General features: G+C 34.9%; 5 protein-coding genes across 6 annotated transcripts; 4 read left to right on the forward strand and 1 right to left on the reverse strand.

The window, feature by feature from the left end:
- Positions 1-5,957: 5,957 nt before the first annotated feature.
- LOC145068480 (semialdehyde dehydrogenase family protein) lies at positions 5,958-8,006 on the forward strand. Its single transcript, XM_079015452.1, has 7 exons — positions 5,958-6,606; positions 6,690-6,776; positions 6,854-6,994; positions 7,075-7,176; positions 7,292-7,446; positions 7,531-7,635; positions 7,706-8,006. The coding sequence occupies exons 1-6, from the start codon at positions 6,022-6,024 to the stop codon at positions 7,610-7,612; spliced, it is 1,152 nt and encodes a 383-aa protein (XP_078871578.1). The 5' UTR covers positions 5,958-6,021; the 3' UTR covers positions 7,613-7,635; positions 7,706-8,006.
- Positions 8,007-19,229: 11,223 nt separating this feature from the next.
- LOC145066885 (uncharacterized) lies at positions 19,230-19,799 on the forward strand. Its single transcript, XM_079014134.1, has one exon. It carries the CDS (start codon positions 19,230-19,232, stop codon positions 19,797-19,799), a length of 570 nt encoding a protein of 189 aa, XP_078870260.1.
- An 8,765-nt stretch (positions 19,800-28,564) lies between these two features.
- Positions 28,565-30,234, forward strand: LOC145068862 (uncharacterized). The gene is made up of 4 exons (XM_079015834.1): positions 28,565-28,765; positions 29,160-29,656; positions 29,753-29,828; positions 29,943-30,234. The coding sequence occupies exons 2-4, from the start codon at positions 29,166-29,168 to the stop codon at positions 30,099-30,101; spliced, it is 726 nt and encodes a 241-aa protein (XP_078871960.1). The 5' UTR covers positions 28,565-28,765; positions 29,160-29,165; the 3' UTR covers positions 30,102-30,234.
- Positions 30,235-44,386: 14,152 nt separating this feature from the next.
- LOC145066211 (two-component response regulator ARR14-like) lies at positions 44,387-47,665 on the forward strand. Of its 2 annotated transcripts, XM_079013423.1 has the most exons (7): positions 44,387-44,899; positions 45,501-45,653; positions 45,743-46,147; positions 46,240-46,316; positions 46,443-46,950; positions 47,026-47,165; positions 47,284-47,665. In XM_079013423.1, the coding sequence occupies exons 1-6, from the start codon at positions 44,728-44,730 to the stop codon at positions 47,163-47,165; spliced, it is 1,455 nt and encodes a 484-aa protein (XP_078869549.1). In that variant the 5' UTR covers positions 44,387-44,727; the 3' UTR covers positions 47,284-47,665. The 2 variants fall into 2 exon arrangements, with proteins under 2 accessions (XP_078869549.1, XP_078869548.1); XM_079013422.1 differs by having other exon boundaries at positions 44,388-44,899; positions 46,443-47,165.
- A 6,507-nt stretch (positions 47,666-54,172) lies between these two features.
- LOC145065939 (microtubule-associated protein 70-2-like) lies at positions 54,173-58,193 on the reverse strand. Its single transcript, XM_079013058.1, has 11 exons — positions 57,629-58,193; positions 57,444-57,529; positions 56,610-56,675; positions 56,348-56,518; positions 56,102-56,272; positions 55,866-56,021; positions 55,640-55,786; positions 55,476-55,547; positions 54,901-55,395; positions 54,646-54,821; positions 54,173-54,557 (listed from the first exon to the last, which is right to left on the reverse strand). The coding sequence occupies exons 1-11, from the start codon at positions 57,900-57,902 to the stop codon at positions 54,518-54,520; spliced, it is 1,854 nt and encodes a 617-aa protein (XP_078869184.1). The 5' UTR covers positions 57,903-58,193; the 3' UTR covers positions 54,173-54,517.
- Between the last annotated feature and the right edge of the window lie 13,896 nt (positions 58,194-72,089).

Genomic DNA, 72,089 nt, shown 5'->3' on the forward strand with positions numbered 1-72,089 from the left:
ACATCATTTTCAATCATCATACAGAAAATATCGGATTTTCTGGGTTTTTACGAAAGATACAAAGACTTTTATTCAACCATACTTATGAACTCACCAACATTATATATGTTGACCGTTTTCAAATTAACTTGTATTCTTAGGTAATCATTAAGCTGGAAGATTTGCAAGTGTGTATGGTTTTGTTTATGTAACATCACGTATCGAGCTTTTAATAGTTAGAACTTATGTATTTTTAACAATGTACTTGATGTAAACAATGATGGTTGTATTATGTAATGTTGGTGATGAATGTGTTATGTTTCATGTATATTCATTGTGATGATTATTCAATTGTTAGTCACATGAGCCCCCGAACGTTTCCGCCATCTGGTTCGGGGGTGTGACACTTTTCACGTCGACGAAAAGTGGGCCGGGGAGAATCATTGGAGGAGGTGGAGGAAGTGAAATATGATTTCTAATTCCACCAATACACGACAAAGGGATTGATCTTTCACCTCGATCGACACGTGAAATATCATCTTCATGTGGAAAGCTTTTTCTAAAAGGATAAGGAAGACCATAGTTGTCAGAACTAGACATCTACAAAAGAGAGAAATTCAAGTAATTTGATTTAATCCATAATATAGCACCGAAATGAAATATTAAGGCTAGGAACCTACAGTATAATTCACAATTCAAAAGAGGGATGCCGTAATCTAAATTGCAAATTATTTAAAGGTAGGTAAATAACGATTTGCCAATTCCACCATGAAAACAAAATTTAAGCTAATTAGGGTTTAGATGAAACTCATAGATCTTTTGAGATTCATTGAAATTTTCAATGGCATGTTTAATCTCGGTTATGGACTTCAAGTTTGTGACTGGGATACCGATGATCACAAACAAGGTGTGAATAACCATGCAAATTAGCTTGGTACTCTCGATAACATTTATCACCTAATCAATGTGCCAGTTAACCATACACGCTCCATTGATTTATGATAATTAACGAGCTACCCATTGCCATCATTTATTAGTCCCAGATTAGTGTATCAGTTAACCACACACGCTCCACTAATGACCAATAAGGTGCAATGTGCAATTTCATGGATTAACACAAAATTCACATTTTTCCTAAAGTAACTAAGATTGAGAATTTATAATAATATTTAGTTACTTTATATATTCATTATACTTATAATGAGGTGTCCTATAAAACTCATTCAGCTAACGACCCTCCACTGGTCAAGGGTGCGGTAGGTAAATGAAGTCTACTAACGGTAAGGCTGACTTTACTCTTATACATATAATATATTAGACTTTTAATTTTATATAGTATAAGGGTGTATTTTATACATTTAAAATACTAGATGTTTAATCTATCAATAAATTAGACTTTTAATTTAATTAAATTCAAACCATATTATTATGGATTTATTAATTCTCTATTTTAATTAAATATTTAATTAATTTAATAAAGTCCATAAGGATGTATTTCAAACTATTCAAAATACCAAGTTTCTAAATTTAAGATTTCAAAATAAAAGTTATTTAATCAAAATTTAAATTATAAAAACCATGAGTTGCACCTTTGAAACTTTTCAAAATATTAGGGTTTAACTATTTAAATTTCCAAAAACTAAAACTTTTAATTTTAAATTTAAACTATGAAACCAAAAGGTGTAATTTAAAACTTTTTCAAAATTACTAGTTTAAATATTTGAATCAAAATAAACTAATATTATCCATATTTAACCATATCTTCAATTTTGATAAGGATATCAAGTTACCAATCAGAAAAAATGATTTTAGGCAATAAAAACGAGTTATGGTAATTATCAAAATCAAAAACTGATCTAAAAATCGAAATTTTAGCTAACAGACGAGTCAACTCGTCGAGTTGGGCAATGAACTCGCCGAGTTCACCCAACTCCTTGATTCCATACATGAACTCGTCGAGTTCACTGTCCGGACAACAAAATTCAACTTTTTTCTACTTTGGCCAAATCACTATAGCATTATATTCAATTGAAAAATGACTTAGGCTCTCATACCACTGATGAGTTTTGAGCATTACAATATTCCTATGGTGTACATGCAACCCTAATGCTTTGGATCTAGGTTTTTCTCTATTAAACATGCAAATTGAATACCAAAGCATAAAACCCTAAGAATAGCATACAATAATCAAAATTCATATGAAATTCGGGTTAAAACATTACCTTTCTTGTTACGTAGCAATAACAAGTATAATCCTTCTTGACCTTGACTTCTGAAAGCCTAGTGCCCCAAGTGTTGCACCTCTAATGGAGTCACAAACACCCAATGCAACAACATAACTTGGAGAGGGAAGGAAAATCGGCTAGGGTTCTCTAAAACTCATAGGGGCCGGAAATCCTTATGTTATGAGGGTTTATATGGTTGAGGCTGTTAGGGTTTTCAGGTAGACACCCTAATTTACTTGCTTAGGCCTTAAGCAATCCATGGACCCCCATATGAATGGCCTTTGACGAAAATTCTATGGGCTTCCTATAGATTTTCGTCCACCCCATTATCAGTAAGATCCATTAGCCCAAAGTACAACTATTACTGATTTACATTCAGCCCCTCTAGTATTAATCAGTTCCTTTAATCCCAAAATTAATTTCTGATTAATCACCAATTAATAATATGATTTCCAAGTAATATATTAATCTTGTAATATATTAATAAAATCATTATGAGTACCAATTTATTATGCATATAATAAATCATACTCTCTTTTCTCTTGTCATCCTATCAAGTTGCATGAGTGAAGGCAACCCAAAAGGTTCATGCTCATAATCAAATCAAGTACAAATCAAAAATAGTTATGAGTTTAGACACCTAATCCAACAACAAGTTCATACACGTGAGCCAACTCAGCTAAACCTATATCTAGACCTCTGGGCTGGTTCAATTTCTCAATCCAAAACAAGACTCTCCAGACAATGGGTATTGCCTGAATGTAAGAAGTTTGAGTGATTTCGAAGAACTTGGAAATAATCCCGAAAAAGGGATATGTCAAACCGAAGCCAAAGGGATATCCAGGAAAGCAGACCCAAGACAAAGAAGCTAAATCAGGTTTTTGTTTCAGATCGTAGGGTTTGAAGACAACTTCGTTAGAATAAGCACCAATTGTTTTCAAAGACTCGATATCATCGTCGTCGAAAGAACATATCTCATTGTAGGATAAGATCCTCTAGTCGATGAAATCATTCCCAGAGGATGCGAGGATATCCTTGCGAGATACAATTATTTTCTTGCCCATCGTTAGTGAAAAAGAACAGTAAGGAGAAGAGGAGAGAAATGTACCTTCAAGTCTAAGGATCCTCAAAAGCTAAGGATCCTCAAACCTTAGGATCCCAAATATACTCCAGGATCCTAACTAATATATGTTTTTTTTTTAATAATGGACATATATTCTTTTGTCTTTCTCACATGTGCAAAAATAACTGGTCAAAGTCATATACTCAACGGATAGTCATCATAACTACACAAAAGACCCGAAGGACTAAGTCAAACAAACGACTATAAGTAATCTCGGAGGATCCCGAAATTCTCGGAGTTCTAGTTGTTAGGGTTTGACTATATAAAACACTTGTAATCATCACACTACACACGATTTTCTGGCAGAATATTATCACTTGTACTCATACTCATTCCATTTTCTCTGTAATTTTCATTTAAATTAATAAAAACATCAATGCAGGTGATCATTATCACTTCGCAAGGTTTTATATCGGAGACCCTAATAAGGATCAATGGTTTTCCTTGTAAACGATTTGTGTTGCTTTGATTCATTTTACTTATTTGATTTACATTTAACATCATGACCTCTCATACACTATGGTCTATTTTGGTTCAATTATTTTTTGTCCAAAACAATTACTAACATAAAAAAACACATGTGGAAGGGGCCATACATAATGAAATGCATAAATAAATATATACATAAATATGTTTATACATACAAAAAAAATGGTAAATTATATCATAAGAATGTCTAACCTTAAGTTAAGGCCCATTACATATGAAGTCAACCGTGGAGCACTAATAGTATTTTGTCATGATTTGAACATTAGAAACATTACACTTCAACCATCAAGGTCCTATCATAAAGAACACCATACATACATAAATACATACATACCTACATATATGCATGCATACATACATACATATAAAAAATCATTTTACAATTAATTCCTATTAAAATAGCATGAACCATACACGTCACATGACTATCATTTTCTTTTGAGAAAACTTCAAAAATGGTCCCTGTGGTTTTCGAAAATATCAAGTTTAGTCCCTAAGTTCAAAAAACCTCACGGATCGTCCCTGTGGTTTCAAAACTTTTAACATTTGGTCCTTCCGGCTAACTCCGTTAACATTTAGCCGTTAAGTCAGGGGCATTTTCGTCATTTCAATACACAGGGACCATTTATGAGATTTCTCTATTTAAAAAAAAAAAAGAAAAAAATATATAATTATTTAATTAAAGGGCCCCACCCTCTCTCTCTCTCTCTCTCTCTCTCTCTCTCCACAGAATACTCTCATTCTTCACCTTCTTTGTTTCTCTCATCGCTACCCGTCCCCCCAAGACAAACGCCGGCTGCTGTCATCGTCTTCTACAATCAGCCACCTGCCGCCGGTCATGGTCTTCTTACTCTGCCTCCGCTGCACCTAGTCACCGACCAATCACAGACAACATGCCTTCTCTCATACCGGAAAAGCGCCAACCACAAAACCCAATCCACCTCACCGGAAAATTGCAAAAATCGCCACAACATCCACCTGCTCCTTCGGATCACCAAAATCGCCACAACGACTGCATCGAACATCGGCAGTGAGAGATAGCGACCAGAACGGATTTAGGGTTTTTTTTATCCACCACAAAACATAGAAAAGACAGGTCGATTCAAACCACTTCTCAGGGGGAGATCAATTTGAGGTCGCCAGTGCAAATGCAAATCGATCCTAGGATGAACAACTATACACAAATCGATTTCCAGAAGTGAAATTGTGATTAGGAATTCAAACAATCGATCCATCGTACCTAGCGATACAGAAAAATCAAAGAGCAGCTGTAAAATGCGACCTTCTCTCCCGCCTAAATTCAGTTCAGTCGACGCCCAAATTCCGATCGCAAGGTACAAAATCGAGTTCAGGTATGGTCGTTTTTGACATCAGGGACGCCAGTGCGAATGTATCCGATCGTGATTGGGATCGATTGGAGGAATTTTGGAGTTCGCCAAGATATTACGTACCGGGACGATTTGGCTTCGATTAGGTACGTCCCAATTGGGTATGAGGATCGGGACCAATTGAGCGTTTCTGGTAACTATGGTTCCATCTCACCTCAAGGAAATTTTGATGTTTTCATCGTCTAATACAACATAATCCACCATCGCTGACAATTTTGAGCTATGTTGTGTAGTAATGCTCAACTATAGAAGTGGGCTTTCACGGGGTTGGATTTCTTGAGAGAGAGAGAGAGAGAGAGAGAGAGAGAGAGAGAGAGAGAGAGAGAGAGAGAGAGAGAGAGAGAGGACCCTTTGCATATTAAATTTTATTTATTTATTATTTATTTAAAAAAAAGGAATACAAAACCTCATAAATGGTCCCTATGTATTGAAATGACGAAAATGCCCCTGACTTAACGGCTAAATGTTAACGGAGTTAGCCGGAAGGACCAAATGTTAAAAGTTTTGAAACCACAGGGACGATCCGTGAGGTTTTTTGAACTTAGGGACTAAACTTGATATTTTTGAAAACCACAGGGACCATTTTTGAAGTTTTGTCTTTTCTTTTATATGGTATCATAAGAAGTTATTAATGTTATAACATTTATAGTTTATACTTTATACTTGGAGGATTGAAACGTATTTGTATGATAAATTTGGACTAAAGTGTGATTTTCCCCATTTTCAGTCCAAACCCTATCAGCATTTAGCCGCCTCTTTTCTCGCTCTCGGTTGGAAATTCTTCTCTTCATTTCTCCGGTCATTTACTTTGGCAAAAATGCAGTCTGCAGCCGTCGCTCACCGCCACTTCCTCGATGGTGGCGCCGCCGCCTCCTCCTTCCCCCTTTCCCATTTCAAACCTACTCCTTCTACGGCCAGCCCATTCTCAGTTCGTATGTCACTACGCGAGGACGCCCCATCCCTTGCCGTCGTCGGCGTCACCGGTGCCGTCGGCCAGGAATTTCTCTCCGTCCTCTCCGACCGTTCCTTCCCCTACCGATCCATAAAGATGCTTGCTAGCAAACGCTCCGCCGGAAAGAAATACACCTTTGAAGACAATGAATATGTAGTCGAAGAGTTAACCGCTGACAGCTTTAAAGACGTTGACATTGCGTTGTTCAGCGCCGGTGGTTCAATTAGCAAGGAGTTTGGACCTATTGCTGCGAATTGTGGATCGGTTGTGGTGGATAATAGCTCTGCTTTTCGTATGGACGACGGCGTTCCATTGGTGATTCCGGAAGTCAACCCGGATGCAATGGCGCATATTAAACTAGGGTCTGGTAAAGGGGCTTTGATTGCAAACCCTAATTGCTCTACCATTATATGCTTGATGGCTGCCACTCCTCTTCATCGACGAGCAAAGGTTAGAAATTTCACTCGTCCTTAAACCAGTTGTATCCCAATCAATATCGCCATGCTTTTTCTCAAACTACACGAGTATTTCAGGTATTGCGTATGGTGGTTAGCACATACCAGGCTGCTAGTGGTGCTGGTGCTGCGGCCATGGAAGAGCTTGAACTGCAGACTCGTGAGGTTCTTCTCTTGCATATCTTTTATCCTATAAGTTATAACAAGTGTCGTGGATTTGATTTCTCTTTTCTGAAATGAAGGTGCTCGAAGGAAAACGACCCACTTGCAAAATCTTCAAACAGCAGTATGCTTTCAATCTATTCTCACACAACGCACCAGTTCTCCCAAATGGATACAACGAGGAAGAAATGAAATTAGTCAAAGAAACAAGAAAAATCTGGGTAAGTCTTGTTTTTCATATCCCTTGAAGCATGTCAATACGCCATTTTTGCTAAATGTGGAGTTTTGATTGACACCATAGAATGATAAAGACATCAAAGTAACAGCCACTTGTATACGAGTTCCTGTGATGCGTGCACATGCTGAAAGTGTAAATCTTCAATTCGCAAGCCCCCTTGATGAGGTATTTCTGTTTATGATCATAATTCATTATTATATATATATATATATATATATATATATATATATATATATATATATATATATAACTAAAAAGATAATTTCTGTTATATTTCTAGAATGAAGCAAGAGATATTTTGAAGAAAGCTCCTGGTGTAGTTGTGATTGATGATAGAGCTAGCAATCACTTCCCTACTCCTTTGGAAGTTTCTAATAAAGATGATGTTGCAGTAGGCAGAATCCGTAGGGATGAGTCTCAAGATGGAAATTATGGGTTTGTAACTTTTCAGCATTTGATTATTTATTTCTTTATTTTTGTTTTAGATTGTAATTGTTGTATTTTTGTTAAAAAAAAAAGGTTGGATATTTTTGTTTGTGGGGATCAAATACGTAAGGGGGCTGCTCTGAATGCTGTTCAGATTGCAGAGTTATTGCTATAAACCAAGATGCTCCCTTTATCCAGGTTGGATTTTTCATTACCTTCACTTATTCCATACTCTATATTTTATTGTAATTTTGTTATTCTGTTTCAGGTAACTTAAGATGAAAAATTGTTAAAGGAGACAAATAAGATGTTGAGTTTGGTTTTTTGAAGAGAGATGGATACATTTTTTTTGAATATGTTGTCACCACTTTGCGATTAGGTTACATGCATGTTCCTTTATTGCAAGTTTTGATGTAGATTTAAGTTAGTTGAAGATGTGGAGTTGGGGTTAAAAGGATTATGAATAAAGTGGTGTTGTGATGAGATTGTATAATTGTTGTTTTTCATTGGTCATGGATCGTTTGTGTTGTTAAATTTTGGTACTTTTATCGAGACATGTCAATTCGTTATTCACACGCCCTTAACCAATCGACAATAGGAGATTCACTAGAGCGATGCAAATTCTGAGTTGTCTTTTGGCAGTATAAATCGCAATTCAACAGCTCTGATCTCCTCTCACAATTTTGGTCTGTGGTCTACATTTTGTTTTTTCTATAAATCTCGTTATATTTGTTCTTGTCTTCTCTCTACAAATCTGGTTAATGGAGGCAATTTTCGATTGTTGTAAGTTATTTCTTTTTTAGTTATGTGAGCTCTATGGAGTGTAATCAATTTTTGTTATTTCTTTTAAAAGGTTTTGCAATTTCCGATTTTGTTATTATTGTTATATTCAATTAGTAATCAATTCTTCTTTTTAGGAACTAAAGCTTAAAGTTAAATTTATGTAAAAACATCCTTTATAATCAGTGAAGCTCTTAGAGTCGGATTCTTAATGTTCGTGAAAGTTTTTGGGTTTTTGACAGTTTTGCCCATGGGCTCTTTCAAGTTTCTACAACTATTTTGAAGGTCCACATGATTTTTTTGGCATGATGCATTTGCTTTGTCTTATGTGTTGCTGTTACTGGGATTTTGACGCTTTTATCCCTGCATTTGAAATCATTTATTTTTAGTGTTCTGTGTAGCTTCCCTGGTTTGTAGTCTTGTTGGTAGTAGGCTAGTAGCCTTGTGTTTATTCTCTTTTCCATCTTCCTGCACGTCTAATGATTTGCTTGTCATTCAATTAGAATCCAACATAGTTAAATCTCTTTGTTTTGTTTAGTTATTTTGATTGTATGATTGTGTCATTCTAGGAGAATTATGTTATTACCTTCCAAATCATTGGTTACTATTGATTTTTATCAAATATATCAATGAGATTGTTGAGATGTTGACTTTTGTTTCTTTGAGTACCATTTATTTTTATTCAATATATGGCTAGAAAGAGAACACCATACCTTATTTTTTGTTTATTCAGTTGTTTTAATGCATGAGAGAGATCCTATGGGGTATTAAGAAGTTCATACATATACTTCAGAGATTTTACTATTTTGTTCCATATTAGGATGCCATAAGTAGTGCCTACGGATTTATTCTGTAAATTATGCATATTTCTAGCCACATTGTTTATGATACATGCCCGAAACCAATGAGCTTTTATGATAAGTAAAAACAGTCAAGTGCTTGTTATATATATATATATATATATATATATATATATATATATATATATATATATATATATATATATATATATATATATATATATATATATATATATATATATATTTTTTTTTTTTTTGATTTTCCGTACTTCTTGCATACAATGGAGTTTTTGTTATGGGTAATTGATTTTTTTGCTACAAAGACTATATATAGATATTGTTTAGATAATGTTTGGAAGTTTTAGTGTGTGTATATACGTGATTTTTTTAATAAAAAATTGGTTTCAGCTTTCTTTTAGGCTAAGAGGTATGGTCACACCCAACCTACTAAAAAAACAGCGCCACATCACTTCCACTACAAACCCACCACCAACCTACTATCTCTTGGAAATGGTCACCACTCTGCATCATTTTTTCTTTTTCTTTTTCTATTTTTTTTACATTAGAATAATTCAAAAAATAATTATTAAACAAAAATAAAAACATAAATATTAATTAAAAATATTTTACATTAATTTAAAAAACATAAATTTAAAATCTACATTACTTAAAAAACATAATAATTTAAAACCTAAATTACAAAAAAAAACATATAAAATATTACTCGTTGTGCTCGTCGTCATCCTCGTCGTCATTGTCACCGTGTTGCTGGAATTGCCTTTGACATATATGCCCAGTCAAATCATAACGTAAATTGTGATGTGTTTCACTATTTTGTATTTCCAAAAGTCGCGTGAAGTATGCAGGGCTGCTGACTTGTATTACTGCAGGTGGGTTAAGAATATCTTTCGGATTATACATACAAATAGACATACCCTCTTCTTCAATTATCATGTTATGTAAAATAACACAAGCAGTCAACACCTTCGTCAATTTCGCCCTATCACATGACCGTGCCGGATGTTTGATAATGTGTCACTTTTGTTTGAGGACCCCAAACGCCCGTTCCACATCCTTCCTTGCCGATTCTTGTGCTAACTTGAACAATTGTTGTTTTTCATCGGTCGGAAATGAAAACGACTTGACAAACGTAGCGTACTCTGGATATATCCCATCACCAACGTAATACGCGTAATTATATTGATGTTCATTCACAACAAACGATATGTTTGGTGCTTTACCCTGCAAAATATCATTAAATATCGGAGAGGCTCCAAGCACATTCAGGTCGTTGTTTGACCCCGCCATACCAAAGAATGCATGTCAAATCCATAGATCATGTGATGCAACGGCCTCTAGTATAATAGTTGGGACGCCATGATCACCTCGTGTGAATTGACCTCGCCATGCATTGGGACAATTTGCTCACTCCCAATGTGTACAATCAATGCTGCCAAGCATTCCTGGTAAGCCATGTTTAACTTCATGTGCGGCATACAATTGTTCGATATCATTTCTAGTTGGATGCCGCAAATATATGTCACCATAAAGCTCTATGACATACTCACAAAAAAGATAAGCACATTCTCGTCCAGTCCTCTCAAACATTTTCAGATATTCATCTGAAGCATCTGCTGCTATGCCATATGCCAATTGTCTAAGGGTTGCTGTGCATTTTTGTAGGGTACTAAACCCACGTTTACCTCTTGCATCTCATTTTAATTGGAAAAACTCATAATTGTTTTCCAAATCTCTAGCAATACGTAAAAATAAATTTCTACTAATACGAAACCGGTCTTCAAATTTTGATAGGTCATACAAACTATCAAGGACAAAGTAATCACGTACCAAAAGCTCGTGTGCCGCCATACGATCCCGAACTATCGAAATTCTACGCCTCTTCTCGGTATTTGTACTTTCGCCTCTTTGTTGCACCCTATTGCGTGCCGCAGACAACAACGTGTGCAACACCAAGTCATCTTCATCAGAGCTATCATCATCGGATGAAGAAGAAGCAATCGAACCCGCAAAATTATTCATATCTATGTTTGAAAGTGTGCTTGATAGAGGGAATAAAAATATGTTTGTGATGTGAATGGAAATGTGTTTGTTTATATGTTGTGTATGTATTTATATATGTGTATAAAGTGTTGTTTGATTTTTGTTTTTTTTTTTGTTTTTTGTTTTTTTTTTTAACTTGGTAACGGTCAAAAAGAGAGAAACGGTAAAAAAAAAAATTATCCACCAATTGAATCAAGCGTCTTCGTCCGTGATTCCCACTACGCCACAAAGCACCTACGCGCGCCTGGGGCGGTGTTCAGGCGTAGGTGGTCTTGCAACGTAAGCCCCACGCGTAGGTTTGATTACTCGATACCGTTTAGCCTTATAAGTATAGATGTATATGAGTTAAGTCTATTGTGCATTTTAAGGTATAAAAGAGGGACATTATTAATCTTTTTGCCCAGGGCATGGAAAACCTATGAACCGGCCTTGTCTATGGCTTTGTTTGGCAAAACTGACTAGTAGCTGCAACTGTAGTTTTTGTTTTTTAGATGTGATCTATAAAATTAGCTATAAGTTTTCGAAATATGTTATATAACATAAAAATTAAAACCTAAATGCTCTAAAAAGTTTGTTGACAAATACAGTATATATGGTAATAACCAAATAACCATTTGGCCAATAAGTTATATATGGGATTTAATAAATCATTTAAATTGGTTAAAGGGAACACGACCTAGAAGGGTAACAAACATTTTTGTGAAAAATACCATTATAAGTTTTTTTTCCCCTTATATTACCATTAAACATTGTATTTTGGAAAAGTCATTGTACTTCAATTCTCCGGCCTAATGTGCAATTTATTGTTTAATTTTAATATATTCAAAAAATTAAGTTTAGTGGTCTTTTCTAGGGCTGCAAACGAGCCGATCCGAGCTCGAGCCTGACTAGGCTCGGGCTCGGCTCGTTTAATTATTTATAGGCTCGAGCTCGAGCTCGGCTCGTTCGAGCCTTACGCTACAAAACTCGAGATCGGCTCGTTAAGAATTGTATGGGCTTGGGCTCGGTTTGAGCTCGGCTCGTATACGGTATACTCTAATTTCCTAAAATGGTATTTATTAAATTATTATTTATTTTAATATATAAAAATAAAAATTATTTATTATTATATATATATGTAGGCTCGTGAGCCTAATCGAGCCAAATAACAGAGGCTCGAGCTCGAGCTCGGATCGGGCTCGTTTAAAATCGATCTCGAGTCGAGCTTTTAACGATTCGATCTCGAGTAGCTCACGAGTAGCTTGACTCGTTTGCACCCCCTAGTCTTTTCTGCAAAGTTTTACCATCCTAAGATATTCCCTTGCCATGTAACATCCGTGTAACCTCTTCCATTTTTTTGTTTGTAACAGGGATAATGACTTAGGAGGGTAATTAGGTTTCTAGTTTGTCCGTATTAGGTCACTAAGGTTTTTTTTTTTTTTTTTTTTTTTTTTTTTTTTTTTTTGCGTATAATATGGTTGTTATTACCGTTTAGAAATAGTCATTTTTACCGGTTAAACAGGAAGAAACCGGTAAAAATGACTATTTCTAAGCGGTAATAACAACCATATTGGTCTAATACGCACAAAAAAAACATTAGTGACATAATACGAACAAACTGGAAACCTAATTACCCTCCTAAGTCATTATTCATTTGTAATATTACCAAGTAAACCTCTTATAGGTAATAATAGTATTTTTGTACACTTTATTAAGTTTAATTGTAATATACGCAAGCAAAAATTAAGTTTAATAGTATTTTGAAAAAACATCATAAATGGTCCTTGTGGTTACCCAAAATCTAAAATTTAGTCCTCGTGGTTTAAAAACCTCATAGATGGTTCCTGTGTTTTCAAAACTTTTGACGATTGGTCCTTATTGCTAACTCCGTTAACTTTTGTCCGTTAATTGAGGGCATTTTTGTCATTTCACACCACAGGGACCATTTATGATCTTTTCAGTTATATTTAAAAAAAAAGAAAAAAACTAAATATAATTAAAAATGGTTTAATACTTATTTAATAGTTTTTATAATTAAAAAATAAAAAAGCATCTCTCTCTCTCTCTACAAACTCCACCCCCTCCGCCTTCTTCATTTACGACCAAGAACTCACTACCGGAGGTGGAGATGTTCTTCCGGCCACCAAGACATTCGCGGTGAATCAAACGCTTTGAAGAAATCGATTTGCAGTTGACTTTTTGAAGTCAAAATTAGTTTGATTGATTTCGTTCTTGCACATCTCATATCAAATTAGAGTCGATTTCAACGGGTTGAGGGTCAAAATCAATTGGAGATGGAGTTATAAGGGCGAATGATTTTGATTTCACTATGTATTGAGAAATGAGAACTGATAACGAAGTGAGGTGGATGTGAATTCGTTTGACTGGTGATTTGTTCGCATCTGGTAAATCGGGGGAGTCGACAGCCTTGTTAACGATTTTTTTTCTAAAAACGAAAAATCAAAGGGATGTGCTTCGTTACTTGAATCACGAATTGCTCACTTGTTTAGTATGTTGGCTGGATTTCGATTTTGAATGATGAGTGATAATCGAAGGCTTGCTAGCTATTGGAAGTTTGTTGATTGATATCGACTAAGAAGTAAAATCGATCTGGCTCTAATTTCGATGGTTTGGATGGATGAAAAACGAAAGTCAGAGAATGATTGATTGAAGAAAGGTAATCGATTGTTCATATCATTGATAGATGATTTGGTTTGGTTGCTATGGCTTCGTTATCTGATCGATTTTGGAGTCGACATGAGACAAAGGCTAAGAACGAAGGCTGTGAAATCGATTCTTGGCAAACGATGTTGATGTTGATGTGGTTTACTGATTTGGAATCGATGGAATCTAAGGGTCGAATTTCTTGAAAACGAACGAAGTCATGGTTCAATGGAAGTTGTTTGTAGATAGTCGACTAGGAATGATGTTGTACGAAGTGTTCCTGGTTGTTGTTTGGATTGTGATAACGATTTTGAGTTATTGCTTAAAGAAACGAAGTCTGATTTTGGGGTTGATCGATTCGAATGGTATTTGCCTTGGGTTTGGGAAGAATTATAACAACGAAAATTTGGGTTTAATGACTAACGAAAGAATTTTGGTTTGGGAACGAACAGGCTCAATTTTGGGGAAGCAATGATGTTTAGTTTTTTTTTTTAATTATATTTAGTTTTTTCTTTTTTTAAAAAAATAACTGAAAAGATCATAAATGGTCCCTGTGGTGTGAAATGACGAAAATGTCTCTCAATTAACGGACAAAAGTTAACGGAGTTAGCAATAAGGACTAATCGTCAAAAGTTTTGAAAACACAGGGACCATCTATGAGGTTTTTAAACCACGGGGACTAAACTTCAGATTTTGGGTAACTACAGGGACCATTTATGATGTTTTTTCTTAATATTTTTTTACAAAGAGAAAAGTTGGTTACTCTCTTAAGTTATTTTTCTTTGGTTGAAACATCTCATAGGGTTAAAAGGAGTTGACGTGGCCTATCATCAGCGAAAATGACAAGAATGTTCATTTCGTAACGGGAACAAAAAAGTATTAGGCGGTGTTTGGAAAGCGTGTTTTTGGAATGAATGTTATGTGTGGTTAAGCTAGTTCTAAATTTGATTATATGATTTGTCATGGTTAAAACAGTTAAGATTGTTTTTAGTGTCACTTAGATAGTGAAAGGAATAGAATTGTTTACTTCATGGAATTGAAAGAAAAGCATCTTGTTTATTTTGCGTGAAGGAATGAAAATGACTATACTTGATTCCTTAGTTGAAGAGTTTCCTTTTATTTTCTTATCGAATGAAATGAGAAATTGTAACATAAGTCATTTTTGTTTTTTTATATGATTATTATGAAACAAAGTTTATATATTATTTTATTTAAAAACATTGTAAATTTTTATAACATATTTGGGTGTTGATTAGCTTTTATAATTTATAATGTTTAATTTTTTTTTTTTTTTTTGCATTTTTGTAAATATAGTTTCATTGGTTATAATTAAAATGAGGACAAATTCTATAAAAAATCACTGTAGTTCGTCCGAGCTTAAATTATTTATGATTTTCTATTAGATGATGATCAATGCTCCAATTTCAAGCGTATACCCACTTAACGAAACCTAATACTCCGTAAATTAGAGTATTGAATGATGTGTATGTTGGTATTGAATTAAATGTGTCCTCTTATCCACATAGGAATAGTTTAAAGGAGAGATGTGAATATGTCAAGGGTTTACCCAGAGGAAATCGTTGTATGCATTTAATATTGAACAAAAAAAAATGATATCTAATTTATAACGAAAATAAAGGCAATGTCAAAATCGAAAAACAAAAATAAAACCCTAATATACAAAATATTAATCAATAATATATAAAATGCAAGAGAAATTGTTTTCGTTGATATAAATCTACTTTTATAAATGAAGGTTTTTTTTTGCCACATATCACATTCTCATTTAATTTGTTAAATGTCATTTTGTGGTTATTTTGAATTAACTTTTTTTCTATATGTCATTTTATGAGTTTTTTATATTTTAATAAATTCCACATAATACTTTAATGTGATAATTACAATAAATGTAGTAATAAATGAATATCAATTTATTAATGGACTTACCTTCTTATTTCAAAATTCTCAAATTAAAGCTAATTAGTTTATTTTGTTTATTTATTTAAATTTAAAAGATATTTTTTTTAATAATTCATTATTTTTTTATTTTCTTATAAATCCAAAGTTCTTAAAAATTTAGACTTTTATATTTAATTTTTTTTAATTAACTCATATTATACATGAGTCTTACACCTAGTATGAAATATACAAAATATAAGTTATCACATACTCTCTATGCCTCGGCTAATGGCTACTCTTAGAGGTGTAGCTATATGGGTGTAATGGGGTTTTGGCCCACCCCACATAAATTTGAAGTGAAATATATATATATATATATATATATATATATATATATATATATATATATATATATATATATATATATAATTTATATTTCGTTTGAATAAAAAATAGCTAAGTTTGTGAATAAATTGGTCATCTCATTCAAAACTTAAATTCATAATAAAGGAAATAATTTACGTGAGAATTGAGGCTACAATTTTTTACATAGATCAAATTGCATTTCAATCTTAATAGTGAATTCCTCGTTCATCAGGTTCGTATATTAATATTTTTCTATTCTCTTAATTAATCAATTACTTATAATTTAAACGAACAATTTGCTTTAAAATCATATATTGTTACATTTTGTTATCATTTGAAGTATTTTGCTATTTGTTCATATTTTATATATTATACGGTCAACCCTAAAACAAAATCTTAGTTACGCCACTGACTACTCTTCATATAGTCCATGTTAAAGCCGTTTCAAAACTGATCACGTGAGAAAATAAGAAACTTCAAGTAGCAAAACACATCCAAACAAGTATTATTTTCAACTTATGTTGTTTTTTTTTATTAGCTAATATTCAATCACAATAAAAAGAATATATATCGGAAACCCAGTTAGAAACAAATAACTAGTCACAATGGCATGATTTTTACAATCATGATGCCATGAGTTCAAGTAAAAAGATATCAATACATATATTTTGTTTGGTATTCATACAACACCATCATAGTGAAAACTGAAAAGGATAATACCTACGGAAGGAATGCATGAAGTTAGTGGAAAAGGTTTATTTAAGTCGTTCAATTATGAAGTATGGAAAATTGGAAAGAGAGCCCATATATAATCTAATTATACGCCAAAAGAAGAAGCTAAATTTTATTGTCTTTTTTGTCAAACTTACAACTTCAAATAATATTTCATAATAATTTATTATTTTTTAACTTTATACTTTACTTACTTGTACAAATTGCCATCCTCATTGCACCACTACACCTAACCAGAGCACTAACTATTACCATCACTTCACATACCTTTTATTAGAACTTTAGATTTATCATTTATGTCTTAAGTCTAAATCATGGAAAGTTGTAGTTAAAGATTGTATAGTTTACATTCTTTTTAGTTTAATATTTATTTTTTCATTTTTATTTATTATCAAATAAATATAAATGAGGAGGGATGAGCATTTGTGCCATTCGCTATTTTGTAGAATTTCATGTATATGAATCCGAGTACATAGTTTGGACGACTTAATATTCAAAGAATTTAGAAATTTAGATAAAGAAGTTCTATTAGTTTGATGACATTTTATTTTCGGGCTATCTTATAAAATGGCATGTCTTTAACAATAATATTTCATAAAATGGTCACTCTCTTTTATGGAATTATATGGATAAGTCTCTGTTTCATAAAATTATAAATATGGTTCGTATCATATGTTTTACAAAATTATAAAGATGGTCCTTGCCTAATAGTAAACTTACATAAATGGTCCCTTCATAATAATAATAAAATAACATAAACGGTCTTTGTATTTCACAAAATTACATAAATGGTCCTTGCCAAATAGAGGATTTACAGAAGATGTCCATTATTTCAGTAAATTACATAAATGACCTCTGTGTAGGAGAAAATTACAAAAATAATGTTGATAATATAAGATTAATAAAATCAGTGCAAAATGTGTGTTATCCCACTAGTTTATGAACATTTTTTTAAAGAACTAGAATAAATAGGTAAAATAAGATACCATATGAAGTGCTGAAAATGGTATATTTGTAATCATCCTTGCAATGCAAGATGGATGCTCCTCCCATTAGCACTAAGTAAAAGATTTTAAAATTGAATTAATCTTGTATGCAACATGTTTGACATATGGTGTATCAAAATTATTTTTATACCTTTTTTTTGGAAAAGGAGAAAACACTGGCGAGCTTTATTAGAAACAGAAGATTGGTTACAAATATAAAGGAAATAAATATAACCAAATATCAAATAGGTATCAAAATAACCAAGGTACATTACAAAGTACAAAGTACAAAGAAATTCATCAAAGAAATAAAATGCCTCTTTATCACTTTATGCATCTTCAATTCAGAAATGGCCCATTTAATATGCATAATTTCAAGCCCAATATGTTTCCATTGTCTTCTATATTTCTTAATTTCTCATGCCTTCGGTTCTCCTCATTACATCCTCCCCAAAACAAAACAACAGCCATTCCTATTTAAGTCCATAAATCCTAATATATGAGATTTATCTTTGTTATGATAAAACTAGAGGGGGGTGGCATTTGGCTCTTGCCAAGGTGCTTGCTAGGGAGCCTTCACCATCCGGCCTGCCAGAAGAGAGAAAACGAAAATAATGGCTTTGATTGATGTTTTCTAATTTGTTTTTTTATTTTATTATTTTTTTTATTATTTTTTTCTAAAATCAAACGTATTTAAATGATATCATCATCACTCCCTACTAATTGCAAGGTGAAATTTTTGTTAGCAAAAACTTAGAGTAATCAGTATGGGCCAAACGAGAACCAACGCGGCTGACGTGGCGCTTGGCAACGGCTGCATAACGGGGGGAACACCGCCCCCCCCCCCTCCCCTGCTCGTTGCAACTCGTCGAAGGTGGATCTCGTTGGCGTGGCGACGGGAAGAAACGGATGAATTGTGACCGTTTGAGTGCAACGGTTTGAAAAAAAAAATTACTAAAAAAAACAATTTATTATCCTATAAATACCTCCTATTTTATTAAAAATTTCACACTTTCTCTTCTCCTCTCTACATACTTTCAATTATCTTCAAAAAAAAATATGGATCCTTTCGACTCGTCCGATGATTATGATGACGATATTTTTTTTAAGATGATGTATCATTATTACACTACCGACCTGCTACAACCAGCCCCAACCCCGCTACTAACAAGACGTGCGATGTTAAACAGAAATTGCGAGGAAGGACACGAACATCTATATCACGATTACTTTGCGGATAATTGTGTATACGGGGCGAAGGACTTCAAAAGAAGATTTCGTTTGAGTAGGGATGTGTTCTTATGAATCGTCAACGCCTTGGAAAGCTGATATCGTTTGTTTACTATATTTTTATACAAAATAAATAAAAATGTACTACATGTTTCTTTAATTTTACAACATATGCAATATATTTTTAAACTGTAGTTAATTTATGTTTAGGTACAAATTTTTTCAATTAAGATATTATGCTAGAGGTAGACGAGAGTTTACAACGTTGTAGAAATGTGTTGCGGCCATTCGTTTGATGGCTATGTGGGAGTCACCCGACACCATGGACGACTATATGAGAATGTCCGAAAGAACCACAAGAGAGAGTTTGTATACATTGTCAAGGGGTGTTGTTGAAACTTTTGGAGATGTGTATTTGCGGAAACCTTCGTTGCATGATTTGCAAGAATTGTATGCGGCGCATGAAGAACGCTATGGGTTTCCCGGAATGATCGGAAACATTGATTGCACACACTGGAAATGGAAAAATTGTCCGGTAACATGGAAAGGGCAACACGCAAGTGGTCATCACGGATCACCTTCGTTGGTGTTAGAGGCTGTCGCTTCTCAAGATTTATGGATTCGGCATACATTTTTTGGGGTTGCGGGTTCCAACAACGACGTCAACGTTCTTGATCAGTCGCCAATATTCGACGATCTTTTGAATGGAAAAGCCCCGGATGCTCCTTTCACGGTGAATGGAAACGAATACAAATATGAGTATTACCTTACAGATGGAATATATCCTCAGTATTCCACATTCGTGAAGGCATTCCGCCACCCGGTTGAAGAACGAGACAAATTTTTTAAGAGAAGACAAGAATGAGCACGTAAGGATGTGGAACGTGATTTTGGAGTGCTGAAGGCGAAGTGACATATAGTCGAACATGCAGCACGACCATTGGATTTAGAAACTTTACGATATATCATGTATGCATGTATCATAATGCATAATATGGTAGTAGAAGATAAAGGGCGAAATATTGCACACTATATCCCAACGGAGCCCAGACATGTTCAGTTTCAACCAGGAACATTAGATTATTTGCATCGCGTTGTTGACATTCAGGACGCAAATAAACACAGACAACTTCGAGAGGACTTGACGGATTATATTTCCTATGGTAACAATAACGATAACGAATATCGTTGTATTTTTTTTTTTTGAATTTGGATGTTATTTCTTTTTTTGTTTTTGGATATTATGTGTAATTTAGTCTTTATGTTAATTTTAATCTTTAAAAATTTTTAATTGTTTTTTATAATTTTTAAACATTATGTTTTATTTATTTTTTAATTTAAAAAATATTTGTCTCAATTTTAAAATTTTTTTGAAATAAATAAAAAATAAATTATAAAATGAAAAAAAAAGTTGGTGTCATAACAAGATACAACATGTTGCCCATTTCCTCACTTGGTGTTATAACACCATTGATGATGTGACATTTGATGTGGTACCAAAATGGTGTTACATCTAGTTGCCCACACTTTATGGTCTTAGGAGACTATCAAAAAGGCTACCTAAAAAGTATTCTATTTGAAAAATATTAAACAGTTTTCCAAATATTTGTTATGAATTTTTTTCCAATTTATAGTGAAAATCAAACATGTTGATTATAGCTATTCAATTTTGCACAAACATATATTTTCGTTTTTGAAAATTTTCGATATGATATTTATTGTCCCAACCATATTAATGGATTCATATAAGTGTAATGTGAGTTATATATTTTATATTAAAGTGAGAGTCTTGTTTTTCTTCAAGAAGTTACAGAAGAGACCAATCCTATTTTCAGATGAAATCTTAAAATAGATCAGTATTTACGGAAGGGTTCTCAAGAAAGACGATGGTTATGCTGTTCGTGATGCCCCTCCGTCTGTAAACACTTTTGTAAAAAATCATACAAACTTTTCATTCTTTCCTTCTAATTTTTTCCACTTCGTCTTCAACTAATTTGGTAAGGGTATAATGGAAAACCACATAAATTTTATGCCCTTGAACTTTTGATGTCCTTTGATGCCTTGGGTCGTCGCCCGGTGGTTAGGTCGGCCTTGCCTAAATAACAATATGTTTACATCTTTTTTTTTCATACTATAGATTATAACCATTAACAACAACATAATTACATAATAATGACTTAAGTTCTTTTTGGTCACATAATCTCATACTAACGATGGGTACCATGATATCCTATTTTTGATTTTGGATCATGGTAAAGATACGTAGTGGCTTCATGCCGCCATCATCACATACACATTGTTAGTCATATATATTTTGTCTTGAATAAAAACAATCGTTGCTCAAAAGGGAATCAACAAATCTCAAACAATTCAAAAACTTCATTGTCATTTTTGTAATCAATAGATAATTCATCGGTCCCTATTAAGGCCACACAATCATTAGAGTAATCACTTTCATTACATCTACCTTATGATTTCTCTTGCCCAATCTAATCATATAGTGGCTCATCGAAGTGGTAATGCATACATGTTAGGGCTAGTAGGGGTGATGATGGAAAACTGGATACCCGATGGATCGCATAGGTTCGCTTTCCGAATTGATATTTATATCATATATCTGGGTTACAAGAAATCCAGTTTAGGATAATCCAAAAACACTTATGAATTTAGACACAAAAGAGGAGTTGTATTTATACTTGACGATTAGGGTTTCCATCTTCTACATTAGTTAAGTTAATCACATAATTAATGACATAATCAATGGCTTTTCCCCTTGGGTAATGTTTGTTTGAGTGTCAATAAGTTGGGAGGTTATGATTGTACTAACTAGGTGTGAGCAAAAATACCAAAATTCATGGCCCAAACCAGTATGGATACCAACCTGACACCGTCATATGTTAATATGGGACGATACTCAATACTCTAAAATCATGAAATTCGAGATTCGGTACCATCGGTACCGATGTTAGTGCCAAAAATCAATATCATTTCCGATATTGGTGATGTTAATTTAGTTCGGTGTCTAGTATCAACTTTCAATCCAATTTCATATTCAAGAATCTCGAGTCAGTACCGGTTCCATCACATGTTGATCACGTAAGAAGACTTGGTATCAACATAAGTCTATTTTTTTTTAATATTACCAAATAAACCTCTTATTTTTAACAACAACAGTGTTTCTTAAACAATTTTAAAAAATAAAATAAAAATGTATAATATACAATCAATAATTTTAATTACGTTTTCAAAAGGGATAATGACTTAAAAGGGTAATATATTTTTCGATTTGTACACATTTGGTCACTGAGTTTTTTTTCGTCCACATTTACCCTTTCAACTTGTTAAACTGTACACATTCAGTCCTTATGACCGGTTACTCTAGGTTTACCTGAAAAAATGACTTAATATGGTAATATATTTCTCATTTTGTACATATTTGTGAGATCCCCATTTTCACGGCCAGAAAAGACCGATTTAGTTTATGCTTTATAAAAATCAGAGTACCTCTTTTAATAAAAATGTTGCGGAATTTGTTCCCAGTAAAACATGATAAATACGTTATCAAAGCACTATCGAAGAAAAGTATTTTTATTCATTTTAAAACATTTGGGATGTCATCGTCAATACATAAAATAAACATAAACAGAACTTACATTCATTATCACTAGACACTAGTGATTTATATCTCCTTAATCTCTCAGTGTAATGTGACTTCATATCAACACCTGTGATATAAATAAACTGAGTGGGTCAGGTTGGGAAACCTGGTGAGTACATAGGGATTTCAATCCCACAATGTTATACCATATATATAGTTTAAAACTCACAAAATATACAATTTCACCATATATATTGTAACGACCCAAACATCATGACTAAAAATTTCTTTTCAAAACGTTACTAAAACCATATTTATAAAAACGTATCATAAGTCATAACATAACTTTCGAGTATTAAATTCAAAACATAGTCTCATTATCAGAGTAAAACATTCCCCAGGCTAACTGACTATGGTGTGTGCACTACAATCTCTCCGAGCTCCTCTTTTGAAAACTGAGTACCTGAAACCAAAACTGGAAACCGTAAGCACGAAGCTTAGTGAGCTCCCCCAAACTACCACATACCATACAATAACATATAAAACACATATTGGGCCTTGACCACTGCATTGGACCGAGGTCCGGACTAACTGGGGCCTTGCCCCCTGCATCGGACCGAAGTCCGGAAATTGACTGGGACCTTGTCCCCTACATCGGACTGAAGTCCGGACTAACTGGGGCCTTGCCCCCTGCATCGGACCGAAGTCCGGAAACTGAATGGGACCTTGTCCCCTGCATCGGACCGAAGTCCGGACTAACTGGGGCCTTGCCCCCTGCATCGGACCGAAGTCCGGAAACTGACTGGGACCTTGTCCCCTGCATCGGACCGAAGTCCGAACTAACTGGGGCCTTGCCCCCTGCATCGGACCGAAGTCCGGAAACTGACTGGGACCTTGTCCCCTGCATCAGACCGAAGTCCGGACTAACTGGGGCCTTGCCCCTGCATCGGACCGAAGTCCGGAACTAACTGAACATAACATAACCTAAACATATCAACTAGCATGAACACACATATACTGTATACTGCATCGGGCCGTAGCCCGGAACACATAACACATAAATCCTGTCTGAGCCACGAAGGCATCAAACATACTAACTACTGCATCGGATCAAAATCCGGAAACTACTGCTAGCTAAACGGGCCGGCATTGTAGCCTTAGACCCGTTCCTACTGGAAGGAAACTCACCTGAACTGCTGAGCTCTGCCGAGAATCCTCTGCCTGCTAATCGACAATCCCCTGAGCCGCTGCTCCTCCAGCTCTCCGAGCTACCAATATCAATACGACACTTAGTCTGACAGTCCTCTAAAAGTCAACTAAGTCAACTCTGGTCAAAGTCAAAATCCTAGTCAAAGTCAACCTTCCAGGTCAACCCTACTCGCCGAGTCCAGCTACTGACTCGCCGAGTTCATATGCTCAGGGTCCTTCTATTCGCGACTCGACTCGCCGAGTCAGTCCATGACTTGCTGAGTCCAACGATTTCCGAGTCCTGTCCTGTCCAACTCGCTGAGTCTCCACCCGACTCACTGATTCGAGTCTCAACTCGAAGGGTTTGGGGTTTCGTGACCTGACTCGCCTAGCCCAAGGCAATCTTCAACCAACTCGTCGAGTTGTTCTTCCAACTCGCCGAGTTCATGCCCAACTTCATCCGACTCGACGAGTTGTTCATCCCACTCGTCGAGTTCCTCCTCATCTTCATGCTACTCGCCGAGTCCACTCGAAGGACTCGCCGAGTCCATATAGATCTATATACATGCAGAGGACTTTTGAGTCATGCATGGTCTCCAAACTGTAGATCCACTCTTCTTAAGCCTATTCCTTACGTAAAGTGGCAAACTTTACGTGTAGCTAAGGAGATCTAGGCTCAAAACACTAAAAACTAGGGTTTGAGACAAAGGGGCTTAACAATCAACCCAAAGACTGATGCTTTATGATTCTCTAGGCCAAGATACACTTAGATCTGAAGTAGCAACTTCAGATCTGGGCTTCTAACTCGAAATGGTTCTTAAACTTGCCCTAAAAGCCCCAAATCCCATGATAAAGGTTGATCTATATGCAAAAGAGGGAAGGTAGCGACTCATTACCTTCAAATGTTCTGGAAGACCTCACAAACTCTGGATCTACTGCCAATCCTTGAATCCCCAATGGGTGCCTTCTTCCTTCTTCCTTCAAATCACCCAAAAAGGCAAGAAAGCTTGAATGAGCAACAATGGAGGCTTGTGGTTTCTTGTTCTGGACTACATGGGCCGCAAATGAACCCTAGGGAAGAGAATAAGATGCTTAAATAGGGTACCAAGTCCCGGAATTAGGGTTTCCCAACCCAGACCAGACTCGCCGATTCCACTTGCCGACTCGCCGATTCGATCACTTACTTTTCACCCGGATCCCGCTCCGACTCTCCGAGTTCCTCCCTGGACTCGACGAGTCAACCCTCTTTAACTTAGGGTTTTTCCTTTACTTTCTTAACCTTTCTGATTTCGGGTGTTACATATATAAACAACTCTTATCCCACCTCGTCGATCCTCACAACGAGACTATCCATACTCTCGGACCTAAGATTATCCATTTATCTAATCCATACTCCCGGATCAGAAATGAACAAATTTACCTAATCCATACTCTCGGACTAGGGACGAATGACTAATCCATACTCTCGGATTAATGATGAATGATTATGCCTAATCCATACTATCGGACTAGGGACAATAACTATGTCTAATCCATGCTCCCGGATCAATGACATATACTAAGGTTTTATTCTCTGAGTATAATTCACTTGTTCTCGTAAGAAAACAATACCCAATATTCCTCATAATTAATTTAGGCAACATCAAATAATTCGCACATAAACATATATTTAATACTTCAATCGATACTTGTATTAAAATCATGTTCATGAAAGGGACTATGCACTCACTTGAAAAGGTGGTGATTCCGAACTCAGGCAGCGCTTCGCTTCTTAAAAATAATTACCTTCGACGAAACCTAATATTATTACCACTAGAGTTTAGTCTATTATTTGTCGAGACTGATTAATATTCTAGCTATTATTATTATTATATAAGCGTTAAACAATACTTATATAACCCATAATAATAGCCCAAGTACTTATTATAAGTTCCTAATAACGTTACTATAATTAAATAAAAACTATATTAAAAATAGCGTAGGCATAGCTCACTTACAACGGGTTTTATATAAAACCGGGATTTGCTTGGAGCAGCGTTCCCGAGCCGAAAAGCTCTTCTTCTCGGAGCCGTCGAGCACTCCGAGGCTTCCGCCTCGTGCTAGGGAGGTTCCCTAGGCTTCTCGGGGGGTTTCGGGGCTAGAGAGAGGTTCTAGAGAGAGAGTAAAGAGAAGAAAGAATGGGAAATGTGTGAATAAAATGAGGGTGGGAGAGGTTCTATTTATAGGGTGAAAATGGATGAACTTGGTGCCACATGTCACCATCTAGTGGCAAGACTTGGGGAGAAAACAATGGCCAAAATTATGTCACATCACCCATTTTCGCACAACACACTTACGACTTCTAAAATCCGTAACTTTCACATACCACCTTCGTTTTTGACGTTCTTTATATCCACGTGTAGGTAAAAATAATATCTACAACTTTCATTTTGACTCCGTCGGCTAATTCTCGACCGATCTTAAATTTAACAGTACGAGAAGATTATACTGTTAAATGTCCGCGTAAAATTCATAACTTCTACATACGGATTCTGTTTTCGTCTATCTTTTTACCGTTGAGTTCCTATTAATGAGAGCTTCAATTCTCATTTAGTTCACGTAGGCCAAAAACCGCTCAAACTAAAATTCGAGTTTCGGGCCATGTATTTCTATGCCAAATCTTAGAAAATTCATAACTTCCTCATACGAAGTCAGATTTGGGCGTTCTTTTTTTGTATGTTCTCGGTTTAACATATACTAAAAATTTTATTTGGAACGATAAGGCTAAAAAGTCCTTTATCAAAAATTCACTATTTACGTCTCCCGGTGCCGTGCCGGTTTTGCCGTAAAACTTCGACGAACCATAACTTCTTCGTTATAACTCGGATTTCGGCGTTCTTTATATGTATGGGACCATTGAGACATATTATAAAACTTGGTTAAGATTATTTATTCTAAATAATCTTTTGTCGAAAAGTCATTTTCGACCTCTATTGTCTCTAAATTGACTAGCCCGGATCTACGGGAGTTACAATTATCTCCCCCTTAGGATGATTGCGTACCGGAATCATCAACGAAATAGGCTCACATGATGACTCCATACGTTATCTCTTCATCCTAAGTAATAACCATAACTTTGATGTTTCTTCGAACGAATATCTAACTCTAAGACTTCCTGATTGCAAGCGGTGCTCGATCTTGCACTTGCTCCCTATCTCACGTTAGAATCCAAATTATGACCTTCAAGTCACAATCTCGATCCTTACTAGAGACTGCTTCTTCTTCTTAACAAACTTAAGATAATTTATTTTATTACTAAAATAGACCGATGTGTCATATTCTAATGACTTATCATCGTATGTTCCCACGCTTAGACTCAGGTCTCTTAGAGTCTTCCAGAACAGACTATACTTTCGTTCATGTTCCAATCTCATCTTAAAAGGTAGCATTTCTAGCTACGAGCAACTATCGCGATACCTCTACTGATCACTTTGATTGTTTTTCTCTTCAAGCTTTTAGCTTAAGTCAGTTGCTACATCGGACTTGATTCTCTGAACTATTTATCATACTTATCGTAGTCGGACTCAATTTGATATGACCGCTAGGGTTGGTATAACAATCACCTTCTTAGTCATTACCGAAACGATGGTAACGATATTCTTGAATAAAACGGTACTAATTACTAGTTTCTTGGTAACCTTGTGACCTTCCCTGATCCAAGTGCGAGTCCTGTGCTTCCGGTAGTATAGGCCTCTACTACCATTCACACCTACTCATACTCGTCTCATGTATTGTCTCACAGTTTTCCCAAGTCACCATAAAATAAAATCACACGACAGCTTAACACATTGGATAACGAAACAAAGGTTTTTATATTATTCCTTGAAACGATTACATAGGTGTTCAAGTTCACCCTAGACTATGCCTCTAATAGGCTACGTCATATGATATTATGGCTACTGCATAACTCGATCTTCGGATAAGAAGTCCTCATCCTTGATTCCTCGCGTTGTCATCTGCTTCGTCAAGGATCATCTAAAATGCTCTTGCCTTTGGTTTTGGCGGCATATTCGGCTTTGTAGCTTCTTCTTTCCTTGGGCAGTCTTGCTTGAAGTGTCCCTCTTCACCACACTTAAAGCAGACTTCTCTCTTGGTTGTGCATTCACTGGCGTAATGACCAGTCTTCCCGCATTTAAAGCAAGTCATCTCTTTAGAGAATTTTCCCCAAAATACTCGATACAACAAACATATTATCATGCATAACGAGCCCACACTCATCATATTGGAATACCATGTCCTAATCAGTTATCAGACCGAAATGCCAACATGTAACAGGTCCAATCAGTCATCAGAAAGGAATACCCAGGATTTGTCAGCATGCCGCTTTAACCCAACCGCTATTCTCGAGCCTCCGTGCCTACACCTTATAGCCGGCCCGCACCAGGTATCTTGGCCTATAACATATAGCAGGACCACCTCAACCTATCCCACCACCATATGGCTATCTCACGTAAGATGTCGTGAGAAAAACCTAAAGAAATCATTCATAAGTACTAAATAAGTACAAAAACAAAAATGACTTATTTTGTAACAAGAAAAATATTAAGGACTAAATGTGTACAAAAATATTAATGACTAAATGTGCACAAAGTGAGAAATATATTACCCTATTAAGTCATTTTTACCGGCTAACGTGGAGTAGCCGGTCATAAGGACTAAATGTGTACAGTTTAACAAATTAAAGGAGTAAATATAAATAAACATGAAAATCAATGACTAAATATATACAAATTAAAAAATCAGTGACTAAATACGTAAAATTAAAAAATACATTACACTTTTAACTCGTCCCTTTTCAAAACAAAACTAAAATTTTCTTACCTTTACCGGAAACACATGGATTGTCGTAGAACACCTACGCTCCAATTGTCCGATTCCGACGTACGGTAGTCTCTAACCAGTGTAGCGCCGGCGACGTCGGCTGATCGGCTCCTGCTCTCCGCATTGCCATAGGGCAAACGCCTCACCGTTCTGCTGCCTTTCCCCCTCTTCGTTTGTATCGCGCGGTAAGTCTAATAGTCTACCTTATCCTCATACGCAGAACTCTTAAGTTTGTTTGAATTTAATCTGTTGATTAGCATTGGAAAATTTCTCTTTTGTGTTTGATAACTTGATTTGACATTTTGAATGTTGAAAGTTTGATAGTTCATCCATCAGCTGCTTCTCCTTTTAGATTGAATACTGTTACTTTAGGTTTTCGTAAATGCGATTCCCATTTACAATCGAACTCTCAAATAATCACCCTTTTACATTTATGTCGGCAAGTTGTGAATCAGAATCATAATCACTTCACTTCTATCCGAAATTAATGTTTCCCTTTGATTCATTATGATTGTTTCATTGTTTCTGTTGATTCAGTCATTTGCCTAAATTGAATAGCTTGCTTTGTTTCTGAAACAGCTTAAAATGGCATCCTTGAAACATCCGAATCAACCTGAAACTATAAATCATGATGCAAATGGTGCTATATCTAGTTATGAACATCAAAGAAGCATGACAAACAACGAAGATGGAGAAGATGACTGGTATCACAAAGAGATAAACGATATTCTTGCTAAAAAACAAATGTTTTTTAGTTCAAATTGCAGAAACAGAGAAACATCTACTCATTGTAAAGAAAGAAATCAGTGTATGAAGTGTTCTAAAGGTGGTCAGTTGTTAGTTTGCAGTTCAAAATCTTGCTCATTTGTGTTTCATGAAAGTTGTTTGTTCTTCACTTCTGATACAACTGGAAAGTTCTATTGCCCTTTTTGTAAATATTCTCAATTAATCTCAAACTACCGGATAATTAAGAAAAAAGCTTCATTAGCAAGAAATGATGTGGCTTCTTTCAATGGTTTGGTGTTACCAAAAATGCCACACGAGAGATTGTATGTGTCTGACCACATTAAGCCATGGTAATGTTTTTGTTATTTTTAGTTTTCTTGATTTGATTTTCATATTTGAAGATATATAATTATATAATTAGTATTTATATACTATTATTATTATAGCACAAGATTAGTTGTTCCACAAAGAAGAAGAAGAGTCCCAGTCCCTTGGACAAAATCAGAGGAAGATACACTAAAGGTATACCAATAATAATAATAAAAATTGTGTCGCATATTTCTATTAATCTGTTTTATAATGTAGAAGTTAGTTAAACAAATACTAATAAAATATAAATTATATTTTTTGTATCAGAAATGGGTGGAAAAGTTTTTGGGAGAGAGTGATGGAGGTTTTATTCCATGGAGGATGATCTTAGAACTTGGTGTTTCTGTATTTCAAAAAAGTCGTACACCTGTTGACCTTAAAGATAAGTGGAGAAATATGCAAAAAGCAAGCAAATGCTCAATATGAAGTTTTAGATTTGGTTTGTGATTGAGCTTTATGTGTTTTTTGAATATATTTTTTTGGCATGATTCTACTATTATTGATGAATTTTAATTATTGAAAGAAGTAGGGTAACATATATGCAATTTTTATCATAGTATGTTTCCTAGTTTTATACACAGACGCACATTGCATACATTTGATGATCTTAAACATTATAAAAGTTGGTTATTAATATTTTTTTATATATAAAAGATTGGGTTGTTTTGGGTTGCTAATGAACTAACAAAAATTGAAATGGTTATGGATAAAAGCGATTATTATTTTTTTCGGTTAAAACTTTGGGTTGAGTTTGTTCACCATTTGATGCCCCATCTTCAATTCCCAACTATACGAACATATAGAATATGAACCTATTCTTAAAAGTAACTAAAAAAATAAAGAAATACATGAATATCTTATATGTTAATAAATGTCTTGAGTAAATTACTGAAATTGTCATTGTGGTTTGGTCAAATTATGTGTTTTGTTTAGTCCTTTTCTTTTTTGCATTTGGAAGGTTTTATGGTTTGGTTTTGTTGTAGGTTTAGTTTTTATCAGAAATGAAATGATTATAATACTCTTATATATACATTTAAAAAAAAAAATTCTTAACTTTTTTATTTAAATAAATGGACCACCTCACACCTTCCCTATCTCTTCCCCATTTTATTTAATATGGTTACAGAAAGAAGATCCAAAAAGTGGAGCAAGCAAAGTGCAACAATAAGGATGGTATGTGGTTGTCACAGTCTTTTAATGATTTAGGGTGTTTTATACTTGTTACGAATATGAGGGTGGTCCATTTTTTTTTTCTTTTTTAAATGATAACTAAATAACAAAAAGTTTTAAAATATATAAGAATATTATAGTCATTTTATTTATTATAAGAGCTAAACCGGACTAAAGTGCCAAAAAAGATATGAACTAAAAGTTGAATAATTTTACTCTAAAGTTTTTGAAAGTCACAATGTCGTCACAACATGGCAACATATATCAATCTTGATTTTCTCAAAGAAACAAATCTTGTGTTAGAAGAATCTTGGATGATAAATATATGATCAATGTTGTAAAAGTCACGACGTGGTACTAGGTTTCGACTTTTGTACTAGATATTAGTCAACCTAATCCAAAATTAGTAGGGGACCAAAATTGTAAAGTATTTTATTTTAAAAAAGTTAAATATGACTAATATCATGACAATATAGGTACATATATATGACTTGATATAATATTGATTATTGAAAAGATCTATATAAAAGTCATTATATTTGGGCTCTATTGATAGAAAGATGAAGGGCTTCTAGCATTAAATATTTGCTTAGGGGTATTGCAAACAATGTTTGAAAGACTCGATGTGGAGGGTCTGACTATCATCTTTATCAACGACAACTTTCAATGATCAAGATTCAAGAGCAACATCGATATGAAAAAAAAAAAATTAAACTCACCTGAAATCCATGATGGAATAGTGACATAACAATAACTAAAAATCAAAATCTACAAAGCAATGAGGGGTTTATTAGTTTATGCTTAATTTACATAGCGTATGAGCAGATTTTAAAAGCATCTTGTAACCTTTTTATTTTTAAATTTTAAATTCCCATTGATTTTACTTCCCACAGCTATACATCTTCTTGCCTGGTTTGGGTACATTCAACGTGCCCCTCTTTTGGAACTAATCTTTCAATTCCGTCCTCCAAATTTGTTTCTTTTTGTATGTGAATTAGAAGAATTTCTAGAAACATATCAAGAACAGTTTGATGAGATTCTTGATGAAACTCAAAATATGTCTTTTGTGAAAAAGATTCTTATATAAGATCTGCTAACAGATTTTCATGCATTGCCTATATTGGAGCCTTTTTCCTAAGAGCTTTGACTTTTTCCCCCACTTATTTATCTCTTTTGCGAATGATTTCATTCATGTTCCTAATATGAGTCGGAAGAGTTGATATAGAAAGTAAGGCCAAAATGATCTATTTAGTTCCTTTTTAAAATTTTCATGATTTTAAAATATAAAAAAGATTATAAAATATAAAAAAACTAAAAAGATGGTCTAGATAAATCTGACATTTTATCGGATTAAAAAGGATAAATATAATATCTTAATAATATATTTGACAAATATGATATTTTGACATTTAATAGGGATATATACAAAATTTTCCATTCTTTTATGTGTCTTTGGTAAAACATAAACATGTAATCCATGAAAGTTGATCTACCAAATAACATTTTCGTATAACAATGGTTTATATCATAAACAGTCACTTGATTTCGAGTGAGGGATAATTTTTTTATTTTTTGAAATGACAAATATACTAAACTACACCTAAATTATTTCATCTATGTCCACTGTAAAACTTGAACTATCAACCTCAAAGAAAAAAGACAATATCGGATACCATTGAACTAGAAGCTCTTTCTTAACTCTTAGAGCATTGGGTGTGGGCAACAAGGTGCAACATCAAGTTGTGTCACTTCACATGTCACATAAGCAAATGGTATTATGACACCAAGTCGGAAAATGGGCAACAAGATACAACACCAACTTTTTGAAAATAAATGTTTTTATTTTTGTAATTTTTTTTTACTATTTCGTTTTTTTTACATTTTTTTGCTTTCGTTTTTTTTTCTTTTTGTGTTTTTTTAATAACTAATATATTTTTATAAACATATAATTTTAAAAACAAAAAAAGACATAATATTTAAAATCTAAAATTCCGATTACAATTAAAAAAACATAATTTTAAACCTAAATTAATAACTAAAATACCATTCAAATTACTACTAAAACCACATCAATCCTAATTAACCAAAATATTTTTTCCTAATTTGTTCCTTCATCGCTTGTAGCACCGCTATATCAGCAGACGCTAAACCCTCCTCGCTTGTCCGAAGAATTGACAACTGATGTGTCATTAGTTCCCTCTCTTTTTGTTCCTGCTTCTCCCGTGCCTGCCTTTCCAGGAACTCCAAATGACGACGTTTCAACTCATTTTTTTCTTTTATTAATAAATTGTGCTCGTCAAATTTGGCTCTCATTTCCGCCGCATCTTTTGCTCTCGTCTCCACCTCCTCCGCATGTCTTGCAGCGCGCCTCGCTTTGTCGCGTCCGGGCGGTCATCGTAGTGGGGATATCTCTTGGATATCATCCGGGATCTCATCGTCATCGGCGTTTAGGTCGATGTTAGTCCGTGCGTCCGACACGTCGGCCGAGCTAGAATTGCGAGACCTTTTGGATTGAACCTCCGACGATGTAGGCGTTTTATTCCACTTTGGATCCGCTCGCAACAATTTCCATGATTTTTCAAAGTCGAAAACATGACCCATTTCGACCCGATATTGTTTCTTAGCAGATTTGAACAAATCGAAGTCGTTGGTTCCGCTTTGTTATTGCGCCTCAAGTCGGTTGTAAATACCGTTGAATTTGCTGCACCGCTTAGTTATCATACCCCATCTGCTGCTCAACATGTCATTGTTGCGATACGGATTTTTCTTTAAAATAGCGTGAAACTTGTCGAGCACCGCCCCCCAATAAACTCTTTTTTTCATTCCATTTCTGCGAAGTTCGTTTTTTGAAGTAGCACACCAAACCACCGTCAAAGCGTATTCCTCCTCTGGTGTCCACCATTGTGGAACGTCTGCATTTTCTATTTCTACCGATATTGATTTCCCTTTTGATTTTCCTTTCCCTTTCCCTTTCTTGTTCCTACTACCTCCCGCTTCCACTTCACCCGATTGTTGTGTCGTAGGCGATAGTTGGTTGGTTTGTTGTTGCATCGAAGCAAAAGAAGGGAAAAGATTTTGTTGTAAATTTGGGTTTTGACCGCCTTGATTTTGTTGAAAGTAAGGTGAGTTGGGAAACTGTAGTGGCGGTGAAGCGGGGTTGAAAGATGTGCCTTGGTATGAGATCTGTGGTAAGCCTTGAGTGGATAAAAGGTTGAAATAACCTTCATAACCGGCAAACCCGACAGACGAGGTTGTGTTTGGGTTTGATGATGAGGAGATGTTTTGGTTTTGCTCCATTTTCTTAGAAAGAAAGTTTATAAAAATGTAGATAGAATGTTAAAAAAGTTGTAAAATTTGAAATAAAATATATATATATATATATATATATATATATATATATATATATATATATATATATATATATATATATATGTAAAAAGGAAAATTATTTTTTTTTTTGTTTGAAATTGACCGTTTGCAAACGGTCTAAATGTGTAACGGTCCATTTTTCTCCCGTTTCATTTTGGTTCCATGGTAACGAGACGTAACTAGCGAGATGCAACGAGATGGAGGGGGGGGGTTGTTCCCCGTTACGACGGCGTCGAGAGATGCCACTTCACCCGCATCGAACCTCGTTGTGGCCATACGTGTCCTCTTAAAAGTTAGAATTAAAAAAAAAAAAAAAAACACAAATTTAATGATTTATGAAGGACGTGTATATCATATTGCCAGATGGGATGTTGAAGCGATGGAAACGTGAGGAATGTTTGAAACGTGGCATAACTTGAGTGGCTTTGGATTCCTTTTGCTATTATTATTACTTTTAGTGCCGAACTTTAGCTTCAAAACCCACATGTTTATTTTTGGAGAAAAAGCGGCATTTTGGTTGTTGGATATGAAGATTAAAGTCAAATTTTTAAGTCCGGACGATAGTAGTATGTTTATGGAGGAGGGGTGTGGTGTGTTGTATAGGCGTCACTTATAATCATATCATTTTTACCGTGTCCTCTTAAGTGTGGACGGAATAGTAGTATGTTTATGCGGGAGGGGTGTGGTGCTATATTTATTATACTCCGTATTTTTTATATAGCGTCATTCATAGATATATCATTTTTACTACAAAACAAAAGTACAGTTTATTTGCCGCACTACTTGTGTGGATACAAAGGCAAAGCATAGTTTTTTTTATATAATTTTATAAAACAATTCAATTTTAATAAAAAATATAAATTTCAATATATATATATATATATATATATATATATATATATATAAAAGCCCCTATAGTTTTCGTTAACGAGTCTTTTTTTTGTTTTTTAATTGTTCCAAAGTTATTTTTTGGATAATCTGCTCTCATGCTGTAAACAGTCAAATATAAACTTAACCATGTCGCTCTTCTTTCTTTCCTTACCATGAAAAAGACTTTTTGGGTAGCCTTCCATGCCAAGCCAGCATGTGGACCGGATTGGTACTCGAAGGGCTTCCCCTTCCTCGACTCTCTCTCTCTCTCTCTCTCTCTCTATATATATATATATATATATATATATATATATATATATATATATATATATATATATATATATATATATTAGGCGAATGTCTGCGCGTTGCTCAGAAACACCTATATATTAGAAGTTTTTACAAATATATGTTTGTTTTTTTAAATATAACAATAACGTTGTTGTTAAATTTGATATAATAATGTGTATACTAAATTAATATAATATATATATATATATATATATATATATATATATATATATTATAACTGTATAATCTCAATTGTTTGAACGACTTTTATTCGCGAGTTACATATAATAAAATTAAATATAACATAAGGTTTAATGTTATTTACAATTGTTGTTAATGTTAATTAAAATTTTAAAATTTATTTGCTTAATGTTTTAATTTCTGTCATTATAGTTATTGAAAACATCAGAAATTGTTTTTTTTTTATTTTATTTTATTTTATTTTATTTTATTTTAAAGGTAACAATATAATCATTTATATATAGTTATTTTTAACTATTATTATTCTATATTATTTTAAACTACTTATTTGAAAACTTTTATCGATTATAAAAATATTTTTATGAAATATTTTAGTTAAATTGATATTACAATTTAGTTTTTGCATTTATTACTACAATTTATCACTTTTAACTATTTACAAAATATTCTTTGGTTTTTTAAGTCGAAACTGAAATTTATATTAAAGTTAACACTGTAATGTTATGTCACACCCCCGAACCAGGACGGTGGAAACGTCCGGGGTGGATGATATCATTGTATAGTATCATAACAATTGAATACTTAGTGTATTCAATTGTGCAACAAAACATACATTAAGATATACAAACTTACATTAAGAGATACAAACTTACATTGTTTACTTAGTGTATTTGTTCAAATTTTACACAATATTAACTGAAAAGTAACAATTTCAAAGTGCAACAAAAATCCAGTTCTCGATGGCTTAAGTACCTGCTTACTGGTTCCCTGAGAATATAAAGTTATTTTGAAAATCGTCAACAATGAATGTTGGTGAGTTCATAAGATCGTAATAGTGATAATAGTATACTGAACTGTATGTCTTATACCAAAGACAGAAAATGTATGTATGCATGTTTCTTTGTATGTTACCAGAAAATCCAATATTCTCTGATGTATGAAAATCTGTAGTCTTAAACCCTAAGACCGTAATAGTGATAAAAGTATACTGAAAAATAGTATGTAGTTTTATAATTTACAAAACCAGTGGAGTGTGAGCTTGTTAAGTTCACGGTAATCGACACACATGCGAAACAACCCATCCTTCTTTTTGACAAACAAGATTGGAGCTCCACAAGAAGAGAAGCTTGGCCTTATAAACCCCATGTCCAGTAATTCACTCAATTGGATGGAAAGCTCTTGCATTTCTACAGGAGCTAATTTATATGGCGACTTGGCGATTGGTGTTAGCCATGATAATGGCTAACTCGTTGCCGGAATCGGAATTGTGCCCGAATGTAGGTTCTTCCTCCTCTTCGGTTTCGTATTCGGTGTCTTCTTTAATCGGGTCTTATATTGCTATAGAGGCGCTGGAAGCTCCTGATTTGCTGCTCTTCTTCTTGTTGAAAACGACTTTTAGATTCTTCAAAGGCGAGCTTTTCGAAGAAGTGGTTTCACCAACGATTTTTCCTTTGTTCTTCTTTAAGGCAGACTCCGGATCTTCAGAGGGAGGAACCAATGGAGTGTTAGATCCTCTGGTCATGAAACAACTGTAAACAAAACAAAAAAAACGCGTAAAAAGAACAAAAATAAAATAAAAACTAAAACTGTCAAACAGCAGTGAACTCGCTGAGTAGCTTCGAGTGCACTCGGCGAGTAGGCTGTATGAAACAGAAAATTTTAGACAGAATTAGATAAAACGATTAAAAACCAATAAATACTAAAACCTAACCTACTTACTGAAATACTAAAAAAATAACTTTGTGCAAGAAAAACTCACAGAAAGGATCGATAAAATTAGGAATTAGATTTAATTTTTGAACCGTTCCCCGGCAACGACGCCAAAAACTTGATGTGTGTAAAACCCAACTAGTTTTAATCCTACTTTTAATTATAAAATAAACACACAAAGGCAGTAGACCTATCAATTGTGGTAAAGTTAAATAAGTAGGGTATCGAACACAGGGAACGGAAAATTAAAACTAAAAGCTAATATTATCTAAAAATTAAGTAATAAAGGGGGTTTTCTCTAGTTTTCCAAGACTATAAACTTACTAACTAATACTTAGACTAATTAATTAAAAACTAGATAAGCAAAGATTCAACTAAATTCAATAATGAAGGGAACTTTTGTTTAGTTCAACTCAATTGATCCTATGGTTGATATTATGGCAATAGTGCAATGGATTGATTTTTCTATTGGCTACCGATTCAAGTGATTAGATTCACGTTCGCTGCGTTAATCCTTAGAGAACAAACTAACTCAAACAGTGGCCAGTTGTCTAATTTAATTCAGTTCACTAGATTATTTATTCGGGTTAATTAAGACTTGTAATGGTCAACTAAATTGGTCATTTAGTTAACCTCTTGTTGATGGTCATCACACAAGCTCACACATGAATTTACCTATTTTTCTTATTAATTCTAGTTTCACATTCGCTAATCCTAGTCATAAAATAAAGTGTTCACATAAATCATATGAGGTAAACAATTAAGAGATGTTCATGCAGCTTAATTATCTTTCTATTAACAGAAAAATAGTTATCATTCACACATAAGGTTCTTTAACAAGCTAAAATCAACAAAATCACCAATATTAAATCAATCATACCATAAATCAAACCATAGTCTCAATATTGTCTCCCCAAACAGAAGTTAAAAGGTTTTAGCTCATGATTGGGGCAATTGACAGCATAAAAACGAAATCTAACTGTCTGAACATGATGAAAAACAAACATTGAATTAAGAATAATGAAAATTGCCTCTAATCTCCTTCATAATTGGATTTAGGGTTTTATCTTCATTCTCCAGGTCTCTCCTGACTTTAATTCGCAGCTTGGTTCTCCTCAAGGGTTCCAGAATAATTTGTGTCGATCTGAAAAGTCGTTTTTATAGATTCGCCCCGACTCGTCGAGTCCATGACCGACTCGTCGAGTCCATCCATTAATTCCCGTACACGGTAAGTCAAGGAGTTCTTAGTTTCTCGAATATTCGTATCGACTTGCCGAGTAGTCGACCCTACTCGCCGAGTACCTTGTGTTTTTAGCATTTTTCTTCTTTGCTCGACTCCCAAGCTCCCAACCACTTCTCTTGCTTCCTTTTGCTTCCGAGCTTCGCTTTTGGACTGAAAACACAATTCAAACACTTTTAGGTATCTTTCGTCCATGATATGCAATTAATTATCTAATAAATGATAAAAATCTATACTTAATATAAGACTAAATATGCAAATATCAGTTTTGTGAATCCTAAACTATACCCATTATAGTTTGCCTTGTATGTTTTTGTGTAGACTATTTATATAAACATTATATAAATATCCAATTGTAATCCTATTTAGTGTTTATGTATGTTATTAAAACATGATATACTTGGGTTTTAACCCACCAAAATAGTGATGACTAAAAATATAACCATTTCTACTAGAAAAGCTATTTTTAGTAGAAATTACCAAAAACTTGTAGTTTGTACAACTCATATTTTCAGGTTGATATTTGTAACACAAAATAAGTTATGTTTGTGTTACTTTTGCATGTCAACTTCTTATGAAACAAAATTTGTGTAAAAAGAATGGTGATATTTATATTCTTATATAAATATAACATTATATTCAAATAATAAGCATGAGGCATGCAAATATCCAAAAGATAAACATATTTTGACTTATATTGTAGTTTGTACATCGCATATTTTTGGGTTAACATATTTAACACAAAATAAGTTATATTTTGTTATCTTTGCAAATAAAGCTCTGTATGTCACGAAAATTTTTGTGTGAAGAGTGGTGATGTTTACATTTTTATGCAAATATTATACAGTATTCAAGTAATAAGTATGAGACATGCAAGCATCCAAAGGACAAACATATTTGAACTTGTATCCCCCCCCCATAAAAGCATGTAAAACTCGAAAATGGGGGTATGAAGCTCACCTTGAGTAGTTCTTGTGTGTAGCTTGAAGTGTTGTGAAAAAGATTTCGAGCCTAAAACACTAGTATGTGCTTGATGAACTCCTTGAAGATTATATTACCCTAAGGATGTTAACACATGATATTGTGTGTAAATGGGATGAAATTATCGTAATAATGTATAGAAACACTAGGGGTTGTCGAAGTTGCTTACCAAAATTCTAAGGACCACTTAGATGATGAAGATCTGTGGGAAGAACCAAGCTTGTTCTTGATAGAATTTTGAAATATGAAGATGAAGTGTCAAAGGGAATGGAAGAAAGAAAGATGAAAAATGTTGGCGAATGGAAGGAGGGTCTTCTGTCGTGGTTTATATGGAAGGATAGGAGTGGAGGATGTTCTTGTTTATTTAGGGAGCAATTCACGTACTACATGGTTATTTGAAGGGTATTAGATTGTATTATGTAAATGGGGGTAAAGCTGATTTATCCCACCACCTGGTCAACACCTAATCACCCTAGGGAAGTACACTTTGAAATTTTCTGCCATAAAGAAGGGGATTGCGATCTAGTTATGACCGAAATCCCTTAGTACACCTCATCCTTAAGGATTTCGGTCCTAATGGCTTTAAAGAAATGATTTCGGTCCTAGTCTTGTAGGGTTTTCGGCCTCTAACGGGCCTTAAATGGAGATTTCGGTCTTGTAGTGTTTTCATGGATGGGTTTTTGGCCTTATACAATAAATATCACAAAGATTATGGCTTTAGAATTCGAGAATGGCATAAACACATGTTGTTGTGTTATAAATATTTGATTGTTGTTTGATTTACATTGATCATTCAAGTCTTATTTTAACATGAATTTTCAAAGTGTATATCATCTCTCATCATACAAATGGTGTCCTCTTGGCTTTCAATAAACATCATTGCATTTAAGTTACAGAGTGAATTTATTTGTACACTGTTTCAATTTAGACTCTACTTGACCCAAGCTTGCTAGTTGTCACATAAATTATCGGAAGCCCACATTTATAGCAAAGATGATTCGACTGCTTCTCGCTTACCTCGAGATGGATAAAACTTATCCATTAAGGGATTATTTTTAAACTCTTCTTTATCTCCTATTTTTAATTTATTTTAAAGTTATCCCTTTAATATTCTCGAAATTAACTCCTATATTTTCAGGAATAACTTGGGGGCAATTGTTAGGGTCAGGATCCTTAAAACATTCAGGATCCTCAAACCTCATTAGATATTCAGGATCCCGACTATTACCGTTATTATTATTTACTAACATTTATAACGGTCATATTTCGTTCTTAATTAACACATGTGCAGAAATAGTCAAGAGAATACTTATTCTCCACAAAGAGTCGTCTTAACTATGATAAAGACCCGGAATACCAAGTCAAACAACATTCACAAAGCTGGTCATATTGTATCCCGGAAATATCAGACATCTTGTTAGCTAGTTTAGACTATAAATTGAGACATGTATCTCGCACACGACACACTCTACCTACTCTGAGCTTACTCTACGAACTTTTTCACTTGTTCTTACTGAAATACTCTTTTGTAATCATTATTTTATATTAATAAAATCATCAAGACATGTTATCATTATCACCTCCCAAGGTTTTGTACAGAGATCCTAACAAGGATCAAGGGCTTTCCTTGTAAACAATTGTGACATTTTATTTACCTTTCTCTATTGCACAATCCGAACATCACATCCTCTCATTCAATTTGGTTGATTTATACTTGTGTAATTTTTGACGATAACAAATACTAGATCTAGTATAAAGGTGGATGCTTTATATACATGCATGTCCAATGTATGTCTAGAATCCATTTTAGGTCAAAATGAGATAAAAGTGACCCAAAACTCATGCAAGGTCAAGAACCCCAACCAAAGTCTAAATCTACAAGATATATTATTCATGGGACTCAGGAGAGTCATAAAGTTGCAACCTTTATCACTTCAAACCCACCAAACATTTCTTATGGACCAAAATATGCTAAGAAACTAGATCTACAACCAAAGAATCATCAATATAGAAATTTGAGGACTGACAAATGGTCCAGAGAGTGATTCCAAAGATGGAGAGGATTTGTTGCTTGATCCTTTTGCTAACACCTTCTTCTCCTTCCTTCAAAATGCAACAAACACCACATAGAGCTCAACACTCAATAAGGGAGGCTAGGGTTTCATATAGATGCTTTCTGGAGGTGATGGAGGATGAGGGAGAAGGAAACCCTAGCCATCAATTCCTTTAAATAGGGGTCCAACCCGAGAATCTAAGGTTTCTTCAAAATCAACTGCCACCCCGTGGCACTTATGGCCACGTCGTGGCGAGTCATTAAATCCTCTAATCCTAAAAATATTGCCACGCCATGGTGAGGCTCCACCATGACGTGCTAACATGTCTTCCATGACTTGGAAGTGGAATTGGTCGTGATTGGGTGAAATAGCCACGACGTGCTGGCATTCTTAAGTTGATTTTGATATTTGACCGTTAACTTTTTGACATGGTTGACTTTGGGTCATATTGCTAGTTTTAGAAGGTAGACTAAGTGCTTACCTTTTATGATTCGTTAGGAGGTGTGTAACATCCACTTTTCGACTGTGTGAGTCTGTTAGTTGTCGATTGCGCTCGTAATATGAGTTTTCTCACTATACTATGTAAGATGCTAGTTGTCTTTGTGACTTTTGCATGTGTGTTGGGCGGGGCCTGTTTTGTATGTAGGGCGGGGCCCATTTGACATGTTCGGTGGGGGTTGTTATGTGAATTGGTGAGGCCCATTATGTATGATGGGTTGGGCCTGATACGTAAGTTGGGTGGGGCCCATTATGCTAATTGAGCAGGGCCCACTATCTTTTGTGATTCACTTGATGTTTTAAGAATAGTTTATAGTTTGATTATCTTTTTTTAGTAATGAATGAATGATTTGGTTGAATTAAAAATGAAATTTTTACTTGGTATTTTTTGGGACGTTACATACTTGTATCATTCCTATTCCTAAAATTAAACATGTCATCATTTCCATGTCTTCTTCTTTCCTACAGTCGACTGGAAGTACCCTTGGAAGCTTCAATCAATACCCTTTTGTGAGTCACTATGAACACAAGCTTTGACTTCTTCAATTTCCCCCTCGTTGTAAGCAGATCAAATAACCTTCTCCATTGATACTCTCCACTTCTTAAAAGGGATATGGGAATATAAATGTTCCCTTGGTGTTATGCCCCTTGTGCTTTTTATATGTTGAAGATTCTAGCTAGATGTTTGTCAACCATGAGGTGGCTAATCAAATACGAGTGATGGTTATCAAGTGGTTGGATCACCATTTCCCACCATTTGAAAATGTTTTGGAACTTATGGAATGTGTGGACTCAATCACGATAATGAAAATGAAGACTCTTGAAGTCATTGTCTTTACTACGATGTGAGTTTTTTTGGCAGTATAAACAATGTTATTTTCAGACGAAAATGTCATATTTTCAATTGTATCGCTATCTACTCTTTTGATAAAAAAATGCTTTTGTTTTTTTACAGTTGAGTTGTAAAATTAAATGAGATTCAAGTTTTAAACCTTACACACCTAAATTTTTGTCCACAATTATCTACCGATTGATGGATCTTTACACTTTAGATAGGTTCAACGTAGCTACATACACTGCCAAGAGAGTTAATTTTACCTTTTCCGGGTTCATAAAACCCCAAAAGTCTTATCACTATAATTCTATGGGCCACTATATCTAAATTAAAACCCTTTAGTTTAATTTAAACTCAATTAAAACCCTTTAGTTTAATCTAAACTCATTTTGATTTTTTCTTGAAACGGAACAATTATGATTTGTATTCAATCAATAAAATCCCAATCCATTTAGGGTTAAGTTCCAATAGATTCACCCCCTTAAAATTTTGATTGGTCAAATTAGGTACAAGAAAGAGTCATTTTTCAACTTCGTGCATGACTTTGGTTTTTATTTCCTTTCTCATTAAAAACAATATTTTGTTCTAATTCCTCTATCTAATGACCCGTTGCTATCTTGACCCACCGAATCATTCAAGTTGATAATTGCCTCCATCGTCATTATCAATAAAATAACTCAAGTCACAATTAATACAACACAATGAAAAAGAAGAAAAATCAAATATATTAAATTAAACCAAAGGTATATGATATATAAAGCTTATATTTTCTTTAATTACATACATAAAACTTAAAAATAATATATAAACAACAAAATGCTTTTTTTCTAATGTTTGCCAAAAAAAATCCAATTAAAAATCATATATTTCGTAATATATAAACGTTTTTTCAAAGAAAATAAAAAGCCTTTTTGCGATAATGAACCATTAAACAAGCCACTTTGCAAAATAAAGTAATTTTGTAGTTGGACCATATGTTGTTTTTTTTTTTATAAAAGTTTAAAATATAATTTATCTTTTTCAATATTCATCATCCATTTGGTTAATTTTTATTCCATTAATTGAAAATAAGAAACACATAAATTAAAAACTTAAAAATTCATAATTACTACATTTAAATGAAGTTTTCGTCCAAAAATTATTCTTTCTAGTTCTTGGTTAAGATTATTATGGTCAACCATTCAAATATGTTTCATCAACTCTCTTTAAAGATCGTGATCGATCTCAACATGACGTATTAATATGTTTCTCTGTGTCAGAGGAACAATTTTATTTTTGTCATAGTCACATGTTGCATTTCTTGGTACTAGTTAAAGAAAAAAGACACAAGTAACAATGAAAGACTTTTTAGTTTGAGGGGCCTTACAAGAAAGTGTTCCAAACTACAAGATCCAAAGATGGGATTTTTCAAAGTTTGTATGTATGTACCACTCCTCAAGTCATTTTCAACACATTTTTATATGGGTTTTGCCAATAAGGACATAACTTTGATGGATTTTTTCCAACTATTATCTATCTTTATGATTATCCTTTCATTTCTTTAAATTCATCACCCTTCTTCCAGTCTTCTTTGTACTCCCACTGCTACACATTCAATTCCTCACTCATCGATCACACGCTCACACCTATAATTCAATTTCCCATAATAAATTTTACACCAATTTCTCAATCATTGCTTTCAATTTCATTTCTACCAACAAAAACAACTGAATTCCCCTTAATTACTCCCCCTAGATCTGCTCCCTAACAAAATTGTTCGAGGGTTTTGCTTTAATTTCGCCTTTGATGTTATCCCACTTCTGGATTTTGCAGAAAGAGAGGTTTACTTGAGGTATGACGACGGCGAGCAGTTTCGTTTCCGGGTCCGGGTCCGGGTCGTTGAGTTCAAAACCTGCAACGGGTGTGTCAGATCAGTTCCCTGTGGGTTTGAGAGTTCTTGTTGTTGATGACGATGTTACTTGTTTAAAGATTTTGGAACAAATGCTTCGCAGATGCTCGTATCATGGTAAACACTTTGCTTTCCTTTTTCGCTTTCAGTATGAACGCTATATTTCTCTGTTTGTTAGAGATTAACTGTTAGTGTCCACTTTTCAGAATTTTAACACGATTAGTGATAGATAACACTAGATTACCTTCAGTAATCACAAAAAAAGAGCACTTTCTGTGCAAGCAAGTAACTTTACCTTGAGTTTTTACCATGAAAAAGTTAAATGTTGCATTTTTATGTAATCAAATCACTGCTTAACATGACGTGGACATGAAATATATTATTGATCTTTGAGTTACCTTTATATGTGGAAAACAATAAAGGATGAACTCTAGAAATGCTTACAGGGGATCTTTAGTAAATTGAATTTTGGATTTTATAGGCTTTCTTGATTTCATGTTTTAGATTCAAGATTCTACGATTCAAGATCTCTTTAGATTAATTTATTTATATAACCAGATATGGTTCTATTCTAGCATAATGTCTTAAGCTATAGTATTACTTTCCCTCTTAAAGGGCTATTTCTTTTTATTTCTTTTTTCCCATTTAAGTCCTGAATGAGTAATGATGTCTGTATGGATAAAGATCCTTTCTTTTCTAATTTGGTTAACTTTTGCAGTTACAACTTGCTCACAAGCAACTGCTGCTTTAAATATATTAAGGGAAAGAAAAGGTGGATTTGATGTGGTTTTAAGTGATGTTCATATGCCTGATATGGATGGATTTAAGCTTCTTGAACTCGTTGGGTTAGAAATGGATCTTCCTGTCATAAGTACGTTTTTTTTTTTTTTTTTTTTTTTCCCATTTATAATAATCTTTTATCTTTTATATAAACTAAAAACAAATTATTACTGTGTGCAGTGATGTCAGCAGATGGAAGAACGAATCTTGTGCTAAGGGGAATAAGACATGGGGCATGTGATTACTTAATCAAGCCTATACGTGAAGAACAACTAAAGAACATATGGCAACATGTTATAAGAAAAAAATGGAATGAAAATAAAGAACATGAAAATTCAGGGAGCATGGAGCACAAAAGAGGAGGAGGAGGTGATGATAATCATGATAGTGAGTATGGTTCTTCTGTTAATGAAGGAGGAGAAAATGGGTTGCTGACGTGTCATAAAAAAAGAAGAAGTATTAAAGAAGAAGATGATTGTGAACTTGAAAGTGATGATCCATCTGCTTCAAAAAAGCCACGTGTTGTTTGGTCTGTGGAGTTGCATCAGCAATTCGTTAGTGCTGTGAATCAACTTGGAATTGACAGTATGTTTTTTTTTTTTTTTTCAATTATTAATTTATTTTGTTAAAAATTGTTCAATTTATCTTATTACTATGTTACTTTTTTATTTTCTCAGAGGCTGTTCCAAAGAGAATTCTTGAATTGATGAATGTTCCAGGTTTGACTAGAGAAAACGTTGCAAGTCATTTGCAGGTGTAGTTTGACTTTTTTCTTTTCCAATAAAGCTTTGACCTTTGTGATAAAAGATTATATGTGAACTAATTACAATCGAAACATATAGTGAAGTGATTAAAAGTTTCTATTTTTTTTGTTATGCAGAAGTTTAGATTATACTTAAAGAGATTAAGTGGTGTGGGAGGTCAACAAGGAGGGGGTCAAAATTCATTTTGTGGGCCCATTGAACAAAATAAAAAACTAGGTTTATACGGAAGATTCGAGATCCAAGCACTGGCGGCTTCCGGCCAAATCCCGCCGGAGACACTGGCGGCACTTCACGCTGAACTTTTCGGGCGGCCAACCGGAAATGTCAACTTGCCGCTAGTTGACCACCAACCGATATTACAATCATCTAATTACGGTCAACCCCTCCCATCAAAGCAAATTTCACAACCCGTTGTAGAAGATGTTCATTCATGGCATTCCAACAACATGATTGGTAATTATGGTGGATTGGGAGGGCAAAATGGTAATTTAATAGGGGTAATGCCAAGTCAGCAGGTTCAGAAACAAGCAATTACGGTTCAACCCTCGCGTCTTGTTGTCCCGAATAATCAATCATCATCGGTTAGTTTTCAAGGGGGGAATAGTGGCGTTTTGGTAAATTCGGGTGAGAAACAAATTTCATTTGGTGAATGTGTTCAAGTGCTTGATCAAGGACCTTTGAGGAATCTTGGATTTGTAGGTAAAGGGAATTCGATTCCAAGTAGGTTTGCTGTTTATGAAGATGAATCTTTAGCAAATAATTTGAATCAATGGGATAACTTTGGGAAGAAAGTGAAACAAGAGCCGAATATTGAATTCATGAGTGTCTTCTCTGAATAGGTAAACATAAATCTATGAAAAGATAAAAAGTGTACTTCATTTTCAAAGTAAAAAAAAGGAGAATTAATTACCCAATGCTCAAGATTGATTTTTTTTTTTTTTTGACAAATTGAAACAGGTTTAAGATCATGATTTACATATCAAGATCGTTGGTTGGAAGATTCATCTACAAATCAGAAATGAATCATGAAGGTGATGAATCGGTGTTCTTAGAGGTCAAGAAGAGTGTTGTTAGGTAGGATTATTATTGAACAAGTTCATAGAATCGTGGGACTTGTTGATCTTATTATATATAAGTTTAAGGGTTATGTGTAGCTCATTCATCAATAGTTATGCAAAGATTTAGTGATTGTAATTATCTCTCTTGTATGGTAGTTGTAGAATTGTATCGTAATGTTTTTACTCGATTCATATCTTCAAGAATATGAACTCTTGGGAATGATTCTGCTATGAATGTTTTTTAGATGTGTAAAATAAAACCAAATTTAGATCTTGAATTATATGAACTCCTGCTTTCTATGACCTGACTTACAAAAACAAGTTAATAACAGGAACACACACACACACACACACAGGAAACTGATCATCAAAATATGGATTCATTGCTCAAACTAATAATTAAAAGATTGTAAGAACAAAAGCTAGCAATTGGAAAAGCTAGTCTCTCCATCTATTTCCTTATAAGCATTCTGTTGTAACAAACTATGTAAACAAAATACCTAAAATACCCCTCCACTAATAAGATGCTCATTGTTTTGCTGATTTCTTCATCTTATCCTTTATAAGAATGTGAATTAAGTGGGTGTGTAGCAATATCCCACCCTCGAAGAGTGACCTTGTCCTCAAGGTGGAGATCCTGAGTATTGGGCACTCCATTTGGAACATATTTTCATAATGGTGTTTGTCTAAATGTTGCTTAAGGATCTTGGAAAACAGATGTTGTCTTAACGACTGTTATTCAGTTTAAGCAACAAGTCTTCATCCTATATTGAAAGTTGTTGTGTAGGTGGTATTGGTATATGAGGTTTTATACTTTCATTAGTGACCAATGTTGATATTGTAGCAAACTCGACAATTGAGATTCAGGGATTAATGGAATAGAAGGATAATCAAAACCTTATTGTTGCAGGATTTGATGAATTCCTAATGGTGTTTGAAGAGGGTCAACCGGAAGGTTTGGCCAATTTGAACTTCCACAATGTGGAATGATGGGATCCTGGAGAATATCATACTTGGGGCTAACCAAAATTACTAAAATTGCATCTCTTCTGAGCCATATAGCAAAGCTCTTCCTCCTCTCATACTATACTCATCATAACCAACAAGGTTAATCTTGTCATTTTTGAAAACAAAGGTTTCAAAATCAAGCAATGTTGGAGGCTTGGTTATTAATGGCACCAAAACCATACGAGCTCTGATAGCATATCCGCAACCGCCATTAGAACGAGCTTTAAGGGATTTGGAGGACAGAAACCCGACATTAAAAACGGAAGGGAATAAAAGTAGACCACATGGGAAATGTGTTCTCGAGTTTTTCTTAAGAGACAGAAGAAGATGGAATGGAAGGGGATGGAAAGCAAAGTAAGTGTCTTTTTTACCAACCCATTTTTGGAAGGGTTAGGAGGTGAAGTAAAAAAAGGCTCAAATCCCTCCATTCCATTCTATTTCCTTCCGACTTAAGAACATACTTTGATTATTTATATTCCTATTCCATTTCCCACCTTCCATCTGTTAGAAATTGGGTAGGGTTATAGTGGAGATCTGGATATCCCTTGGATAGTGTAAACACTTTCTGAACTGATATTTCTATTTTATGCCCAGGTTATAAGAAATTCAACCTAGGATAATCCCAAGAGAACACTTACAAATCTAGACATAGAAAACGTAAACCAAATTGCTAGAAGATTCTGAGTTTGTATGAAGACAACGAGAGCTAAAAGGTGATACTTCTCCACAAAAAGAGAGTGGTTTATATAGAAAACGATATGTAGGGTTTCGTTTTAGGGCTGGCCGTTATAGGTTGCTTTGGAAACAAGTCAATGGAATCCAGAATTAATGAGGAAATCAATCTTAGTCATTTTTACCATAACCCCCTTAAGAATTTGATTTTTCCACTATTAGCGGGACCCCAGCCAGGGGCTCTGCCCCTTGGACCCCACCAAGGGTGCTACGTTGTCACTAGACCCCGCCAAAGGGGCGTTGCACCTTTGGAAACTCTGGACCCAGGGGCGTTGCCTCCGGATCCCCAACTTGTCATCGAACCGGGTTCTAATTCGATTTTATACATGTGTGCACTCCGCACATACTCAAACATATATTATAGTACAAATTATGAAGTCTCTTAGCTCACATGTAAGTTCCAGTTACACAAAATAACCTAGTGACACTAAAATCACCAACACCATCCCTTTTCCTCTCCTTCCATTCACTTCATTTAATTAGAAAACTTTAAAACAAGGCGTAAGCCAAAGGTTTTTGGGGTGATCTTGGGAGAGGTTGAATCCGAGATGACAGAGTTGTAGGTCCCAAGTTTGAGAAAGAAGGGGGAATCTTATTGGCACATAAAATGGTAAAAAGTCAAAATCACGAACGGATTAAACATCATTATTACATTCGTATAAACTTTTGGGAATTGATATTGTCTTATCAAACCAAAATTGAGAAAGAATGGAGGAATTTTACTGGCACTCAAAATGGTAAAAACTCAAAACCACGAATGGATTAAACATCATCATTACGTTCGTATAAACCCTTGGAAATTGATATTGTCTTCTCAAACCAAGATAGAGAAAGAATGGAAGAATTTTATTGGCACCAAAAATAGTAGAAAGTAAAAACCACGAATATTAAACATCACCATTAAGATTCGTATAAATCCATGGGAATTGATCTTGTCTTATCAAATTGACCATCACTGGCCTGTGAAGTGTCTATGTATATCATCACTTATAAAAAAAAATTCTTTTATCAACTTTTAACATATACTAAACTTCTAATTTTATCAACTTTTAACATATACTAAACTTCTAATTTGTACCTTCAACTATTAAATATTTTTATTATATGTCTTTGACATATAATATCTCAATTTTTATTTTGTATAATAAAAGAATCTTAATTTTTCTTTTAGTTTTACTAATATTAAAAATACCAATATTAAATATTACCCATATTAAAAATGTGCATAGTATCTATAATTATTTAAGAGAAAATAAATATCCTTCTATATTTTCTTCCGAAAACTTTCATATGTTTTAAAAAAATCTTATTTGAAAGACAATTATCGAAAATATCATATTGTCGATCTATACGGTTTCAAAACCTAACGTCTAGAAGCTAATTAATCAATTCTTAGTTCATTTTTTGTGGTTTTTGGTGCTTTTTTAAGGAAGTACTAGGCAAGGACCAAGCAAGCAACATTTTCTCATCTTTGATATCACATTTTGGACCATTTGTAAGGATTCAAGCTTCTACCTTTGTAGCTTATTCTTTTAGATCTAAGTTGTTTAATCCCTTGTTGGTCCATGGTTTTGATTTAAGTGAATGGATGTAATAAAGTTGGCAACTTTATGGTCTTTCTGAGTCCCTAGAGCATCATATCTTATGGATATAAGAATTGGATGTGGTTTATGAACCTAGCATGAATTTATGGTCACTTTCTTTCCTTTTGACCTAGATTGCATAGAGGACATGCATGGAGCATGAATGTCCTTAAAGTTGTCATATTTATGAACCTTTAGAGTCCCATATAGCTTTCTGGAAAGTGGGAGTTGAAGATTTAATAGATTAAGGACTCAAAACATTAAGTTGTTTGTCTCAAACTGTGGTCACGATGTAACATTGAGGGTGTCACAACGTGACTAAGGAGGATTTCACATTTATCTTGTCTTGATGAGTTCACGACATGACCAAGGAGGGTTCATGTCGTGATGTTTGCTGAGTGAGTTGTCTGTGATCGATTTTGCTGAATTAGTGTGAGACGAATTGGAATCAGACTAAGCTCGTTCTCATTACGTGACCAAGGGTTGGTCATGACGTGAGGTTCAATTGTTGGTATAATTGGTTGTTGACTTTGACCGTTGACTTTTTGGTATGGTTGATTTTGGTCAAATTGTTGGATTCAAAGTATAGGCTAAGGTTGGACCTTATATGTTTTGATAGGTGTGTTGCAGCACCAGTTGCGTAGCATTGAGCTGTGGTTTAGCTGATTTCATGAATCGGGTGAGTCTTCTCACTATACTGTGTAGGATGTTATTTATCTTTATGATACTTGCATGGAAGACCCGGGGGTAGCCCGTGATATTTGTATGAATGACCATGGAGGTAGTCAATGATACTCGTAAATAAGACCAAGGGGTAGGCATGGCAATGTGAGGAAAGACCATGGGGTAGCCCATGACACTTGTATGCAAGACCATGGGGGTAGCCTATGACAATGTAAGTATGGTATGTTGTATTTTGGGGAACTCGCTAAGTTTTGTGCTTACAGTTTTGTTGTTTAAACATTTCTAGGTACTTCTAGTTCCAAAGGGAAAGGTCTGGCATGACTGCACAACATCCCCTATGCTTACTTTTGATTTGCTATGATGTTTGAAATATATATTTTTCCTTGTTTGGTTTTGGAATGGATAGTTGTATGATTTGATGGTTTAAAATTAAAGATTTTATTGGAATTTTTGGGACGTTACAGCACATACATGTGGTATTTTGGGAAACCCACTAAGATTTATGCTTACGGTTTCATGTTTTAAATGCAAAGGGAAGGGTTTGACGTAATTGCACTGCATCCCCTGGAGTTTTATTTCCACATTACTGATTTATGATTTTACTCTTATGTTTGAGAATACATTACACTCTAATTGTCTTTTGAACAAATGATTCAATGGTTTTAGTGGTTGAAAAATAAAATTTTTACGTAATATTTTTAGGACGTTACAAATTAATTTGTATCAAATGTTTATAATTAAAAAACATAATTATAATTATTTTTTACCAAACATAACTACAATAAATATAAATGATAGTTTTCATTTATCGTCATTTTGTCAAATGCAATCATATTTTAGCTTTATTATAAATACGTGAATAGTAACAATAAAATATATAATATTAATAATATATAAATTAATTTTATCAAATATACTATAGTGACATTGAATTAATACACCGCACGAAATATATGATAAATTATCTACAACTTAACAGACCATAAATATAAATATAGTTATATTATTTTGGTTGTTTATACTCAAAAAAAATAAAAAGAAAAATAAGCTATAAAATTAAAAAAGAAAAAAAAAATCACACATCCACTGCTACTGCTCATACAATGATATGCCCTTTGAAGCTCTTTTTGATGTTTGAATCGACCTTTTCAAATAGTTGTATGACTGATACTCCCTTCTTTCGAAATTTGATACTTGTTCCTTTTGAAATATCCAATCTAAACCTTCATGCTTCGGATTGAGCCCATCTTTCCCCCATTCCTTGCTTCAAATATTGGCTTTGTCGCTGCCTTGGCTGACTTCCTCCGTCTTCCTCCGAAACTAGGGGTGTACATATGGATTAGTTGGATGAGGACCGATACTGGCTTGCATTCATCATACCGATTATTTGTTCTCGTCAAGGTTGTAGAACTCATTACTCGGTACCTGTTCGGCCGACCACCGAGTAGCGAGTACTCAGAAGTACTCGGATTCGGTAATTCATGTAAAAATATTTTTAGGAAAATTATATATGTCAAAATCATAAGTTAATTGAAATATATAACAAAATTAGATACATGTGAATACACAAAAACTGAAAAACACATAATTGTCTCACATGTGTGTGTGTGTTAAATAATAATTCGTTAAGTAAATTATACATATTAATCACCGAGTTGACCGAGTTTTACAACATTGTTTACTTCAATAAGGGGCCGATCGGGGAGTACTCGGGATTCTGTAACTCGCCTCAGTAAGGGGCCGAGTAGCGAGTACTCAGAGGAGTAATCAGCCAAGTTGGCGAGTTTTACAACACTGGTTCTCATTAATCCACATTTTCGGTTCCGGTTTTTTTTTTTATCTATTCTAGGTAAAAATCGGTTTGGACCGGTTCTTGACAATGTTGAATCTATGAAATTCTTTAAACTATCATATCTCATTCATTTGAAGTCGAAATGAAATGATATTTTTTCCAACATATAGTTTAGTGTTTGCACTTCATTTTATATTATAATTTCACCTTATTTGATTACATATTCGTTGAGTTATAGTCCTCTAAAGACAACATCAAAGTTGAAATATTTTTATTTTTTTGTACTCTATTTTTTAGCATTACGAATCTTAAGCAATACAGAGAATTCAAATAACTCATCTAAACTTATGAATGTTCAAATAACTAATATCACCATTGTACTGCTTCATCAGCTTGTACCCTCTGAATTGAAGGTACTGGAAAACTGGCATCGGCACCAGAACCAGTATATGCTTAATGGTCCGGTTATCGGTCCACTCATTTCCTCTAAACCTGTGTATGCTTAACGGTCCAGTTATCGGTCCACTCATTTCCTCTAAACCGGTTCGGATCCAAATGCTCACCCATATCCGAAACAATGGAACAAATCCTCTCTCAAGGTAGAATGCAGCTTCCTATTCTCAATAGCTATCTCCGGTCATTTTCTCAAACAACAGACATCAAAGTGCTAATCTATTGTTGCATTTTAAATTGAAGAATACATTCCTTCCAAACCTTCTTCTACTGATTCAAGTGTTTGAGTCAAGTGACACGAGCCATTGCTATGATACTAATTGCTATGAATTGACTTACAAAACACCTCAATAAAAGGAACACACACATGTAACTCCCAAACCAACAACCAAAATATTGCTAGAACAAAAGCTAGCTATTCGAAAGGCTAGTCTCCCAATTTTTTATTTTTTTCCATATTATAAAAGGATGATTCTTTCTACCCCTTTATAAGCACTATGTTGTAACAAACCCATTACACGCATCAGAAAAAAATATTAAAAATACAAAACCAATAGATTTTTTTTAAAAGCACAAGCAATTACATTTCCAAATTTATAACTGCTATAAATCATATATTAAAAAATATATATATGTAAAAAGACAACCCACAATCATGATAGGAATACTAACAAAATATACATACAACTGCCAAAATGTTAGCTCGGCTTCTTCTTCAATGGTGTGAGTCCTTTCTCCTTCATTTCTACCGATTAGTCACAACAAACCAATACCATTTTCAACAACTCCTTTTCTTTTTTTCATATCTTCACAACAAGGGTAAAATAGTAAAATGGTAAACAAGAAAGATGGAGAGGCCTGATACATGTGTCTCTGTAATGTTATTGTGTGCTCCTTGTCAACCCACCACGTGTCACATTCCTATGAATAGTTAAAAACTTAGTGTAAGAAAAATAAGTAAATTAATAGTATTATATAATATAATAATAATTAGTTAAATATAAAATACCTATTTATAGAAGAAGGCTTTGAGTTTGAAGAAGCAAAGCGTTTTTGCCTATTGTCTTGTTCTTTATCAACACGCATAGCAGCTACCTCTTTCTCCATTGCAGCTACTTCTCTTCTCATCTTTTTTGCTTCAACTTCCATAGCTTTTGTTAATGTATCTACTTTTTTTGCTAGCATCTGAAAAAACAATATTGTTATTATTAATTAATTAATATTTTTTAAATAATTCATAAAAGAAATTACTGTAACTATTAACCTCAATGGCATCATCTTTGTCTTTAAGGCTTTGATCCTTCTCATGTCCAGATCTCCTCAAAGAAATCACCTCTTTTTGCAACAAATCATACAACAACCCTGGAACACTATCTTCACTTTCATTTCCAGTGAACTCACTACTTTTTTCAGGTGTTTCAATGTCCTTTTTGCCCTCACCAATATTAAAAGTAGGACTATTACCGACTTTACCCCTGTCAATTGATCTAGTGCCACCATCAAATGACTTGGATGTACCCTTGGCATGCTTCAAAACAGAGCTTGAACCAGAAGACCTCATCTGAAAAGATGGTGATCTTTTATGCAAAAAACCATTCGAGGGCATTTTCGTAAAATTGTCACCTCCTCCACCTAGAGACTGGCGGCGTGAAGGACCACCATTGCTCATGCTTTTTCCATCCGATGAACCGATTCGATTCATAGGATTTGGCGACCTCAACGTGTCTTCCAGCACTCTAAGTCTCAGTTGAAACTTTTCCTACAATTTCATATTAAAAAAAAATTAACATAAGGGTATTATGGTCATTTCCCAAAAAGTTACTTTTAACAGAAGGTTACTTTTAACTGTGCTTCAGATCTCGCAGCACGTTCGGTTATCACCAGCTTATCGCGCAAGTGTTGCATCTCACCCTGTTAACACAAGGGTATTATGGTCATTTTCAAAAAAGTTGAAAAAAGTCAAGAATTGTAAAAGGGTGTTATAATTTATTATTTATACATACCTGCAAGAATCTTCTTTCTTCAAGCCATTGTTTTACTGGCATTACTTTATCATTAGAATCTTTCCATTCATTAGCAACCACTGTTGCCACTCTATTTGCTGTAACTTTTGCACGTGCTAATTCTCTGTCTAGGGTTTTTCTTTCCTCCTATTTGTCAAAAATCAAAACATGGGTATGAGTGGAATTTGTTAAATTTACAAGGGTAGAATGGTAATTTTGTATTTACATTCATTTCTTGAACTTTGCGTTGGTAATCCCTCACTGCATTTGCAGCAGCACCACCAGCAAGAACAGCTTCTTCAAGCTCACGTACAGTCTGTGTAAGCTTTTCCACCTCAGCAACCTTTTGTCGATGCATTTTATCCATAATTTTATTTTCCTCCTAAAAAACAAAACCATAATTTTATTTTTACTCCATGAAATCGATACTATTTACAGATTTAGGATTTAAAAGCATCATACCTGACAAATTTCTATCTGTTTCATCAACTCCTGATTTTTGTTTTGAAGATCATCCACCATTGAAGCTTTTGCTAATGCAACTTGAACAGTCCTTTCAGCTTCAAGTAAAGCAGCTTCCTTTGACTTGGTCAATCTATCTAATGCTTTGTTGTCATCTTGTAACTTTGCAATCTGAAAAAAAAAAGTAAAAGAAAAAGAAAGCATGAGATTTTTTTGTAGTTTTTAAAATTATTTTGTAGCACATACCTCTTGTCGAGCAAGTTTGAGCTCAGCTTCCAATGGTGCAAGAATGGCTTCAATTGGTGGCATGTCATCATCTTTTTGAGCAGCATGAACTCTTCGCAGAGTGGCTTCTGCTGCAAATTGAGCTGCCATTGATGCTTTCTTTTCATCATTGATTTTCTTGATTTCAAGATTCTATAATACCAAAAAGTTTATGTTGTTATATATAACAATATGATGAAAACAATGTAAAAGGAGTTTAGTGTTGAAGTGGTTTAGTCAATACTTTGCTTTCTAGAAGAGATTCTGTCAACTTCAGCTTCTCATCCACCTTTGACAATTCTTCAGTTAGCTATGGTGTCATGAAAAAAAGAAGAAAACTATGTTAAAGTTAACCCCTAGAGTATATGACATTATGAAACATACAAGAGATAATAAAAGGGCAAAATGGGAAACACAGTAATCACATAACTTTCCTGATTTAAGAGAAACAGAAATAAGTGGTTAAGAATGTGTGTTGAACTTTCCAATCTCATATCATTGCTGTAGTGAACTCAAAAAAGGAAATGATTTGCAGAAGTTACCATATTCGAAGAGATGCCCTTTTGTTAAATCAACAAACTAATACATAAGTAGAAAAGAAACATGACAAGACTCGAGAGCATGTTCTATGTCTGACGCTGTGACTCATTAACGGAAGAATGGAAAATGTTGAGAACGATTGATAATGACTTTGCATGTGTTTGCACAATTCACAACATTAACATAAACAGCACATGTATCTTCCATAAGAATCAATCACAATCAAAAAGAATTCAGTAGTTCAAATTATATGGGAATCAGTAACATTAACATGAATTCAAAATCTAGCTTATAACACTTATTATACACAGGATAGAGTGATCAAAGATGATTGAAAGATGGGTGAAAAACATCCAATCTAATTGAAATGGAAGGTTAGCAGAACAAGCGTTTGAAACAGGGTACTCTACCAGATATCAAATAAGCATTCAAATTCAAGTTTTCATGTGCATGAAGTAAACTGAACTCCACAAATTTCTAAATGGTAAAGGTAATAATTCATATAAAGAATGAATTTTAAGATTAAGAAGAGTATAACCTCTTCAACAGCTTTCTCCCTTAATCGTTCAGATAGCCTGAGGGCCTTGATCTCCGCCTGTGCTTCCCCCAATTCTCGATCCTTATCTGCATAAAAGTCAAACGAAGTCCACAGTCGTAAGCAATCAAAATCTGAAACCACAAAGATTAACTAATCAATCCATCATATGAATCCGCATTAGTCACCTCTAACTTCATTTTCCAACCGATTAAGCTCGACCTTCACCGGATCCGATCCGTGTAGCAGATTCATAAACTCGTCGGCGTCTAAGCTGGGTCTCACCATAGCTCTCCTACGACTACCGCTACCTGAGCTCCTCCCACCTCCTACTCCTTCCCTGAAAGATCCCGACATCATAAACGTCGCCGTCTCACCCATCGGAGGCCGTACATTGCCGCCGCTATTCTCCATCGCATCCCTCATTCCTATCATACCGCCGTCGCCTGTTACCTCCTCCATCACTCGGATCTGAACTCAATCACACATTAGTAATTCTAAACCAAACCCTTTTATCATCTAGGGTTTCTCAGTCATACATCACTACTACACTTAGATGCGTATGTATAAGACGAATGCAGATATGTATGTAGCTAGAGTTAACTGATGAACTCTCTCTCAAGTCTAAATCTGCATAGTCCCTTTCTCTCTTTAAAGATCTTTGAAGTGTCTGCGTGTGATTTAGTGTGAAAAAGATCCGGGGGGGTTTTCTGTCTTTAAAGCGTGTCAAGAAATATTGAAGAAGATCCGACTCTCAAGACTATGATAATTAGGCTGGGAGGGTAGTAGTAGTGCGACATAATTTTTTTATTTATTTATTATTATTATTATTATTTTTTTTTTTTTGTATAATCACTTGAAAAACATAATATATTTTTCGGTTTGTATACATTTAGTAATTGAGTTCTTTTTATATTTATATTTATCTTTTCAACTTGTTAAACTGTACACATTCAGTCCTTATGACCGGCTATTTAATTGTTAGACGATAAAAATGACTTAATAGGATAATATATTTCTTACTTTGTACATATTTAGTTCTTAATATTTTTGTACACATTTAGTCCTTAATATTTTTTTGTTGCAAAATAAGTCATTTTTGTTTTTGTACTCATTCGGTACTTATTAATAATTTATTTATGTTTTTCTCATAACATCTTGTCTGAGACAATCATTAATGAGGTGTTTGGACTTTTGATGCTTATGTCAATCGCAAGCTCGATTAGTTGGGTACTTAGGTCATGTTTTCTAAACATCATAACTTCATACGATCTTAGATTTTAACGATCTTTATATTCATGCGTTCGTATTTTAGTCTACTACAGTTTTCGTTTAGATTACTTCCGTTAAAAAGTAATATATTTTTACTTATGATCTTTGTATCCATATGTTTTTTTATGAATGTGTGTATGGATTTTTTTTAATAAAATCGTAAGTAAAAATAAATAACATTTTAACGGGAGTAATCTTAACGAAAGTTGTAGTAAACTCAAAAAGCAAAAACGTGGATATAAAGATCGTTAAAATTTGATATCGTATGAAAAAGTTACGTGTAACATCCCGACTCCTAGGTATGAAATTTCAAGGATTTTTGTACATCACATAAGACATACTCAACGAGTTAGAGGCCCCAACTCGTCGTGTAGAAACTAACAAGGCCGCATGGATTATGGAACCTACTCGACGAGTTGGAGCACCCCAACTCGATGGGTTGAGGTTGTGCATGAAAACCCTAATTTTTAGGGTTTGCACCCTATTTAAAGGACCTTAAGTCCCCTCACCGGCCTCCCTTACTACCTTATTGTCCAGAGAGAAATCCTAGTTGTGCTTTATTACTTTCTTGAGTGCGTGTGAGCTTTAGAGAGTAAATCTTGTGTTCATTTGGAGGAAACTAGAAGCTTAAAGAGGTTGGATTGCGTAGAAGGCCTTAGATCCGGGAGCTTCACTGTTTTTGCAACCATTTAAAGGTAAAAAGTCTAAACCTTGACCTCTTGTTTCTTAGATTTTCTCCTATGGAAGTTTAGTGCATTTTTAGCCCATTTTTGGAGTTGAGCATGATTTCAAGTTGTGACTTCAGATATGGACACCTCTAGGCCTCTTTGGGCCTAAAGATTCAAGCTTTGGCCATCCTCCATGCCCTAAACCCCTTATTAAGCTTCATATGAGTGTTTTAATCCCTTTGATGCCCTTCATGTACGTAAAGTTAGCAACTTTACGTGGTATCTCAGTCCAAAAGTGCTAGATCTATAGTTTGTGGCCTTGGTTTCGACTGGAAAGGGTTAAATACGTTAAGACAGGAAAACTCGACGAGTTGGATAAGGTTTTCCCGCCTTTTGGATACTAAGTGAACTCGTCGAGTGGTTGAGATGACTCGACGAGTTAGCTAGGGTTTTCCCGGTTTTCTGAACGCTGAAGAACTCAACGAGTTACTCTGGTAACTCAGCGAGTTGTCTCGAGCTTTTCACGATCTTCTGAGATATAAAGGAACTCGACGAGTTGGGTCAACATGGACTGTTAACCTTGACTGTTGGCCTTGACTTTGACCACGGTTAACCTAGTTTGACTTCTGAGGGTATTTTGGTAATTTGGGATTTTAATGGAATTAGTGATATGGTGGTTACAGGCAGTTGAGTTCGGAGCTGTGAGTTGGGATTCGATTTTATTGGTCAGCACTACTTGTGAGGTGAGTTTTCCTCACTATGCCAACAGGGTCGAAGGCACCAAGGTCGGCCCTTTTTGGATTGTTATCTTAGTTATCGCATGATGATATGCTTAGTGATATGTTGGATCTGTATCCTGGTATATAGGATGGTACTATGCTTAGTGATCTGTTAGATCTGTATCCTGATATATATATATATATATATATATATATATAGGATGATGCTATGATTAGTGATATGTTAGATCTGTATGACTGTCTGTACGTACTAGCTAGCGTTTGATATCTATGTGTCGATTGTGTGTTTGCGCGTGGGTTAAGGCGGTCCTGCTTTGTGCTCTAGGCCAACACAAGGCGGCCTGGATAGACTGAAGGCCCATCGGGGCATACTAGTCGGGCCGAAGGCCCGGAGAACGGTCCAGACAGGCTGAAGGCCCGGTAAGGCGGACCAGATATGCTGAAGGTTCTGAGAGTGGGCCAGATAGACTAAAGGCCCAGTGAGGGCGGTCCAATCATATTGAAGACTCTATATGCATGTTGTTTGTTATGATATTTTTCTGGTTTGTATGGTGTTGGTATTTTGGAGGAAACTCACTAAGGTTCGGGCTTACAGTTTTGGATTTTGTTTCAGGTACTTCGGAAGATCGCGGGAAGGCGAAGGTTTGATCGTGTACCTCCTCACATTTTATGATTTTGATTTATGGGATTCTCTGATATGAAACTATTTTGAAAACATTTTGTAATAGCTAATGGCTTTTGGATGTTTGAAAAAGTTTTAAATTTTTATGAGTTTTATGGATGTTACAAGTTGGTATCAGACCTTTGGTTTGAGTGAATTGGAGGAACACCCGTGTGAATCCATTCTCAAACTAAGGAAAAGATTTTCAAATAGTTTTCAAAATACTAAAGGAGGATGCGAAGTGTACGATCAGCCGAAGCCAGTAAGTAGACCCCAAAAATACCATATTGTTATTTGATACTATGATATGTTAGAACAACATTCTAGTGATAAGCTAGGGATCTTCAGGAATTGCATGATAGAATTGCTTGATTATATGATGCATGATAGCCTAGGGTTTTCCTTATATGAAATTGACACCATTATTGTAGTTGCTTAGTGTATGCATCATAGTTGTACATAATTAAGATCTTATAGCCTGAGAATGTTTGGTTTAGCCTTATTTCTTGTTCTTGTCTGATGAAGGGCTTAGGGTAGGATCATATATTCGAATGTCTATAGGGTCCAACGTTATGTATGGCTAGCATACACGAGTGCTACAGGGTTGGTGGAAGTTTCATGGATGAGTCATATGTGGACAGTCGGCCAGTTGTGAAATATCTAGCCTTCCTCTAGGAGTGAGGATTGAGCGCTCGCCTATGCTTATGTACAATGTTAGGTGTTGTGACGATCCTTGAGACAAATATGGGTAGGCGTGGAAGGTAGTATGGGCCCGTACTACTGAAAGCACAAGACATATACACGTAGCAAGGAAGTCACAACCCATATGGCTTTGTTGGGAGTTGGTTCCCTGTTATTATATGGAATGTCTGATATCTTCTTGGTATATTTTCAACATGGTGGTTACGAGGAGATTTGTGACCGGATCTAGATCAGGAGATGGCAGTCAGGGTGGACCAGCAGTACCCGAGACCATTGGTCAGATGAGACCAGATGAGTTGGATACCAGGATTCGGGAGATCCTGCATGATGAGGTTGTTACACTATTTCGGGCATAGTTTATGTATGGCTAGCATACACGAGTACTGCAGGGTTGGTGGAAGTTTCATGGATGAGCCGTGCATGGACAATCGGCCAGTTGTGAGATATCTAGCCTTCCTCTGGGAGTGAGGATTGAGCGCTCAACTATGCTTATGTACAATGTTAGGATGTTGTGATGATCCTTGAGACAAATATGGTTAGGTGTGGAAGGTAGTATGGGCCCGTACTACTGAAAGCACAAGACATACACGTAGCAAGGAAGTCACAAGCCCTATGGCTTTGTTGGGAGTTGGTTCCCTGTTATTATATGGAATGTCTGATATCTTCCTGGTATATTTTCAGCATGGTGGTTACGAGGCGATTTGTGACCGGATCTGGATCAGGATCAGGAGATGGCAATCAGGGTGGACCAGCAGTGTCCGAGACCATTGGTCAGATGAGACCAGATGAGTTGGATGCCAGGATTCGGGAAATCCTGCATGATGAGGTTGTTGCACTATTCCGGGCATAGTTTTCGTAGATGTTTGGGTCTATCAAGACCGTCACGGTTGAATACTTCGATGAGTGCTATGCAGCCACAGCTGAGGCGGCTGCCGCTACAGCTGTAGCAGCTATAGGTATGGGGACATGTTGGGCTTTTCAGTATCGGGACTTCAATAACACGAATTCCCCGACTTTCGATGGGATTCAGGACCCGATCATAGCCATGAGGTGGCTATCTGACGTTGAGGGATGCTTTTTCACATGCTCATGTCCTACTGACCAGAAGGTCAGGTGTGCTCTGAACCTGCTAAGGTTGGGAGCGAAGGACATGTGGAGATTGATGATGGGGTCGTATTTTGATGAGCAGAGAGTTGTGGTCACTTGGGATCAGTTCAAGGAGATGTTCTGCACTCGTTATATTTTGCGAGTTGAGCAAGAGTGGCTGGCACAGGAGTTTTTGGATTTGAGACATGGATTAGAGTCGGTGACAGAGATCACCCATATATTTACTGAGAGGGCGATGTTTTGCCCAAAGTTTGCTTCCGAGCAGGCTCAGATGACTCGTTATCTAAGCATGTGCAAGACTGACATTAGACAGTTCGTTGCTACCCAACGTTGTGATACATTACTAGAGTTACAGGAGGCCGTTAGGCGGCGTGAGCTTGAGATTGATCTGCAGTTGAGAGCAGAGGCAGTCCCCTGGGGCAGTCATAGCCTGCGTCGAAGCGGTCCAAGATCGTCGATTTCTAGGTCTGGAAGCCAGCGCGGCCGCACTTGTGAGAAGTGAGGGAAGGGTTATTCAGGAGTTTGTCGATCCAGTGGTGTGTGCCGCAAGTGTGGCAAGGAAGGGCACTTTGCGGGGGATTTTCGCCAGTTAGCCCCGGTACAGAATATGAGGATTTGCTACCACTGCGATCAGGTTGGTCGCGTGAAGACCAACTGTTCGTTGCTCGCTGCCAGGTCGGCGCGAGCTCTAGCTCCGGCTACACTGAGGGTTACTCGGGGAAGCGCTTTCAACTTACAGCCGAGGAGGCCAGTGTTGGATTAGTGTCTAAGTCCATAACTATTTTGGTATGTACTTGACCCGATGGTGCATGGTCCTTTTGGGTTTCCTTCACCATTGCAATATGTAGGATGAATTAAGGAGAGAAAGGAGTAATTATGATTTATGATTTATTAATATATTATGAGAATAATATATTAAAGGAAAAATCATATTGTTTAATTAATATTAGTCAATAATTAATAAGAATTAATTTTGTGGCTAAAAGAGATTAATTAAACTTAGGGGACTGGAACTGTAATTATAAGATAATTGCATTTGGGCTATGGATCACCTTGGAATAATAGGTTTGACGAATTATATGGGGAAACCCATTAGAAATCGTCCAAGGGATGTTCTAAAAGGGTCCATGGACTGCTTAGGGCTTAAGCAGTCAGATTAGGGTTTCCTAAGGTAAAAACCCTAATAGCCTAAGTATATAAAGAACCTTAATGTGACAACCCAAAACTTTCTATTCTGTTTAACCATTCACTTCAATATGAATTAAAACTATTTCTGCTAACTTTCAAACTTTTTGGAATAAGTTTGAGTGGTTTAAAGTTAGTGCTTCATGAGATATCAGGAGAGTGGATACCCTAGGGTGTACTAAGTAGCAAAACATGCCCAAAACTTCAAGAGTTTTGAGTTTACGGTCCAGAATGGTATTGGGACCGTAAACCCAAAAGGCTATATAAGTGTGACTCAGTTATTTTAATCACTTTTTCACATTTCCAAAGACTAGAGCCATTTCTCTCTCAAGTAACATCCCGTTTTTCTTCAAGATCTTCAACTAGTAAGTGTTTCTAGCCCTATTATCATTAGATCAAGTGTTAAACATCAAGAAATCATCAAGTTTCCCCAAGAACAAGGTGTTCACGGCCCAAGATCTTCTTGGACCGTGAACACTAAAAGTAAGGCTTAAATGTGCCTTTTGTCCATTTAGACCTTGGGAACAAGTATAGCAACAACCCCTAACATGTTTAAACCATAAGAGCCTCAAGAAAACACCCAAATATAACAAGGATGAGGTGTTTACGGTCCAAGAATCTCCTTGGACCGTAAACCCTAAAAAGAGTGCTTTAAGTGTGCCAAAGTGCCCCTAAACTCTAGCCAAAACATAGAAGCAAACATGGAACCTTCCTTGGATGTGTTTAGCACATGAAAAACTCAAAAATGTCCCATATATATGAGTTTACGGTTTGGGGATCTCCCAAAAACCGTAAACCCCTCTTAGAAATGTTTTGATGCCCCAAACTCATTCCTTAAGCTTTGAAACTAGCCTAGATCTTTACCTAGAAGTGTTTAGGACTTGAAAACTTCATTTGACCATAAACCATTTGAGTTTTCTACCGTAAATTCAAAGTCATATGGTCCAAAAAACGTAAAACCTATAAAGGGGTGATATGTTTCCCTAATCACTTCCTAAGGCTAAAACTTGAAGTTAGGATGCTTCAAAAGGACTTCTAGGACTTCAAACCACCACATGGTCAAGGTACCATGAGTTTACGACCGTAAACTCATGGGTTTACCACCGTAAACTCAAGTGGAGTTGTTTCCAAAACCGTAAACACCATTTAGTGCCATTTCACTTCCCTTTGTTGAATCACATGTGATTCCAACACCTAGCCAAGGTGTTTCCTAGTCCCGGAAGGTGTTATCTTTCATATAGTTGTGTATAAACACTATATTCATGTCAATATGTGTCCTTAAATATCATTTAGGACTTATTGTGTCTCGGAACTTCATTCGTGGAACTTCTCATCCGTACGCGCATACCCGTTTGAATCACCCACATCAGGTGAGTTCATACCCCGTAATGAATCTTTTAACTATTTTAATTGTTTTATGGGGGGGGGGGGGAATACAAGTTGAACACAATGATAATTGTGTAAATGTTTGTTTTAAACATCTTTCAAAATGTTACTTATGTTATTTATAAGTTGTTAAAACATTTCAAAACTCTTATAAAGGTTATGTTACTTTATAGTTATACAAAACTCCATTTTTAAAGTATAAGCATAACTTTGTAGATAAATGAGTCTTTTCAGTAACAGTCCAGTTAGAGCATTAGTAAGCTATTATAGGTATAGTTTAAGAGAATGCTATTCATTATTTCTAGTACAATGAAGCACACTTTTCAGAACAGAACAGAACAGAACAGAACAAACAGTGAAGAGAATCAAACAATACCAGAACAGAGCATAACAAACAAGTAAATTTGCTATAGCATGATAACACGCAGATAGGATCTAACTTTAATGTGAAATACACGGCTTGCATGGATTTGCTCGGGTCGCGTATGGTTCCCTCAATCTCCATACATGAGAGTGGTTAGTAGGGGTTCCAGCTTTCACATTATGACCGTAATAAAACACACATATGTTTTTAGGTTGATAGTACCTCCGTATGTCATTATAAACGACATCAGGGTACTCATTTCTCCCATTACTTTCATAAAGTGTCGGTAACACTTGAAGGTTAATCTACTCTCTATTCGAGATAGGTTATAAACTAGGGAGAATGTACTTTACAGTTGACAAAGGAACAGTAGAGTCTTGGTAGAAGACTGCTTTCATAACATTAGAGTCTTGGTAGAAGACTGCTTTCATAACAGTAGAGACTTGGTAGAAGACTGCTTTCAAAACAGTAGGGTCTTGGTAGAAGACTGCTTTCAAAAGAGTAGGGTCTTGGTAGAAGACTGCTTTCAAAACAATTGAGTCTTGGTAGAAGGCTACTTTTAAAAAGTTAGAACCATGATGCTAACCTTATGATTCTGTAATGTATACACTATAGGATACATATATGTTAAGTAGATTCCGACAGCTAATAGGATGTGTGTTCTTCGTTGTACGTCCTGTTCCCGTTGGATATGGGTTTACACTGAGGTCACCCAATTTATTATCTACCCGAATCTATATATATTTATGCTTAGTATACATTAAGTCATCATAAGGGTACCATGTATGGATCAGGTCATAGGACACAGGGTCAATGCACAGTTTTTCTAGTACAAAACTTTCGTTTCAAAGTCAGTACTTTTGATATACAAAACTAGCGATTTCTCAGTTAAGGGCTTAATCCATTTTATTAAGCCAGTACATGTTTAAAGACTTTAAGTGAGTTAACTCTATAATACCTTAGTTTATACACCATGTTTATATATAAGACTAGTATCTGACAGCTAGTAAGATGTGTGCTCTTCGCTGTACGTCTTGTTCCCGTTGGATGTGGGCTTACACCGAGGTCACCCAATCTACTATCTACCCGATATCAAATTATATATAGCAGTATAAACAAAGCTATTATAAAAGTAATCACCATAGTTAATATTTTATTATAAGAAATATAGGTTTTCTTAAAAGGAACTCTCCATTAGATATAAAGGAACCATTACAAATAACTCCATGAGTAACAAGTGAATACACCAAGGTTATATATGACAACGATCTAACAACCAATGGAATATGTGCTATCTGCCTTACTTACTGTACCCCGTTGGGTTGTAGGTTGAGGGCAGATGCGCATAATCGATTGTTTGTTTACTCAAAGTATATATAACTTGTACCCACTTATTACGCATAGAAAGGCTTGTAGTGTCATTTTACTCAACTCCCATTTTGAGTAGGAAATATATGATTTTCTAAAGGAACAGGCAAACTTTACAAAACAACACCTTACAGCTTACAGTACTTTACATATACATTTTCAACCACATTTTTATAGCTTACTCACATCACTAAAATCTTATGAACTCACCAGCTTAATTGCTGATCAGTTCTTTCAAATAACTTGTATTCTCAGGAGACTATTAGACAGGTGCTCGTGCTGGGACTTCAGAAGATGGAGCATTATAGCTTCAAGTCTTGTTTTGTTATTTGTTTATGACTTCTATGTTTTGTGAACACATACATTGTAAACACTTTCTTTCTAAATGAAATGGTTGTTCATTACTTGCTTACCATATACATATCTCGTGATACTTGACATGACGTCCTCCACCCCCGAACGTTTCCGCCGTTCCGGTTTTGGGGTGTGACACTTAAGGACCCAAAAACATGGCTAAGTGTTCTCTAATAGTTTCCAGCCATTTCTGGGTGTCTTCCCTCTCCTCTCTTCTCATCCAAGTTGCATATGGTGTTTGTGACTCCATTAGAGGTGCAACATTTGAGGCACTAAGCTTTCTGAAGCCAAGGATTGATTGTTATTGCTATATAACAATCAAAGGTAAGATCTAAACCCTATTTTATGTTAATATGATTAATTGTATCCTATATCTAGGGTTTATAGCTTTGGATAATCTATTGCATGTTCATTAGACAAACTAGATCCAATAGTTATTAGGGTTTGCATGTACACCATAGGAATGATGTTTTGCTCAAAACCCATCAGTGGTATCAGAGACATGGCTGTTTGTTTGATGTATTTGATGCTATTATGGATTATCCTGCTTAAAATTCGAAATTTAGGGCTTCTGGGGGCTGAACTCGCCGAGTTCATGGTGAACTCGTCGGGTCTATGCTTGACTCGACGAGCCAGCTGGTCAGAAAGAGGGAAAATCGGGATTTTGTGCTTCTTTGGCTGTGGGATAGTTACCAAAACGTTTTTTATTGATATAAATCAGATTTTTATGATATTGGGTGATTATCTTTGCCAAAATTAAAGATAACTTCATATTAGTTAAATAATTATTGCCTTATATGATTAGATTTAATTATTTGAATTATTTGGTGAATTATCTTGCAAGAATTTGGACTAGGTCAAATTAGATAACCACCAATTAATTGTTAATTGCCTTATTTGAATTTTGTGATCTAGAATATTCTTGATAAAGTTTGGAAAAGTTTCAAATTAATCCCTTTAGGTTTTATAATTTAAATTTGAACTTAAAAGTTTTGTTTTTGAAATTTAAATAAGTTAAACCCTAATGTTTCAAAACTTGCCCTCAAGTTTTGGAATTTAAAAGTTGATTAAAAGTTTAATTTAGAAATGTTAAATTCTAAAACCCTAGTATTGTTTTGAAAAGTTCAAATCACACCCTTATGGTTTTATTAATTAATTGAAGTGTATAATTAAAAGAGATTTAATAAACCCATAAAGTTTTGGTTTACATTTGATTAAATTAAAAGTATAATTTATTAAATTAGACCACCTAGTATTTTAAAAGTGTAAAATACACCATATATATATATATATATATATATATATATATATATATATATATATATAACATTAAAAGTCTAGTATTATATATGTATGAGTAAACAGTCAGTCTTACCGTTAGTAGGCCTCATTCACGAAGCTGGTCTATAAGGGGTGTTTAAGGAGATTGCCTATAAAATGGTGATTGAATGGGTATCCACTCTTACCCACTACACTCTTGACTAGTGGAGGATCGTTAGCCGAACGGGTAGGATAGGACAGAAACCTTCCATTATAAGTATAATGAAGTACAAAAGTAACTAAATGCTTTTACAAAATTCCCAATCTTTGTTACTTTAGGCAAAAGTGAATTGATGCAATTCCATGAAATTACACTTTATACCCTTGCGAAGACGTTAGTGGGGCGTGTGTGGTTAACCAACACACTAAATGGTTCTAAGCAAAAGTAGCAAAGGGTGACTCATTGTTTGTCATAGTTCGGTGGAGCGTGTGTGATTAACCAAGACATCGAATAGGTAACTGTAACATTGTGGGCACCATGTAAGTTTGCATGGTTATTCACACCCTATTTTGTGATCCTCAGCATACCAGTCACAAATCGAGGGGCATATCGAGATTTAAACATGCCATTGAAAAGTTCAATGAATCTCATAAGATCTAGGAATTTTCAATAGATTTAAAACTTAATTTTTTTTTTCGTTTTTCATGGTGGAAATTGGTAAATCATCATTTACCTACCTTCAAATGTTATGCAACTAGATTACGACATCCCTCTTCTAGGTTGTAGAGTATTGTGTTGGATCCTAGCCTCGATGTTTCATTTGGGTGTCACATCGAGGATCCTAATCAACTTAACTTGAATTTTCTCCCGTTTTGTAGATGTCAAAGTATGACAACTATGGTCCTCCCAAATCCCGTGGAACAAGCTTTCCGCATGAAGATGATATTCCACGATTCGATCGGGGAACAAGAGATCATGCTTCACTTCCTCCACCTCCTCCAATTATTCTCCCTAACCCACAAGTTTGAAGGCTTGAAAAGTTCAAGCTCACTCAAGCCCTTTTGGCAAGTAAGCATGGAAAACCTGTTTGTGTACACGTCTTAGAGATAAAGTCACACATTGATAGGTTAAGAATGTTGGGATCCGTTATCTGCGAGGAGCTAGTTGTTGATTGGGTTCTTCAGTCGCTTACTGACTCATATAGTAAGTTCATAAGAGAGTACTATATGATGAACCACGATCGATCTCACCTATATGCTTATTTCTGCTGAATCAGCAATGGTTTGGCGCACTGGAAAAACAAAGTTGATTGGTGAATCTGCCTTCCAGACCTCTATGGATATAGGCAATGGCAACAAAAGGCATGCCATGATCGAAAAGTTTGATCATAAGAGAAAGGTAAAGTCATAATTAGTTCCATGTGTTGTTCCAAAAGAGTCAGTTTGTTTTTATTTCCATGAGAAGGGGCATTGGAGACGAAGCTGCCCTATTTACCTAAGAGATCTAAGAGATGGGAGAGTCAAAATGTATGGCTCTACTTTAGGTAAAATCCATTAAGTAACTCTTTTAAGTTCCTATTCTAGATTCTTGATACATAATGTGATAAGATTATATTTTGATGTTTTGTAGGATCGAAGAAAAGAAAGGAAGCTTAAGGGAAGAAGTGAGCTGAATCTAATCGTGAAGAAATGGATTTCGATCTCATTGCTTGAAGATTAGATTCTTAAGTTACTACTTGGAGTTAGAATAGATTGCTTAGGAATATGTAACAACATAGTTTTTCAGTTGAATTGCACTGCAAGGACAAATTTTTCCGCAATAAAATAAATTTTGATTTTATATTATTTATTTATCCTTGCAATGGCGTGTATGAAAAATTGATGTTTGTAAGTTTCTATTATTAGCAATAATGGATTTGATTATGTTATTTGTGGAAAGGTCAAGAATTTACCAAATAGGGAAAGTTTCTCATCTCCCAAGTTTCAATTGGACAGAAACTTGGAGTCATACAACTTGGTTGCATGATGAATGAGAAATTTCAAATTTGGAAATTAGACTAATTCGTTGACAAAGTGTCAAGTGAAATACTAGGAGATCGAGTACACAAGGTTGTGTGTTGATCAAGTCCACCACAAGAGTAACAAAAATATTCGTCATGATTTACTAAGGTTAAGTAAATATGATTATACTTATGAGATTAAGTGTAATTCTCAGTTGGTTAAAAGATTTTCAATAAATAGCAGAACGAATAAAGAAGAATCAAGTAGGCAGAAGGATAAAAGTTTCTCTATTCTAAGAAGAAGGGAGAGTACCTTTTATTTTGTTTTATGATAGGTCTTAATGATTAAGAACCATATCTCAATTGATCCTCTAAGTGAGTCTTAGTGCAATTATATGTCTGAGAAGAGGAATCAAGAATTGAAGAAATGGTTAAATCAAGAAGTCAATCATACTTCGTTCCAATATCAAGTCTTAGAGTTAAGATTGTGAACTGAGTGACAAGTCTTAAGAAGGTTTATAACATTCATCAAATGTGGAATTTGAAAAGGTTTTCTTATTCTTGCACATTTGAAATTGGAAAGTTGTGATGTCTTGGATAGGACCAATTTTGTGAAGTGTTTTGTCTTGATAAAAGCTACACTAACTCTTGAATATTTGTTTTTTGAGAAATGTTTATTGACAAAAGAACCTTATATGTCAAGGAGTCAGTGGGAGTCTTAATGGTCTTGAAAAGGTTCAAGAACTAATCAAGAATAAACCTTATCGATCATCACTAGCACATGAATTGAGGTTTACAACCTGTTGTGTTGACATTATTTTGTTTCTGTGTCATTCCAATTGAGTTAATTATGCATGTGAGTTCTATGAGTTATCATTTGAATGCATAAAAGGCAAGCACCTTGATCAATGAAAAGTACATTGATAGGAAAGGGTGAGCTGCTTAACTACTTGGAAGACATGGTAGGCACTCGTGTTACCATAAGGCAAGAAATCAAGATTGAGAAAGTTCGGTCCATATGAGTTTGGATTTGTCGCAAACTTTGGTTTTGACAAATTTGTATGGATAGGAACACATACACCATTAAAATCTAAGTGTCATAAGATTCCCTCCTTTATGAAAATGATTGTGAGTAAATGCTTTCACTAAGAGAGATTTTAAGAAGATAGTGATTATGAAAATTGTATTCTCGAATTTGATTATGGTAACGGTATCCCTTTCCATAATTCGAAATGTGAGATTTGGCAATTAGTCTGAATTGTTTAGACACACATATGAGCTATCTAAGGCAAAGGTGTATAAGTTTAAGAAGCTTAGATATAGGATTATCAAAGCATTATGGAAGTTCAGTTGTTTTTTAAAACATGTCAAAGCTAGTGGGAGCATAAGTGTTATGGTTATATGATAATAATCATCATGATAGTGGGAGCATAAATGTTGTGCTTGTATGATTATTAAGGCAAGTATTGCAAGTTAGCAATATTAATTATAGAAAACAAGAGTTATACTTTGCAAAGTCGTAAGGGTTGAAAAGTTGTTTTGCTATAATTAAGGAAGAGAATATTGTACTTCGTTTCAAAAT

Source organism: Lactuca serriola, chromosome 8 (assembly GCF_051521515.1).
Source record: "Lactuca serriola cultivar US96UC23 chromosome 8, Lser_US96UC23_V15, whole genome shotgun sequence".
Taxonomy (NCBI): Eukaryota; Viridiplantae; Streptophyta; class Magnoliopsida; order Asterales; family Asteraceae; genus Lactuca; species Lactuca serriola.

Bases quoted from the DNA above. Each gene is read 5' to 3' on its own strand.
- LOC145066885 (XM_079014134.1), top strand. From the start codon at position 19,230: ATGGCTATGTGGGAGTCACCCGACACCATGGACGACTATATGAGAATG.
- LOC145065939 (XM_079013058.1), bottom strand. From the start codon at position 57,902: ATGGAGGAGGTAACAGGCGACGGCGGTATGATAGGAATGAGGGATGCG. The intron at 57,530-57,628 runs GTGACTAATGCG...ACTTTTATGCAG, and splicing joins GTTGGAAAATGAAGTTAGAG to ATAAGGATCGAGAATTGGGG. The intron at 54,822-54,900 runs GTTAATAGTTAC...TTGTTTTTTCAG, and splicing joins ACAAAGATGATGCCATTGAG to ATGCTAGCAAAAAAAGTAGA.
- LOC145068862 (XM_079015834.1), top strand. From the start codon at position 29,166: ATGGCATCCTTGAAACATCCGAATCAACCTGAAACTATAAATCATGAT. The intron at 29,657-29,752 runs GTAATGTTTTTG...TTATTATTATAG, and splicing joins TCTGACCACATTAAGCCATG to CACAAGATTAGTTGTTCCAC. The intron at 29,829-29,942 runs GTATACCAATAA...TTTTTGTATCAG, and splicing joins CAGAGGAAGATACACTAAAG to AAATGGGTGGAAAAGTTTTT.
- LOC145068480 (XM_079015452.1), top strand. From the start codon at position 6,022: ATGCAGTCTGCAGCCGTCGCTCACCGCCACTTCCTCGATGGTGGCGCC. The intron at 6,777-6,853 runs GTTCTTCTCTTG...TCTGAAATGAAG, and splicing joins TTGAACTGCAGACTCGTGAG to GTGCTCGAAGGAAAACGACC. The intron at 7,177-7,291 runs GTATTTCTGTTT...TTATATTTCTAG, and splicing joins TCGCAAGCCCCCTTGATGAG to AATGAAGCAAGAGATATTTT.
- LOC145066211 (XM_079013422.1), top strand. From the start codon at position 44,728: ATGACGACGGCGAGCAGTTTCGTTTCCGGGTCCGGGTCCGGGTCGTTG. The intron at 44,900-45,500 runs GTAAACACTTTG...TAACTTTTGCAG, and splicing joins TCGCAGATGCTCGTATCATG to TTACAACTTGCTCACAAGCA. The intron at 46,317-46,442 runs GTGTAGTTTGAC...TTTGTTATGCAG, and splicing joins ACGTTGCAAGTCATTTGCAG to AAGTTTAGATTATACTTAAA.